This window comes from Pezoporus wallicus, unplaced genomic scaffold (genome assembly GCF_028554395.1).
Source record: "Pezoporus wallicus isolate ANWC-B61680 ecotype Strahan unplaced genomic scaffold, APGP_CSIRO_Pwel_v1 contig_9622, whole genome shotgun sequence".
NCBI classification, from domain to species: domain Eukaryota; kingdom Metazoa; phylum Chordata; class Aves; order Psittaciformes; family Psittacidae; genus Pezoporus; species Pezoporus wallicus.
In genome coordinates, this window is record NW_026635179.1 from 56095 (window position 1) to 113089 (window position 56995).

At 62.8% G+C, this 56995-nt stretch overlaps 2 protein-coding genes across 3 annotated transcripts; both read right to left on the reverse strand.

Annotated features, from left to right (window-relative positions):
- Window positions 1-479: 479 nt before the first annotated feature.
- Window positions 480-19024, reverse strand: VAX2 (ventral anterior homeobox 2). Its single transcript, XM_057410261.1, has 4 exons — window positions 18896-19024; window positions 18215-18469; window positions 13834-14021; window positions 480-974 (listed from the first exon to the last, which is right to left on the reverse strand). The coding sequence occupies exons 2-4, from the start codon at window positions 18465-18467 to the stop codon at window positions 480-482; spliced, it is 936 nt and encodes a 311-aa protein (XP_057266244.1). The 5' UTR covers window positions 18468-18469; window positions 18896-19024.
- Window positions 19025-29493: 10469 nt separating this feature from the next.
- SIGLEC1 (sialic acid binding Ig like lectin 1) lies at window positions 29494-48402 on the reverse strand. Of its 2 annotated transcripts, XM_057410342.1 has the most exons (21): window positions 48240-48402; window positions 47444-47800; window positions 47057-47353; window positions 46179-46442; window positions 45036-45290; window positions 44299-44598; window positions 43082-43336; window positions 41304-41606; window positions 40539-40793; window positions 39420-39719; window positions 37903-38157; window positions 36219-36521; window positions 35364-35618; window positions 34624-35031; window positions 33952-34203; window positions 33370-33669; window positions 32996-33250; window positions 31403-31699; window positions 30203-30302; window positions 29796-29868; window positions 29494-29570 (listed from the first exon to the last, which is right to left on the reverse strand). In XM_057410342.1, the coding sequence occupies exons 1-21, from the start codon at window positions 48286-48288 to the stop codon at window positions 29553-29555; spliced, it is 5151 nt and encodes a 1716-aa protein (XP_057266325.1). In that variant the 5' UTR covers window positions 48289-48402; the 3' UTR covers window positions 29494-29552. The 2 variants fall into 2 exon arrangements, with proteins under 2 accessions (XP_057266325.1, XP_057266333.1); XM_057410350.1 differs by lacking the exon at window positions 29494-29570 and having other exon boundaries at window positions 29662-29868; window positions 34624-34929.
- Between the last annotated feature and the right edge of the window lie 8593 nt (window positions 48403-56995).

Here is a 56995-nt window from a genome sequence, read left to right on the forward strand (position 1 = left end):
CACACACACACGTGCACACACACACACGTGCACGCTCTCACTCACACGTGTGCACACTCACACACTCTCACTCACACGTGTGCACACACTCACACACTCTCACTCACACGTGTGCACACACTCACACACACTCTCACTCACACATGTGCACACACACACACGTGCACGCTCTCACTCACACGTGTGCACACACACACACACTCTCACTCACACGTGTGCACACACTCACACACACTCTCACTCACACATGTGCACACACACACACGTGCACGCTCTCACACATGTGCACACACACACACACGTGCACGCTCTCACTCACACGTGTGCACACACACACACACACGTGCACGCTCTCACACGTGTGCACACACACACTCCCCCCCCCCCCCCCGGACGGGTGCTCCCCGGCTCCCCCCATCCCCGCTGCCGTCCAGGGCCGGTGCGGGGCGCAGGGCAGGGGGTGCCGGGGGCTGCTGGGCTCAGGGGCTCTGCTCCCCGCTGCCCCTGCAATTGTCCTTCCTCTCCAGGCGCGTGTAGGGCTCGAACGCGGACGTGCCCAGTCCGTACGCGCCGGGGAGCTCGGGGAGGCCGCCCCGCAGCGGCGCCCCGAAGCAGAGCGCGGAGCCCGGCAGCCGGGGCGAGGGCGAGGGCGAGGACGAGGAGGAGGAGGCGAGAGACGGGAGCTGCAGGCTGAAGGCTCCCGGCGCGGGGGGGCTGCTCCCGGCGCTGAGCCCCGGGGACGCGGTTCCCGGCGTGGCCAGCCCGGCTCCGTTGCCCGCGGGGCTGGCGATGGGGTGGGAGGTGGGAGAGAGGAGGCTGGGGGGGGCCGGCACGGGCAGGAGCCGGCCCTGCTCCAGCAGGCGCAGGATGTTGCAGGTAGCGAAGGACTCGGAGGTGGGTGCGGAGCGTTTCTCTGAGTCCCGGCTCTGGTCTTTCTTCTGCTTCGTGCGGCGGTTCTGGAACCAGACCTTCACCTGCGGATGTGCGGGGGGGACGGGACGGGATGGGAGGGATTGGGAAGGGGGGGGGACACAGAGAGGCACGGATGGAAAGAGAGCGCGGGGGGGCCGGGAGAGAGGCGAGAACCGGGAGAGAGAGTGAGAGATAGGAGAGAAAGACGTGTTAAAACAAACAGCCCGGCGAGATCCACCCCCCGAGACAGGGACTGCGGGGACTGCTGCCTACAGGGAATGGGCGCACTGGGATGGGAGCCCAGGGACGGGAGAACAAGGTAGGACCCAGGGGATGGGAGCTCAGGGGTCAGATCCTGGGGATGGGAAAGCCAGGGACGGGACCCTGGGAATGGGAGCCTGGGGATGGGAGCCTCGGGATGGATAACCAGGGATAGGACCTGGCAATGGGAGCCTCAGGATGGGAGCCTGGGAATGGGACCCTGGGTATGGAAACCCAGGGATGGCAGCCCTGGAATGGGACCACTGAAGATGGGAGCCCACGGTAGGAGCCCAGAGGCAGGAGCCTGGGGCTGAGCCGCTGCCCTGTGCCGGCTCTTCCAGGGATGCTGAGCTATGGGATGCGCTGGATTCTCTGCTGTGGTGATCACCAACCCCAAATCTGTGTCCCCATCTGCAAACCCTTCCCTCACCATGTCAAGACAGGGGGCAGAGGGTCCCTGGCCTTGCTAAGGTGCAGGGGAACGCGTTAGGGGACAGGGTGGTTCCTGCTGGCCTGAGGCAGGGCACAGACCCGCTTCTGCGCCCCAATCCAGCTGGGGCCATCCTCAACCTGCCTCTGGCTGCAGCAAGGAGCCCATAGGCCCCCTCTGACCCACACGGATGGGGCATGGACCCGGTCCTCAGCCCGTGGCTCCCGTCCCCCTGCAACTGCCCCCTGCTTGTGTCCCTCCCTGGCAGAGCAGAGGGGTAGGAGAGGCAGAGACAGACAGAGAGAAGCGTGAGGGACAGACGGACGGAGATGGAGGTGAGGGGAGGACACGGATGGGAAGAGACTCGGGTTAGAGCCTGGCGGATGGTGGGAGGCGGTGGCGCGTGTGGGGATGGGTCGGATGCTGCAGGGACCCCCTCCCCGGGTAACCCCAGCCATGGCGCAGGCTTGGTTCCCTCTGCCCTGGAGCAGCAGGGCTGGAACTCATCCATCGGGAGCTCCGTGGGGCAGGAAAGTCACCGGTGACAGAGCCCTTGTGCACCCCCAGCACCACGGACCCCCAGTGCAGAGCTAATGGAGAGGGGGCAGGTCCCAGGCCCCCAGCCCCTTGCCAGGGGTATAAGAGTGTGGGGGAAGCCAAAGGAGGGCAGGGATGCTCCAGGAGGAGCAGTAGAAGGTGCTTCCAGGGATGGGGGACACCAGGATCATGGGAATGAGCCAAAACCTCCTGGGACCATGGGTCTTTGCCAGCCCGTGTCCTACTTCCCCTTATCCACATAGTCCCGCATGGAAGCTCCTGAGGACATTCCCATGTCCCAGGGCATGGAGACCCAATACAGAATGAGCAGATTTTTGGTGGGGACCTCCTAGAGCTGCGGAATTCCAGAGACCTCAGAGCCCCAGAGCACAGGATTTGTAGAGCTCCACAGCCCCATGAGTGTACATTGGTCCACAGAGAAAGGCACAGCCCCAGCGCCCTCCACCCAGAGCATCCCCAAACCCAGCTCTGGAAGAGCAAGAGCTCAACCGCCCCCATCAGCACCATTATATCCTTGAGGATGGGCATGAAGTGCCCAGGAGCTGCCCCATGCCGTGCACAGCAGAGGTGGCACCAGCGCCACCCTTCCCATAGGCAACACCATGACCCATGGGGCAAGCTCAGCATTCCCCAGTGTTTCCCGGTCCAAGCCTCAACTTGCTGTGGATGGATATTGAGGGATGTGTTGGAGCACATCCTCTGGGATGAGGATCATCTCCATCCCTGAGCCCCAAACCAAGGTGCTGCAGCACCTCATGGCCACGCACCCAACCCAACACACCCCAACACAACCCAGAATAACACAACACAACACAACACAACACAACATAACCCAACCCAACCCAACCCAACACAACACAACACAACACAACGCAACCCAATACAACACAACACAAAACAACACAACACAAAACAACACAACACAAAACAACCCAGCATAACAAACCCCAACACAACTCAACACAACCCAACACAACCCAAGCCAACACAACCCAACACAACCCATCACAACCCATCACAACCCAACCCAACCCAAGCCAACTCAACACAACCAAACCCAACCCAACCCAACCCAACCCAGCACAACCCAGCCCAGCCCAACCCAATCCAACCCAATCTAACCCAATCCAACCCTGCTTCCTTCACCCCAGCTCCAGGGCTTGGAAGCCCCCACCACCTTCCCTCCCCCTGCCCCGGGTGTCTGTGTGCATCCCCTCCAAGTACCCTGAGGTGCTGATGGGTCTCAGGGACCCACTGAGGCTGCGCAGGGGTCTCCAGAAGCATTTAGCTTGGAAAAAGACCTTTAAGGTCGTTGAGTCCAACCGCAGACCCAACACTAAACCATGGTTCAGTGCAAAGGGAAACTGAGGCACGCACAGCCCCCTCACTGCAAAGTGCCCCGAATCACAGCTTCTAACACGAGGGGAGGCCGCAGGGCAGGATCATGGAATCCCAGAGTGGTTTGTGCTGGAAGGGACCTCAAAGCTCACCCAGTTCCAACCCCCTGCCAGCCATGGGCTAGCAATGCAGCCCAGAGCAGAAGAGGACCCGCTGGCTTCCTCCTGATCCTCTCCATCTCACCCCTGCGCTTCCCCTCTGCGTGCTGCTCTAAAGCAGGGTCTGCTCGGGCCTCACAGGCTGACGGGAGCTTTGCGGTGCCGCATGCGAGGGCAGGGTCACCGCTGCCTGCACGGCTGAAGTTCCTACTCAGCTCGTCAGTAATTAGTAGGCCCATGTCCTTTTCATCCCCCATTACGATCAAGCTCCTCTCGGTGGAGATGGAAATAGGCTCAGCCAGGCGCAGCCCTGGACAAATCCATGAGTAATTCCCCCCTCCCACCCCCCGCAGCCCTGATCCTTCTCCCAGCAGCATCCTCCACGGCTCCCCTCGGTCACTTCCTCCTCCCAACCCCAAGTTCTCTGCTCGCTTTCTGCTCAAGGGGTGAAACTCATCCAGAGCGAGCGCTTGCCAGCCCCATGGCACCGCTCCACGTCCTTCCTCTCCTCCTCATCCCGGTCACCGCCCTGAACTGGGATGTGCACTGACACCCTCCCTGGCCCGGCCCGGAGGAAGGGCAGGGAGGACCATGCTGGTGGGTACCACATCTCGGCATCTATGGAGGAGGCAGCGTAGCCCTGTGGGCAACGCTTTGTCCCTCAGTTACCATCTGGTTGGTAACCGAAGGGCTGAGGGATGGAGCCAGGCACCTCCAGCTCCCTGCAGCGCTGGGGGTGGAGGAGAAAGGGGGAACAAGAGCATCCGTTCCCTGGGAATGGAGAGAAAGGGCAGTTCCCAGATGGATCACTCAGGGGGAGAAGCCTCCCTCTGCTCTATAAGAGTCCCAGGGAGAACCCACAGCTCCTGGTGGCTGCAGATCCCTTGCTTGGGGCTGTGGGACTCAGGACCACACGTGTCAGACCCATCAGGTCAAGGCTGGATGCAGACAAAGAGACAAGAAGATGCATCTGGATGCGACGGAGGAGCAGGACATGGGAGGTCATGCGTTCCCCAGCACGGAGGGAGCTCCCAGAGGACAGAGGGTAAGAGGATAGAGGAGATGACTGTGACAGCCCCAGGAGATGCAGCACGCAAGGAGCAGCCTGATGCTGGAGGTATGAGGATAACCGTGAGCTGCAGGTTGGTAAAGCTGCAGCAACATGTGGAGGAGTCCTGGCGCCGGGTGTCTGACCCGGTGCTGCCACCACATCTAATGGCACCCTTTCCGTGAGGGGAGTGAGCTGTGGGAGGGATCTCAGGATGAATCCCCTCCTGTTTCTGGATCTGGAGATGCTGCTTTGGGCTCTGCAGCAGGAGACTGATAAGAGCAAGGGACTCCTCATCAGGGTGGGCAGAGATAGCACATTATAGGTACAAGTCTGGTGTGAGGTGCCCATGCATGTAGCAGGGGGTTGGAACTGGGTGATCTTGAGGTCCTTTCCAACCCAAACCAGTCTGGGATTCTGTGATGCCACGTCATAGGCACAAAACAAGGTCCAAAGGCTGGGACGCAGGCATGGAATTCCTGACTCTGACACCAACCACACTGGATGCTCATCCCTATTCTGCCCAGCCCTGCAGGGAAAGGCGCTGCTCAGGGACAGCAACACTTCTGCTTTGGGGTCTGGGTACTGAGCATGGGGGACTTGGACGTCTTATAAGAGCAAGTAGGGCCAGGCCAAGGGGAATGGCTTGAACCTGCCCGAGGGGAGACTGAGCTGAGCTCTTAGGCAGAAGCTCTTCCCTGGGAGGGTGCTGAGGCGCTGGCACAGGGTGCCCAGAGAAGCTGTGGCTGCCCCATCCCTGGCAGTGTTCAAGGCCAGGTTGGACACAGGGCTTGGAGCAAGCTGCTCCAGTGGAAGGGGTCCCTGCCTGTGGCAGGGGTTGGAGCTGGAGGAGCTTTGAGGTCCCTTCCAACCCAAACCATCCTGTGGCTCTGCAGCAATTCTATGGCTGGTCCCCACCTCCCCGAGGACCTTTAGGTGCTATAGAACAGGACCTGCAGTACCAGCAGAGCATGAAGGAGACAACAGTGCCATAACAGGTCTGTCCCGGACAGGCAGAGTCACCCAAAGCCTTCAGGACTCATCCCAACAGCCCTCAGCATGCAATAAAACACCGCCAGCATCTCCCTGACCCACCACAGCCGCAGGTCCCACGTACAAGGTTGTGTTTCCACCCCTTCTTTTCACCACATCTGAAGCTGAAGATACCTATTGCTTGGTGCAAGGTCAATCCTCTCCTTGCTGATGCAGAGGCTGGCCATGGTGTCCATCTAGCCATGACCAAGGGAATGAAGCCTCAGCTGCACAGCGGGTGGAAGAGCCATTGGAAGTTTGGAACCTGCGGCTTAGTCATCGGAGGAGCTGATTCCTTGTGTATGGTGTGAAACCCAACTGGTTTCACCCACGGCACCACGGAGCTTCCCACCCCGTCACCCTCTCATCCCCTCCTCACAAGTCCTGCTGTCACCAGCAGCACAGGAGAGGGCTCAGCCCCTCCAGGAGCTGGGGCTGAAGTTCATCCTTTGCTACGTGCCTCCCATCACATTCCCAGTTACAGGGAGCGAGGGAAAGAGAATTCACAGCAAACCCATCCCGAAGCGGCCGGGAGGAGGGCTCCAGCGGGGCTGGTCGCAGCCCGGTGCCGCAGCTCTGGAGCAGGGATGTAAAGCTTGACTATATATATCTATAAGGTACATATATATTGTGTATATATATCAAATACATCTCTAATACGTATATATCATTATATAAATGCGGATATTTTCCCTTTCTCCCCCCTGCTCCCCCCCAGCACAGCCCCAAAGCCCTAACACTGAGCAAGGAGAGGGACAAGGGGATGCATTGATGGCCACCGGCAAAGCAGCGCCTCAATTCCCTGTGCTCCCAACAGCTCCTCCCGCAGCCAGAGCGTCCCCAGGGCCGGCGGCCGCTTGGAAAACACGAGCCTGGGAGTGGGAAGAGCCCTGGGAGAGCCGGGACAGAGATCCCACATCCCCTCGGCTGTGCCGCCGCAGCATCCTCTATCTGAGCTGCGTGGGGGCATTTCATTTACTCGGCTTGATTGGATTTTATTGTGTTTATTATCTTACTTTAATTTTGTTTTATTAATTCTATTCTCCTTTCCTTCCCTTCTTTTTCGTTTTCCCATTCCTTTTTTCCTCTTTTCTCCTTTCCTTCCCTTTCCTTTCCTTCCCTTCTCTTTCGTTTCCTTCCCTTCTTTTTCCTTTTCCCTTTCCCTTTTTCCTCTTTTCTCCTTTCCTTTCCTTTCCTTTCCTTTCCTTTCCTCCCTTTCCTTTCCTTCCCTTCTTGTTCCTTTTCCCTTTCCTTTTTCCCTTTTTTCTTCTTTCCTTTCCTTTTTATTATATCCTATTCTGGTTTTCTAGTCCATTCTATTAATTCTATTCCATCCCTTCAATTCTATTCCTTCTATTCCATTCTATTAATTACATTCGAGCCTATCCAGTCCTGGGGTTAATTCTGTTTTCTGCTCTTTTCTACTCTGTTAATTCCATTTCCATTTCCCCCCTTGGTTTTCAACGCTATTTTCCACCCTTTGATTGTCCTTTAAACGCACGCACACGGACACAGAGCCCCTGCCATGGCCCGACGGAGCTGCCGGCCCTCCAGGTACCTCCCCTCAGCCCCCCCGTGCCCTCCGGGGCTCTCCCTGCGGGAAGGAGCTGCTCCAGGAGCCCTCGGGACGCTCCTTGCTGCTGCCGCCCGCTCTCTCCCATCGCTGCCCGGCGCAGGGGGGGTGCAGGCAGGAATGCGATGGGAAATGTCAGCGAGCATCTGGGCTTCTCGGGGCGCTCGGCAGAGGCAGCGCTCGCGAGGCAGCGGGACGGGCACCCGGACAGAGCCCACCCCTCTGGAGCGCTCAGCACCAATCCTGCACCGCATCACAGCGGCTGGGAGCGCGCATGGAGCCATCCACACACGCGTGCAGGGAGGGAGCACCCGCACAGACCCCACACACACAGACACAGACCCCCCCCCCACACACACACACACACACACACACAGACACACACACACACACACACACACACACACACACACACACACACACACACACACACACACACACACACAAACACACACACACACACACACACACACACACACACACACACACACACACACACACACACAGACACACACACACACACACACACACACACACACACACAGACACACACACACACAGACACACACACACACACACACACACACACACACACACACACACACACACACAGACACACACACACACACACACACACACACACAGGCACAGACACAGACACAGACTCACACCGCAGCATCCGCACCGATCACTGCTCCGGGCACGGGAAGGAACCGGGGCAGCGGGATGCCGGCACAGAGCCGGTGCCTCGCAGCCACGGCACTGCGGGAGCTCCGGCACGGTGCGGGGCTGGGTGCAACCGGAGCCGGGCACCGAGCACCAGGAGGTGGCCGGAGCCAACCTGGGAGCTCCCGAGCCCCTTCTCCGGAGCCGCGATGCTGCCCCGATCGCTGCCCTGCATCCACCAGCTCGCAGCCGCAGAACGAGTCATTGCCAAGCAGTTAATCCCAAAGGAGACCCCGCACGGGCAGGCTGAGCTCGCTGGGTGCTCCAGGGACGGACAGGTCCACCACCATCACCCTCCCCTCTCTTGATCACATTATGTGGCTCCAAGCCAACGCGTTTTACCAGTCTGTGGCTGAGCAGCAGCGGGATATCGCTCCTGAGGGATCACAGTTTGGCAACAGGAAGCCAAAGCCCCCATCCCTGACCACCCTGCACACACCAGCACCTCCCAAAACCCCTCAGCATCCTAGTGCTCGGCAGCCAAACAGCATGGAAGGATCCTCATCCAACTCTGGACCCCAATGAGCATGGTCCTGGATCCTGACGCCGACCCCAAACAGCATGGGGTGGTTCTCACTGTCCCCTGGGACCCCCACGAGCATCACCCCGGACGCCAGCACCCGCACGGGAAGCCCTGGGGAACGCGTTATGGCTTTTCCATGGTGTTTACTCCCTGGCAGGCCTGCCCTGGCGCTGACCCCAGCGCCAGCACGCCCCACGTCCCACGCCGGAGCGCCGTCCATCCGGGACTGTTCCCATCTGCCGGCCGAGGCCATTTTCCTCCCCGGGATTAGCTCCCGCCGCCATCAGCTGCTGCCCACTGCAACACGGGGGACGGTGGGACCCAGCTGACGCCCCGGCATCTCCCCATGGCACCCTGCATACCCTTCCTCCTCCTCTTCCTCCTCCCTCCATCCCAAACGGGTCCATGCGCTCGCGGAGGCTCAGGCCCCAGCATTGCATAAGGCATCGGCTCAGCGCCCAAAGCTGCCTCACACACAGGTTTCATAACGCTGCAGGACCCGGCTGCCTCTTCCCATCACAGCAGGAACGGGGATGCAACCAGCCCTCAGCATCTCCTCCAGCCCCCTCTGCACCCCAACAGCACCAGAGGCCACCCCATCTGCACCACACACCCCAAACCCTCTGCCATAGCCCAGGGCAAGCATGGCTGGGGCTGTGCTTCCAGCCACAACGAGCTCCAAACCATGTGCTGGGGATGTCCAAGGTGGGAACTGACCCCGACCCACCGGTAGCCCTAACCCAGAGCATCCTCTTGATCCCAAACTCCAGCCAGAAGCGTGCTCTCGCCCTGCTTTTGCTCCCGAATTAAGGATATTTGCTCCACAGCAGGGGAACCTCCTGCGTGCTCTTTGCAAATGGAAGTGAGAGGAAGGAGCAGGGAGAGACAGGGATGGACCGGTGGGGGTGAAGTGCTCTCCGCCATCCAGGCTGGTGGCCCTGGAGCAAGGTGTTCCCAAGGGAGCGTCCTCCAACACACGGAATGGGGTAGAGACAGCTCCGGTCTCCTCGGAAGCACCATCAAAGGCTGATGGGGGATTTCCCCCCATTCCCAGGAAGTGCTGCCTGGGATGGATGGGACATGGCACCCATCGCTGGCCATCCCACCCAGTGGCCAGCACCCAGCTAGAGGGTGGGAAGGCAGAGCCTCGGGTTTGGGGATCCTGCCCCAGCATTGGAGAGCTGTCACCAAACCCAATTCCCATCAAAACTGTCGTTTTAGGAAAGAATTCCTCTTAAATCATATCCAATGGGAATGTGCTGAGAAAAACTGGGAATGGCTCTGGGAAAACCCAGCCCTCCCGCAACGTTTAGAGCTGAAGTGTTCATAGAATGGTTTGGGTTGGAAAGGACCTTAAAGCTCATCTAGTTCCATGATAGCTGGAGGGATGAAGGGATGGAGGCAGGGAGGGATGGAGGCAAGGATGGAGGGATGGAATCCTCCCCAGGACACCCCCATTTTCTGCATGGTCTAGCAAAGGGGCTTCCAACGAAGCTTTGGGAATCCAGCTCTCCCTGAGGACTGCAGGGACTCCAAGATTCAGGAGCAAGCAGAGCAGCATTAGGGTCCTACCTGCCTCTTGTGCCTTGGGGAACCCCAGCCCACATCTCCCACCACCAGGCTCTATGATGCTCTCCCCATGAGGGGACAACCTGGGTTGGTGCAACCACCGCTGCACTGTTCTGCTGCTGCAGGACCGGTGGCTGACAACAACTCAAGGTGTGATTAATCTTTAATAGCATCATCTTAATTGCTGGGCTATAAATAGAGCTTCCCACCCCTCCTCTGCCTCAGCTGCTGCCTCGCATGTGCTTTGGGGGATCACAGGCCTGCGAGCGCCGTGCTGTGAGTACGGGATGCTCGGGGCTATGGGACGCCAGCAGTGATGGAGCCATAGGAGCCTCTGCCAAGGATGGCCCAAGAGTGCCTCTATGGAGGTCTGTGAGACCTGCTGTGATGGAGCTCATCGTGCCGGGAGCATCCCATGGGATTTCCAGCAGCCAGGCAAGCAAGGATCATGGAATGGTTGTGTTGAAAGGGACCTTAAAGCTCTTATAGCAAAGCCCTTGCTTTGCTCTTGCCCTTACAAAGAAGCGGGGTGCTCAGACCTCGCTCCACTCCGTACCCCGCCATCCCTCTGCAAATGCTGCACAGGAGCCCCAGAGCTCGGCGGGATGTTCCAGGAGGTGCATGGATCCGAGAGCAGCGCTCCTTGCTCGAGGACACCGCTATATCCCAAGCTCCTGCCTTTGGGAATGGGTGAACCACCGCCTGGCAGAGGGACAAGGCTCGGAGCTGGGTGCAGCCAAGCCCCTGGGTAGCCAGACCTCCAAAGGAGCCCTTGGTTGCTGCGTCAGGTCTCTGCCCTGGCAGGAATGAGGGCAGGAAGAGCTGGCACAGACACAAGGTCACTTGAACCTGAGCCTGGCACTGAACTCCTGCCCCAGGGAGCAAATCCCCTCATCCTGCCCATCCCGCCTCCCATCCTGCCGGGGGATTGGGGGAATTATCCTCCCTCCATGGTCCCTCTGCCTCCAGCTCCTCTCTGCCTTCCACCTTCCATGGCACTGAGGAGGGGAACTTCATCCCCACTGGGATGCATGGCCCAGAGAAAGCCAGTTCTGGGCGCACGGGGTTGAGGATGGATTGTGCTGATCCAGGGCTCACCCAGGCTGCGTCCGTCTCCTGGGTGAGACATCTCGCCTTCATTAACTTGGCAAGTTAATGAAAGCACGTTCCACGGGCTAATTGAATCCGTTTACCACTAACCACAACCATGGCTCAATGGGTTTGGGCTGGGTCTGGAGCAGCTTCCAGTGATGCAGAACAGGCACAGGGATCCCTGGAGGGAGGAGGCGAATTCCCAGGGCTGGAGAGAGCTGGGGCAGATGGAAGCACCCTCCTCATCCTCACCTGAGTGACTCCAAAACTTCCCCATGTCCTGTGCCCCGTGTCCTATGTCCCTGTGTCCCATATCCCACATCCCAAACCCCAACCCCGTGTCTCTATCAGCACATGAGGCAATCGCCTCCTGCCTCCAAGCCTGCCAGAAAGCAGGATGTGATGCCAGGAGAGCAGCACAAGAGGCTCAAAGGGGCTCTTTAGGTGGTTCGTGCTCCGGTTGGGTTTCCTGGTGAGAGGACCCATCACAGGGATGCTGGGCTGCAGCTCTCCGGCCGCGATGCCATCGTGTCTGCTCCTATCTCGTCACCCTGCTCTCACACAGGAGCAGGGATGAATCATCCTCCCTCCCCTGAGCATCCAAAACCCCTCTGCAGCAGCCCCTTTCCTCTCCACCCACGGTGGCATGCGGTGGGCTCCCATCGCATCCAACAAAGGGCAAAGTCAGGAGGAGCTGGCAGGGAGAATGTTCCTGAGCTGGAAACCATGACACAACCCAGTGAGGGGATGGGGAGGATCCATCCCACCACCCCAGCCATGGGCACAAGGCAAATAACCAGGAAAGAGCCATGCTGCTGCTGGCTGGGGATCCACCAGCGATGAGGTGGAGCAGGTCCCACATGTCCTAGGAGCTGCTCCTGGATAACGCTGGGAAGGAAACCCCCAAAACATCCAAAATTGCTGTAAATGCCCATCCGAACTGATGACCAAGGAGGAACCTGGTGGGACAGGAGTGGCTGGTGGTGATCATCCCATCTCCAGGCCACATCCACACTGGCCATCACCCATGGAGTCACACAGTGTCACATCCCGTAAAGCCCTGTGGTCAGCCAGCAATGACCAAGGAACCCCCTGGATGGTGAAGGACCAGGGTGATACCTGAGTGTGCAAAGAGCCTGAAACCGTGGTCCAAGGGGACCTGCACCCATTAATGAGAGGGAGAAACTGATCCCAAGCATGGTGGTGGCTGGGAAGCGACCGGGATCCAGGACGGCACAACTGGGAATTTGCTGCAGGGAAGGAAAAGCTGTGAAGGGCAGGGAAGGGATTAAATAAGACAGAGGTGAAGGAGAGAGGTGGGAAAACAGAGGATGCAGGAGGAGGGGGGAAGAGGAGAGGAGGCAGACGTGGTCCATGGGTGTGAATTTGCTCACTGAGCAATGAAGGCAGTGAGTAAGCAGGAAACAAGTGGACATTAGTCCCTATGGAGAGGGGTTAATGCGACCATTCCGGCTCCATGGAGGTGACACTGGGACCAGGGCTTCGGCTGGGACACCAGGAGGAGGGACCCGCATCCAGCATCCAGCTCACCACGGTGCTTTATTCCTTATCCCAGCACCTCCTTGCATCTCCCCCACCAAGTAAGGCCTCTCCTGACCAAACCCCATCCACTTTGCTCCCAACAGATCCAAGAGGAATTCTGTTCCATGCTCCCCGTCGCAGGACCACGCACGGTGAGTGCCAAAGCACCACGGAGTAACAGGGGCTCCCCAAAACCAGCTCCTTGGCACAGGAGGGAGGCTGGAGCCGGGGCAGGTCTGGGAATCCTGGATTTGCTTCCTATCTGAACCCACGGATCCATGCAGCTGCCTCCAAAGGAGCCTCAGTGGCCAAGGAGGGGCAGACTGGGCTGGCTGGGTTATTCCATCATTCCCACTTGGTTTGCACTGCAGCCTCTATTACAGACATCAACATTCCATCCTCTCCCAGGCTCATATCCCTCCACACCGGCCAAACATCCCTGGAGCAGAACCAGGAAAACCTCTCCCCACAGAGCCGGGAATATTGGGAAGGGGAAGAGGTGCCCACCCCAGCTCAGGGTCCACAGGGATAGTCCCCATGGCACACCCAGGGATGGAGCATCCGTCCGGGAGCAGGAGAGTAAAGCCACAGGGACAGGGGAGCGACAGGGATGCAGGATCCAGGTGAGATCCATCCAGCTCATACGCAGCCGAACACCCAATCCCGACAGCACCCGTGCCATGTCCAACCCCACTCACCCACCCTGTTCTGTGGGTGCTCCATAAGGACCACAGATCCCTGTGGAAACCCTCCTGCACCCTACAAGCCTCCCAGAGGCTCCCAGTGGAGCCAGGGGATGCTTCCCATTGGGAAGCTGTGCAGGGTCCCCCACTGAGGGCTGCCCTGAGCCCCCCTAAGCCCTAAACTCCACCTCAAGAGAAAGGGATGGATGGAGAGCAACGCAGCACCACGCACGCTTCCCACTGCAAAGCAAGCCCCGAGCCCCATCCATCCGTATGGACGTGGGATGCTCAACCCACCCCAGCCCCATTTCTGCTCCTTCCTTCCCTCCCCACGCCGGTGCATCCCCCCCATGGAGCCCCATGGGGCTGGTCCCACCGCAGCCCTCACCTGGGTCTCGGAGAGGTTGAGCTGCCGCGCCAGCTCCGTGCGCTCCCGGCCCACCACGTACTGGCAGCGCTGGAATTCCAGCTCCAGGCGGTAGAGCTGCTCGGCGGTGAAGGACGTCCGCGTCCGCTTGGGCCGGTCCAGGTCCAGGCCCTTGGGAAGCACGATCTCCCGGATCGTCCCTTTGGCATCTGCCAAGGGAAGGGGGGAAAAGGATCAGGAAAACGTCTCCCAGGAGGAAAACTGCTGGGATGGGGAGGAAACGGTCCCCAAATGGTGTTTGCTGGGTGCTGAGCTCACTGCGAGAGTGACTCCCAGCATCCTGCAAACTGGAGCTGAAGGAGGTGACTCCATAATTCAGGATCCCCCCCCCCCCCGGCCCCAAAAGCTGTGAGTTTATAACCTCCAGGGAAAGGGAAAAAGTGGGAATAATGTGGGGGTTTAAGGGGATAAATGGAAACCAGAAAGGTTTCTAAGGAAAGAAAACGTTTAATCCCAGGAATAACCATTCCTGAGAGCCAGAAAGCAAAGAAAACGGTAAATACCAAGGAACCGTTGGAATTAGAGCTTTCTTTTAATTAAAACCGTATTTTAATTCATATTTCTGCCCTTTCTTGGGAATACTGGGAAAAATCTCGGTCACCACTCCCTTCTTTCCAGAATCATTCCTGCTGAAGGGATAATTCCTTCGAGAGCAGCCCCTGTTCAACGAGGGGCCACGGACACCGCAGGGTTTAGCTCCCCCATCAGCCCACACCATGGGATGCTTCTCATGGACCTTCCAAAAGAGCTCTGACAAAGGATGAGCGCTCCCAGGGAAACCCCTGGAGCCCCAGGGTGCTGGGAATCCCATCCCTGCTCCAAGGGTTGGGATGTGTCCCGATGGGCTCGGATGTGGCACCAGGGATTAAAATGAGCCTTGGGTATTGCCCACCGTGTTCCCATCACCCCCAAACCCCTCATCCTCCTCATCCCGTGTGCCAGCTTTCCTTAAGTAACTCCAATGCTGGAGAAGAGCCTGGATTTGGGAAGCTGAGGAGCTCCCCATTTCTTCCCAGTGGCTTTCCAGCCACAGAAGCCACTGTGGGCTCCATGCTCAGCTTCCAGGGCTGCCGGTTCCCAATCCCAAAGGAAGCCAAGCTCCCTGGCAGCCCTGGATGGAGGCAAGTTGTTTTCTCTCCTTTGGGCTGACTCAGCCATGGAGGGATTATGGAATTGCTGGGGCAGGAAGGGGGACAATAGCGAGGAGCAGCCTGGGAAGGGGTGATGGAGACGGTGTGGGGATGGTGGGGACAGCGGGGGGCCGGTGGGAGTGGGGAGCAAGCACAGACACGGGCTATGGACCCCAATCCCAGAGCCAGTTCCCACCCTACGTCATGGTACCCTCGGGCTCCGATCCGCACCCCCAATGCCCACGGATGAGCGCGGAGCTGTCGCAAAGGAAAGGGCTTCTTGGGGCATTGGAGATATCTTGGGCCGGGAGATCCCTGGTGGGATCAGGGAACCATTTTGCAAGGGAAGAGCGCTCGCAGAGATGATGCCTGGAGCACATCCGTGCCCGCGCCGCTTCCCCAGCGCGGCAGCAGCCAGGGCCGATGGAGCCGCGCCGGCTGCAGCCGCAGCTGCAGGATTCGGCCCCTCCATGATGTGGGCATTATCATGGGTATTATTTATTGTTCTTTCCACCCTTCCCAGCAGCTGGACGCAGCTCGGAGGGAGGGGAAGCGATGGGAAGGGATGGGGGGGCGGCCTGTGGTGCCAGCCCGGAAGAGAAGAGGCAAAACCCTCACCGCAGCCCCTATTGCATGGCGCAGACCTTCCCTGCTGCCCATCCATGTGGATCTGGGGGGCTCAGAGCCATCCCCTCCTGCCAGCAAGGCCACAACACCGCCATCCCTGAGGCACCCCATCTTGAGAGCCTTCCCCCATCCGGGATCCTACTGGATCCCAGGGGATCCCAGACCCACGATTCCCACCCAGGGGTTTCCAACAGGCCTTAAGCGGGACCTTAGGGACACATTCAGACCCTGGGGATCAGGCTGCACCCAATGGCACCCAGGACAAGCTTTGGGAATGACCCCCCAAAAGCAACCTGGTGCCACGGGGATCCAGCTCTCCTCCGCCACAGCGCTGAACACAAGGCAGGATGGGCAGGGGCGAGTTTTGGGGTACAGCCCCCCCCGGGGCTGGGGAGCAGCGATTTCAGAGCCCGCACTGCAGCGCGCCCGGAGGGACTCATCCTGCACATCAACACGTGCAGCAGAGCCCCGTACCCGCAGGAACTGCAGGGAGGGAGCACAGGACCCCACAGCACCCCCAAAAAGCACCGTAGGCCTCCGGGCTCAGCACCGGAAGGTGCAGGGGGGGCAGCCCGGGATCTGAACCCCCTTTTCCAGCCGCCCCTGGGGCTGCAACGGGACTGAAGCCGCTCCTTCGGCCGGTCCAAGTCCCGTTGATCCCCTTTAAGGACCGATCCGGTGCTGATCCGCACCCTCCGGCCGTACCCGTGTACAGCGGCCCTGCCGCCTCGACGAGACGGGGATGGCCGAGCGGCCATGGCCGCCCCACGGCGGAGGCTGAAGGCTCCGTTCCACCCTCGCCAGTGCCCGGTATAATCCCATACTGAGCCTGGGGGAGCACCGGGGACCCCCTCGGTGATGCCAGGGCATGAAGGATCCCACCGCTTCCTTCAACAGGGCCCTGGTGAAGGCGGAGGCTGCTCCAAGAGCCCCGGTACCCACCAGAGCCATGGCGGGCGAGCACCGGGAATGGGCTGGAGAGGGAGGGAGACGGCTCGGGATCAGCCCTGGCTCGGAAAACATGTTATATATAATATATAATACATAGTATATAATGTATAATATATCATATATGTACTCTGCATCTTATAGATGTATGAAAATAATATCACCTCGCAGAACATGAACCTGGAGACGCAGCCCCGGCACCGACCCGTTCCCGAGAGCAGCACCCTGTGGGCCCCGTGGGTCCCTGTGCCCCCCAGACCGGGTGTCCCCGCCGCATCCCCCCGCTGGCTCCCGGCCCCGCGCCCGTTCCTTGGCTCCGTTCCTTGCCCGCCACCATTTTGTCGGCGCCGTGGCGGCTGCAGTAAGATGGTGAGAGCCGCCGGGCCCGGGGCCGGGGGGTGCGGGCACCCCGCGCCGGGCTCCGGGAGGGACCCCCCGGGCAGGACCCGTCGGGGCGGCCCCGGTGGGGACGGGGCTGGAGGAGAAGAGGCCTGACCCCAGCCTGACCCCGCTGGGGATGCGGCAACCGGCTGGGCCTCGGCGACCACCGGGACCCCGGGGATACCCCGGGGACGTCCCGGGACACCGGGGGGGGGGATCCCCAGAGCCGCCCGCACCCCTGCTGAGGTGCCCAGGGAGGGCTCGGGCTGCACCAACGGCGCTGTCGGGGACAGGCGCCTATCGCGACAGCCGGGAGAGAGGCTTCGGTGAGCGGCGGTGCTGTTTGCAACGCCGGGATGCCCGAGCCGAGCCGTGCCAGGCCGAAAACGGACCCGGCTCAGGCCCTGCCGGCCCCGGGCACGGAGAACGAATACGGCCGAGTCCGGGCCGCGGCTCCGGTCCCTGCCCGAGCGTGGGGCTCGGCGGCGGAGCAAAGGCCGGGGGGCCTCGGCGCTGGTCACCGAGCGGCCGCGGAGCTTCCCCGGGCCCCGGCTGGGAAACGGCGGCAGAAGAGGGGGGACCCGACCCCCGAGCATCGCCGGACGGAGCCGCGCTGCAGCCCCGAAGCGGGGAGCGCTCGGCACCCGCCGCGGACCCCCAGCTTCGGGGGGTCACCACAAACCCAGCGAGCCCCGGGCCGGTGGAGGGTGATCGAGGGCGGAATGCACCGGCCCCGGGTCCCGGCGTACCGGGCCCGTTGGGTCCCTCATGCCCGGGCGAGCGAATGGTGTTATAAAGGGAAAAATAACATCAATGTATATATGTGTATGTATATAACCCTCTCTCGCCGCCGCTCCATGACGCTTTTCTCCTGCGACAACGGTTTAAAAGCGGAGCCGAGCGCTCGCACCCCTCTCCCGCTGCCCGCGCGTCCCCCCGGGGGTCCCCGGCCCCGTGCCCCGATCCCCGCTCGGCCCCGGAGCCGCACGGCGGAACGGGCTGCGGACAGGGCCCGCCGCACGGAGCGGAGCCGGCGGGAGCCGCGGTGGCGGCGGGGCCGGGAGGCCGGGGCTCGGAGCCGGCCAGCGCCCGGGAGCGGCCGGGGATGCGCTGGAAGCGGGGCCGGGGATGGCGGGGGCCGGGTTCCCCATCCCGCTGTCAGGCGCGGCGGGAAGCGGGGACCCGGGAGGCGGCGGCGAGCGCAGGAGGGGGTGCCCCGGTGTGGGAAGCGGGGCCCGGGGCCGCTGCCCCCGTACCTCGCACCAGGATGCGGCGGCAGTAATCCGCCTCGCCGGGTCCCGCCGGGCTCTCGCTGTCCGGGGCGCGCTCCTTGGAGGAGCCGGGGCTGACCGACGACGTTCCCGGGATGTCCTTGAAGCCGCCGCCGCCGCCGCGCAGGGCGCTCTCCAGCTCCGCCCGGGTCGGTGCCTTCTCCCGGGCCCGCCCGGTAGCGGAGGGCTCGGCCCGCAGGACGGGGCTCCCGCCGGGCTCGGCCCCTCCATCGCTCATCCCTGCGGGCGCCGCGGCGGGATCGAAGATCGGGAGGGAGAGAAGGAGACAGAGGGAAAGGGAGAGAGGAGGCGAGGCTGGGCGGGGGGGGCGGGGAGGGGAGCCCCCCCCCAGACCCCTTCCCCTCCCCGCCCCTCTCGGCCCCCCTCCCCGGGGCTCACCCCCATAGCCGGAGACCCCCGGGGCCGTCGCTCTCTCGCCTCTCGGCGGCGGAACCGGCTCTCTCCCACCCGAGGCGGGGGGGGGGGGGGGGGGGGGGGGGGGCTGGCATTTAAACCGCACCCCCCCTTCCCCGCTCCACCACCGAGGAGGGGGGGGCCCGGTCCCCGTCGGACAGTCCCGAGGGGGGTAAAAAGGAGTTTAAAACTTTGACAACCGGTTAAAGCCCCCCTGGAAGCCCCCTCCCCAGCTCCGCCTCCCGCCCGCACCTCGCTCCGGGCGAACTTCAGCCGCTCCGGTCTCCGCCGCTGCCCTTCCATGGGGCGCCGGTGCCGGGGCCGGCGGGGAGAAGCCGCCTGTGCTCGGTCTCGCCGCGCTGCGCTGGGATTCGTGTGCGGGGAAACCGATACCGGGAGGTGGGGAGAGGAGGAGCGGGGGGGGATTTTAGGGGGAGGAGAGAGCTGCGGAGGAAGCGGCCGGGGGTGGGACCGGAGAAGCGACGGGTCCTTATTCCACCGGCCCGTTCCCCCCCTCTCTGCCCGCTCTCCGCTGCTCATCCCCGGCCCCGGGAGCGGACGGCCGAGCCCCGCCGCGAAGGGAGAGGTTCGGGGGCAGCCGAGGGGCGACTTTACCTTCACGGCCCTCACAGACGCAATTTCCTGCGCTCCCGGTCCCCGGCACCGGTTGGCAAACAAAGAGCCCCGGCCCCGGGGGTACCCCCTTGTCGGGGCGGTCACCGCGGGGAGCACCGGAAGGTTCAGCCCCGGTGGAAACGAATAAAGCCATAATCGGGTACCGGCTCTGCCCGCGCCCCTCGGAGAGCCGGGTGGGGGGGATCCTGTCCCTCTTCCCACCGTGTGCCCCCGCAGCACCGTAGGCCGAGGGTCCCCGTTGCTACCGGAGTTACCCCATCGCCTCCCCGGGATCGGGCAGCGGAGGAGCCCCGAACCCCCTCCCTGCTCTCGGCAGCTGCATCCCCTATGCCCCGAGCCGCCTCCGGTAGCAGCACCGGGACCTGGAGCTGGGTGAGCGGCTCCCCGTGCCCAGCTGGAACGGACGCGGCCCCGGGCACCGTCTCAGGCCGGGGCTCCCCATTTCCAAGGGCAAAACGGTGCAAAACCGGCTGCTTGAGGGGGGGACGGGACACTGGGGACACCCCTCTTGGCCTCACCCCGACCCCTCAAATGGAAGCGGTTGTGATTGACGGTGAATTGAAATCTTATCAATTGGCCGTTGATGCAGCTGCAGCACCCCCAGAGCTCAATCCCCAGCGCACTGGGGTCCGACACCCCCGGCACCGGGGCCGGAGCGGCGCGTACCGGAGGGGGCTCGGGCCGGGCCGGTTTCACCAAGGAAGAGCTCGGCGGAGCCAGAGTTGGGCTTCGGGCAACGCCGGAGGGTTCAAGGCCTCCAAATGTGCCCTTGGGCCGGGGTGGGCCCGAGTGTCCGTGCCTGCGGCGGCCTTTGCCTGTCCTGGAATAACGGGAACAGAGCGGAGAGGGTGAAAATAGAGGAAAGGAAGAGAGAAAATAAAAGGAGGGGAATGAGATAAAAGAGAGAACGGAAAATAAAGGGGTGGGGGAGAAGGTGGAAAAAAAGAGAAAATTAAACGGGGGAAAGGGAAAACGAAACGGGAAAATAAAAAGGGGAATGGAAAATTAAAGGGGGGAAGAAAATAAAGGGGGAAACAGGAAAAATAAAGAGGAGGAATAAAAGGGGATAAAGGGAAATAAAGATGGGGGAATCAGATGAAAAGGGAGGAAAAGAAAATAAAACAAACGGAAAAGGCAGAGTGGGGAACAGCGGGAGGAAGGGCCGAGGGTGAGCGGGATGGAGCAGCAGGTTTCGGGTAGGGACGGCCGGCTGCAACCGGTTCCCTGCTCCCGGTTCCCCGCTCCTGGTTCCCTGTTCCCCCTCCCCGGTTCCCGGTTCCTCGCTCCCGGTTCCCCACTCCCGGAGCTGCAGCCAGGCCCGGGCTCCGCTCCCAGCGGTGGCTCCTGTGCCTTTGGGCAAACGATTCCTAACGAAAACGGGGATCAGCCCCCCCGTCCGCAGCACCCCCTCTCCCAAAGTCCCTCCGCAGGGCCCAGGCACCGGTTTAACGCTTGGGGACGGCTCCGGGCCGGTCTCCAGTGAGGAACCGGGGGGGGAGCCGCCTCGTAACGAAATCTCCTCCCTCCGCCGAGCCCGAGCACCGGCCTCGCAGCGCCGGTGGGTCCCGGCCCCGCCGCCCCGGCCCGGTTCTCCCGTGATGGGCGTTAACGGTAAAGGGGAAAGGGATTTGTTCTGCGTGGGTGTGAGATCTCAGGGGGCAGCGGAAGGGAAATGCGGGATCCTAAATCCCGCAGTGGTAATTGTTATTAATAATAACAACAAATTATACTGCTCCTCCGTCAGCATTCGCGTTGTTGATCTTGGATTTGCGTTGTTATTATCCTCCTCCTCCTTCTTGTTTTCTTCTTCCTCTTTGTCCTTCCTCTTCTCGTTTTCCTTCTTCTTTATTATCATCAATATTATCATTATAATTGTTATAATGATTATTATCGTTACCATTATTGTTATCATCATTATTATCTTTATTGCTCCTATTTTCTCTCTCCCTCCCGGGCCGTACAGAGCAGGGCCGACTCCGTGAAGCCCATCACGGAGGGAGCAGCCCCGGTTTCATCCCCGGTTCAATCCCCTGCTTCAGCCGCCGTTCCAGCCCCTCGCCGCCTCCTGACCCCGGCACCAGCCGCTGCCGGCTCCCCCCGCTCCGGGGCCGTGAAGGGCCGAAAACAAAAATCCCCGTATTCCCTCGTTTTCCCGTTTTCCGCCCTGGAGAAAGGCCCCGGAGCTCGCAGGCCCGGCACCCCCGGCTCGCTGGAACCGAAGGTAACGGAGGGCCGGGCCGGTGCGACCGCGTTTCCCCGGGCCCACGGCCCACATTGGCGGCCTGCGAGCCCCGGGACCGGGCGATGGGGATGGAAACGTTCACGGGGAACGGAGCCGCCAAGCTCGGGGAGCCCTCCTCATCCTCACGGTGAACAACCAGGGCCCAGCCCGGCGGCCCCCGGTGCTACCGAGGATTCCCGGTGTTACCGAGGGTCCCCAAGGGATGTTGAGGGTCCCCGGAGCCGCGGTAGCATGGCCAGGGCCGGGGACCGGGGGGGGAAATGGAACGGGAACGGGGGAACGGGAACGGGGGTTGTGCATGAACATAGGGGAACGGGTACGGACAAGGGACACGAGGGAACGGGAACGGACGGGGTGGAACGGGTACGGGATGCGTGCACGGACATGGGGAGACTGCGTAAGGACACGGGGGGAAACGGAGCGGGCACCGGGACCAGTGCGAAAACGTGCAGGGACACGGGGTAACGCTGATGGGCACGGGAGGGACTGTGCAGGGACCCGGGGGGCTGCTCATGGGCAGGGAGGAGCCACGTGAAAACACGTGCGGGTTGTGCGGGGCTACGGGGAAAAGATGCGTGGACGCGGGGCAAACGGCCACGGCCACGGTGTAAGTGTGCACGGATACAGTGTAAGTGTGCACGGACACAGTGTGTGCACAGACACGGTGTAAGTGTGCACTGCCACGGTGTAAGTGTGCACGGATACAGTGTAAGTGTGCACGGACACGGTGTAAGTGTGCACTGCCGCGGTGTAAGTGTGCACGGACACAGTGTAAGTGTGCACGGATACAGTGTAAGTGTGCACGGACACGGTGTAAGTGTGCACGGATACAGTGTAAGTGTGCACTGCCGTGGTGTAAGTGTGCACGGACACGGTGTAAGTGCGCACGGATACAGTGTAAGTGTGCACTGCCGCGGTGTAAGTGTGCACGGACACGGTGTAAGTGTGCACGGATACAGTGTAAGTGTGCACTGCCGTGGTGTAAGTGTGCACGGACACGGTGTAAGTGTGCACGGACACAGTGTGTGCACTGCCACGGTGTAAGTGTGCACGGCCACGGTGTAAGTGTGCACGGACACAGTGTGTGTGCACTGCCACGGTGTAAGTGTGCACTGCCACGGTGTAAGTGTGCACAGATACAGTGTGTGCACGGACACAGTGTGTGTGCACTGCCACAGTGTAAGTGTGCACGGACACAGTGTAAGTGTGCACAGATACAGTGTGTGCACGGACACAGTGTGTGTGCACTGCCACGGTGTAAGTGTGCATGGACACGGTGTAAGTGTGCACCAACACGGTGTAAGTGTGCACAAACAGTGTAAGTGTGCACAAACAGTGTAAGTGTGCACAAACACAGTGTAAGCGTGCACAGTGTAAGTGTGCTCGGACACAGTGTAAGTGTGCACAAACACAGTGTAAGTGTGCTCGGACACGGTGTTGCGTCCACAGGCAGTGTAAGTGTGCACAGTGTAAGTGTGCATGGACTTGGTGTAAGGGCACGGACAGTGTAAGTGTGCACAAACAGTGTAAGTGTGCACAGACACAGTGTAAGTGTGCACAAACACAGCCTAAGGGTGCACGGACAGTGTAAAAGTGCGCCGGTGTAGTGTAGCTGTGCTCGGACCGTCTGAGTGTGCACAGACACGGTGCAGATGGGCACGGACACGGTGCGGATGGGCACAGACACGGTGTAAGTGTGCACAGACACGGTGCAGATGGGCACAGACACGGTGTAAGTGTGCACAGACACAGTGTAGATGGGCACAGACACGGTGTGGATGGGCACAGACACGGTGTAAGTGTGCACAGACACAGTGTAGATGGGCACAGACACGGTGTAAGTGTGCACAGACACAGTGTAGATGGGCACAGACACGGTGTAAGTGTGCACAGACGCGGTGCAGATGTGCACAGACACGGTGTAAGTGTGCACAGACACGGTGTGGATGGGCACAGACACGGTGTAAGTGTGCACGGCTCCGATGTAAGTATGCTCGAGCACACGGACACGGGGCAGCTCCGTGTGAGCTCCGTGTAACCGCGCACCGCTCCGCTCCCGTGGGGCGGTTGTTGTTGGGGGGGGGCTGTCTTTGTTTGCTTGATTAATTGATTAGTTAATTAATTGCTTGCTTTAAAGCACCCAGAGGAGCTGCACCCACAGCGTGTCCGGTTTCCCGGGACAGCCGTGCACGGACACCCCCTAATGGTGCACGGACACCCTATAACAGTGCACGGACACCCTATAACAGTGCACGGACACGAGGGAGCGTGCCCGGACACCCCATAACGGTGCACGGACAGTATAACAGTGCACGGACACGAGTGAGTGTGCATGGACACCCCATAACGGTGCACGGACACCCTACAGCGGTGTACGGACACGAGGGAGCATGCATGGACACCCCATAACACTGCACGGATACCCTATAACAGTGCACGGATACGAGGGAGTGTGCATGGACACCCCATAACAGTGCACGGACATCCCACGACGATGCATGGATATGGGTAAGTGTGCATGGACACCTAATAACGGTGCACGAGCACCCCATAACAGTGCACGAACACCCTATGACGGTGCACGAACACTCTAAACAGTGCACGAACACCCTAAACAGTGCACGAGCACCCTAAACAGTGCACGAACACCCTATAACAGTGCACGAACACCCTATAACAGTGCACGAACACCCTATAACGGTGCACGGCCACCCGTGGTTGTGCACGGACACCAGCGATGGACCCGTGCAGGACAGGCGGGCACCGGGCGGCTTCGACGCCTCCCCACCGATGCTGGGGGTTCCCAGGGGCACCCCTCGTTGCGGACCCTCCTGGGGGTGCCCAGCCCTTCGCATCCCCCTCGTCCTGGCTCCCATTGCGCTGATTTCGTTAACGTTCCGCCGGGGAGCCCCGGGAGCGGGCGGGTGGAGGACACCCCAACGTGGGGACAACCCCCCCCCCCGGGGCTGCAGGCACCCGCACGCCCCACCGGGCTCCCCCCGCCCCTGGGTGCGCTGCGCGGGCCCGGCACCCCTCGGATCAAACGAAATGGAACGAACCCAAAGGAAATGAAACGAAATCAGCGCGGGTCGGGACCGCAGCATCCCCCCGGCACCGCTGCTCCGGCACCCGGCACCGGAGGAACCCGCCCGCACCGGGGATCCCGGTCCAGCTCCCCCCCCCCGGCGCTGCCTCTTCCCCCGGGGCTCCGCACCCCAAACGAGTTGGTGGCGGCGGAGCCACCCCAATGCGGGGAGAAGCGGGGCCGGAGCCTCCACATCCCTCCGTGGGATCCCATCCATCCCTGGGACCCCGCTCCCGGGTTCCCGTCCTCCAGCATCCCGGTTGCTGGGATCCCCCATCCCACCCGTCTCTGGTATCCCGGCTCCCGGTGATGTCACGCATATCCCCCCCATTCTGGGTGGACCCCAGACCATGGCTTAGGGGATGGGGGTGTCCCCCAGCACCCCCAGCCTCATCACACCGGGTTATCGGTGCCTCAGTTTACCCTCTGAGGGGTGCACAGCACCCGGGGGGGGGGGGGGTTGATGCAGCCGCAGCCCCCCCTGATTCCACTACTGGGGACCTTGGCATGGCCGGTGCCACCCCACAGCCAAGGCTGGGGGGACACGGGTGTCCCCAGCCCAGTGTCTTCACTGGAAGCATCCACAGCAGAGCCCAGAGCAGTGAGGGATGCGGAGCCACGAGCTGGGATGAGCCGGAGGGCACTGGGATGGCATCCAACAGGGAAGGCGAGGAGGAGGAAGGCGATGAGTGGGTCCCCCCAGTCACGGTGTCCCCCCATCCAGCTGCTTCCCAGGGTGCGGAATCAGCTCCCAAGCCATTTCCTGCCCTGGGCACCCATCACTTCTCACACAGGCAATTCCAGTTAATGAGCATCAAATTAACATCACTGGGGGCCTTGTCACACCTCCTGCATGGGGTGGGGGCTCTTGTGATGGCTCTGGCTGAGCTGATGCTCCCAGCAGACAAGGGGGGGCCCCAAAGGACCCCAATAAAGCTCTGCAGGAGGATCCTGATGGTGCATAGGCAGCTCTGGGGCTCGGCAATGGGGCTGGGGATGCTCCAGAGCCTCCGTGGGGCAGAACCCCCGCCGAGACCTCATTTCTGGGGGGCTTGGCAGGACCCTCATGGCCATGGGAGGGCAGAGACCAGCCCTTTGCCCTGGTTTCCACAGCACATGGGGGTTTGGTGGGCGTGAAGGGGGCTGCAAGAGGTTGGGATGTCCCATTACAGCCCTCAAGCCTTGCTGCCACCAACCTGCATTGATGGTGATGGTGAAGAAGAGGGATGGATTTAGGAGACTACAGAGGGCACTGAGCCTCCGGGAAGCCGCAGTGATGGGATGGAGGGGGGGTGGCCCTGCCTGGGGAGGATGCCCCGTTGGAATGGGGTGTTTGGCTGGCAGCAGTTTGGGATTAGGGGCAATTCCCGGGAAGCACAAAGGCACGGTGCTGCCCCACCTCTCCCACCCTGCCAGCCCCCCTCACCCCCCACCACCACCGAGCTGCCGTTCAGCGCTGATCCCATCACAGAGCCCGAGGCCTGAGGCTGGGGTGAGGGCCACATCTGCACAGGGCCATCGCACCACGGCTCCCCCCAGCCCCCCCAAGCTCATCTCCTGACCTCTGAGCCTCCAGAGCAGCACCAGCCACCGCCGAGAGGCATCAGCGGCGTTGTTGTGACAGCTCTGCCCGTGCAGGGCCGGGGCACTGGGCCGGGATTGCTGCGCCGCAAAGCAAGGCGCACGCTGATGGATGCAAGGGGAAGTGCCCAGCGCGGTCCTGAGCGCTCCTCCTGCCCTGTGGCACAGCCCTGGCCTCCAGTTCACCTCCTGACCTGCCCTTATTCCCTTCCTCTGCCTTCCGACCATGTGACGGGAGGATTTGGCTTAATGTGTGCGGCTCCAGAAGGGAGGAGAAGGAGCTCAGAGGGCCCGGAGGTAATCGCTGCTGCAGCGCTCCTGCAGCCCTGCGGCTGGATTAAGGCCCCTGCGCATCCCGGTCCTGTCCCTGCTGCTGCCCCCCGCACCTCCGACCCCATCCATGCGGGTCAGGGGGGTGGTTTTATAGGATCCCAGCCTGGTTTGGGTGGAAGGGACCCTAAAGCTCCTCCAGCTCCTGCCCCTGCCACGGGCAGGGACCCCTTCCACTGGAGCAGCTTGCTCCAAGCCCCTGTGTCCAACCTGGCCTTGAGCACTGCCAGGGATGGGGCAGCCACAGCTTCTCCAACTCCTTCCAATGTCCTCTCACCTTCCTTGTATCCCATCTCAGTCTCCCCTCGGGCAGGTTCAAGCCATTCCCCTTGGCCTGTCCCTACATCCCTTGTCCCAAGCCCCTCTCCAGCTTTCCTGCAGCCCCTTCAGGCACTGGAGCTGCTCTCAGGTCTCCCCTTCAGGAGCCTTCTCCAGGCTGCCCCAGCCCAGCTCTCTCAGCCTGGCTCCAGAGCAGAGCTCCTCCAGCCCTCGCAGCAGCTCCATGGCCTCCTCTGGCCTCACTCCAACAGCTCATCCCCCTTGTGCTGTGTCTTTGCATGCCCAGAGCAATCCCTCAGCTCCCCTCGGTGTTCCCGCTCTGCCCCATCCTGCCCAGAGCCCTCGCTCCAGGTCGGATGTGGGATCTGTAACCGGTGGAACCATCCCCTCACCCTCTCTCTGTCCCAGCCCCAGTCTGCACCAGTTGCGCTGCTGGGAAGAGCCAGCATCTGTCACGGGAAGCCATTGGCAGCTCACGGGGCCCAACGTGTGCGCTCCAGCTGCCAACATCTGCCCTGTCCCCCCCCCAGCACAGCGAGAGGAGGCACCAGCTGGAGCAGCTCGGCCACCATGGGGGGGGGTCAGGCAGGATCCATCAGCTCCAGGGTGAGGGGATGCGGGAGGGAGGGAACTGGTGCACATGGGGGCCAGGGGTGAGGAGGAGGAGGAGGAGGATGCGGGTGGGATGAGGCTCTGCCATGGAGGGACCTTGGAAAGGTGATTTCCAGCCGGAGGGATGGACCTGCCCGGGTCAGCCCAGCTCCATGAACTCCTCTCTCTGGTTTAACCTCGCTGCTGCCAGATGCTCCCAAGGAAGCTCAGCGAGGAGGTAGTGGCTGCTGCAATGGGATAAGGATGCCTGCTTGTCACCCTTCCTGTCACCCATGGGCTCAGTGCTGCTCCCATCCCACCCCATCCCATCCATCCCACCCCATCCCATCCATCCCACCCTATTGCATCCCATCCCACCCATTCATCCCATCATATCCCATCCCACCCCATTCCAGAGACAGAGGCCCTTGCAGGGTGCTCAGGGGAGTGCACCCAGGGGTCACTCTGTGGGTAACACCCCCAAACCGGTGTCTCCATCATCTCCCAGTGCTGCAGGAGCCCCTGGCTGATGGGAACTGATGTTCCACACCTGGAGGTACCTGCCAGCAGGAATTGCTTTTGGAAAGCTTGTGCCAAATGCTTCCAAACGGCTGCTCTGGAGCCAGGGGACCTGCTCACGCACCGCATCCCCAGTCAACCACCACATCCCTGCTCACCCATCCCAGCCCCAGTCACGCACTGGGTCCCCAGCGTCATCCTCCGCAGCCAGGATGGAGTCTCCAGCCTGGACCAGTCCCCACGGACACCGCACACCGGTCCTGCTGGCCCCCGCTGCCATTGCCCCCCATCACTTCCATGGCTCCGGGGTGGTTTTGGCTGCCTGGACGTGGGGATCACCCCGAGTCCCGTCTGCAGCCGGCGCGGGCGCTGGCAGCAGCAGCGCGATGCTGCGGTGCGGGGGAACAGGAGGATAACGGGGATTAAGCACCCACGTGAGCACCGTGTGCATCCCCCCCACAACCCCTCGGCTCCAGCTCCGTGCTCCCAGCACCGGCCGCTTGCGGAGCCCTGGCCCGGTGCGGCGGCGGCCGCAGAGTGACCTCTAACGGCGGCGGGAGCGGAGGGACCCGGCCGCGCTGCCCTCGGTGCGGGCAGAGCCTTGCCCCGGGCACCGAGGGGACGCTGCGGGCTGGGGACAAGGGGCTCAGCAGGAGCACGGGGTGCAGTGAGCGTGGGCTGCCCCCGAGCATGGAGTGAGCCATGGAACCATGGAACGGGTTGGGTGGAAGGGAGCTTAAAGCTCCTCCAGTCCCACGGGCAGGGACCCCTCCACTGGAGCAGCTTGCTCCAAGCCCCTGTGTCCAACCTGGCCTTGAGCACTGCCAGGGATGGGGCAGCCACAGCTTCTCTGGGCACCCTGTGCCAGCGCCTCAGCACCCTCTCAGGGAAGAGCTTCTGCCTAAGAGCTCATCTCAGTCTCCCCTCGGGCAGGTTCAAGCCATTCCCCTTGGCCTGTCCCTACATCCCTTGTCCCAAGCCCCTCTCCAGCTTTCCTGCAGCCCCTTCAGGCACTGGAGCTGCTCTCAGGTCTCCCCTTCAGGAGCCTTCTCTTGTCCAGGCTGCCCCAGTCCAGCTTTCTCAGCCTGGCTCTGGAGCTCAAAGCCATCGTGTCCCCGGTGCCCTGAGCCCAAACCATTGCTCCCCAGTGGCCCCAGACCAGCACGGGGGCTGGGGGGGGAGATGACAGCGGGAAAGGGATCACCCACAGGGGTGAACCAGCCCTGTCCCCCGGGCTCTGCCCCCTTCCCAGTGCAGCCCAACAACCCCTTTCCTACCGCATCGCATCCCATCCCATCCCACTCCAGCTGCGCCTTGCTCCCGGTTTTATTTCCAGGCACAGGAATGGGGGCAGCAGCACCGGGGGCGGTGGCTCCGGGGTGGGGGGCACAGGAGGGTGCTGGGGATGGAGAGCATCCGCCAGGCTCGAAGCACCCCCGGAGGTCGGTTTCTGCCCTGGGTTCCTGCCGCTGGAGAGCAGCTCGGTGCCGTCACAGCACGAACTGTGCCTGGTGCCAGAGGGATGAGGGGTCGGGATGACGTGAGAGGGGATGGAGACGGCGCTGGGCTGCTCCCAGAGCCGGCCCGGGGCTGCGCGCTTCCGGCACCAGCGGCTCCGCTGGCTCCTGGGTTAAAGAGCCACCGGTTCATGAAGCTCCATCCACCTGGGAACGGTTTGGGATGCGTTGGGAAAGCTCTGCCCGTGGTGGAGCCCGAGGAGCATCCCCAGAAGGATCAGCCCTGCGTGTGCTGGGATGAGTTGTAAGGGATAACCCTGGTCCTTATGGGGTTCTGCTCCTCCTGCCCTTTCCCTGGTGCCATGGACACGGCCCCATGGACACCCCAGGGCGGGTGCTCAGGGTTGGGTGTCCTCAGAGCAGGTCCCTAACCTGCACCTGCTCCTGTTGGCTGCTCAGCTCGAAGGTGTCCTCAGCACTGGGCCAGCCCCAGAACTTCCTTATCCTGGAAGGGAGGAATGGAACTTTCCACCCCTTGAGCGTCCCCATGGACCAGCTCAGCCCGGGTCCCTGTTCCCACATCCCATCCCATCCCACCCCATCATATCCCCTCCCATCCCACCCCATCACATCTGACCCCACCCCACCCCATTCCATTCCACCCCACCCCATCTCATCCCACCCCATCCCATCTCATCCCACCCCATCCCATCCCATCCCACCCCATCTCATCCCATCCCACCCCATCTCATCCCACCCCATCCCATCTCATCCCACCCCATCCCATCCCACCCTATCCCACCCACCACATACCACCCCACCCCATGCAGGGCCATTACCTGGGCCACATCCTCAGAGCCAGCAACGCCAGGGCAGCCACGCAGATCAGAGCCAGGAGCAGCCCCGAGAGGACGGTGAAGGCCAGGAGGTAGCTGAGGGCTGCGGGCAGAGGGGAGCCAGGGCAGAGCCCTCCAGCTATGGGGGTGACCCCCCCCATGCTCCTCCCCTCATGGCTGTCCCCACGGGTCTATGGGACCCCCCCAAGGCGTTGGGGAGCCCAAAGAGGGTTGGAGGGGTCCGTGGGGGGTGGCTGCAGCAGCCGGACCCCCCCTTGGCCCCAGTGCCAGGCCCCCAGGCTGGGGGCAGCCTTTGGTGGGTAAGGGCACACCATGGGGGGGTCACAGCACCACATTGGGACCCCATTGGGACCCCATGGGATGCTCCCTGCTCCTGCTTCCCCCTGCCCATGTCCCCGTGGCAGGGTGGGGGGAGCGCCCCCAGCACCCCAGCAAGGACCAGCACCCTGGTTTCTGTTGGACCCAAACCAGCTCCTCGCTTATTGGTGGTCCTGCAGGGTCCCATCCCCATTCACATCACCCTGGGGTCTCATCCCCATAGCAGAGAAACCTATGGGTGTGTCACCCCCCCCCCCCCCCAGCCCCTTGTGGGTCCCATCCCCACTCACACCACCCAGGGGTCCCATCCCCATAGCAGAGCATCCTATGGGTCCCATCCCCATTCACAGCCCCTTATGGGTGGGTCCCATCCCCACTCACAGCCCCCTATGGGTCCCCCCCGCACTCACAGCCCCCTATGGGTCCTATCCCCATTCACAGCCCCCTCACAGCCCCCTGTGGTTCCCATCCCCACTCACAGCCCCCTCTGGTTCCCATCCCCATAGCAGAGCCCCTGTGGTTCCCATCCCCATAGCAGCCCCCTCTGGTTCCCATCCCCACTCAGCCCCCTCTGGTTCCCATCCCCTGGTTCCCTCACAGCCCCCTCTGGTTCCCATCCCCACTCACAGCCCCCTGTGGTTCCCATCCCCATAGCAGAGCCCCTGTGGTTCCCATCCCCATAGCAGAGCCCCCTCTGGTTCCCATCCCCACTCACAGCCCCCTCTGGTTCCCATCCCCATTCACAGCCCCCTCTGGTTCCCATCCCCACTCACAGCCCCCTCTGGTTCCCATCCCCATAGCAGAGCCCCTGTGGTTCCCATCCCCATAGCAGAGCCGCTGCGGCTCCCCCCCTCCCGCACTCACTGTTCACGTCGAAGCTCGCCGTGGCCGTGGCGTTGCCCAGCGCGTTGCTGGCCACACACACGTACTCCCCGGCCGCCTCCAGCCCCAGCTCGCTGAGCAGCAGGCGGAGGGCGTTGTGCGAGGCCAGGGCCCGGAGCCCCGGCGCGGCGGGCGCGGTGCCGCTGGCGGCCAGGAGCTGCCCCCGGCGGTACAGGGCCATGGAGGCGGGCGGGTGGCTCTCGGCCGTGCACTGCACCAGCCCCAGCCGCCCGCTGCGGTTCTCCAGCAGGGTGCTGATGGAGACGTCCCGGGGCGGGTCTGTGCGGGGCGGGGAGGGAGATGGGGCTGGGGGTGAGCCCAGCGCTGGGCTCGGTCCGTAGCGCATCCCTCCTGCGGGCTGCAGCAGTCACTGCCTGGCATCCGCACCCTCCCCAGCCCTTCTTTCCCGATCCAATGGGAGATTCCCGCCTGGGTCAGAGCGTGTTGGCTCCAAATCCAGCTTTTGAGGGGTATCTGCGGTCAGCACCGGGTGAAACCCCAACATCCCCTTCCCCGGGTCCAGAGGGAGAGGAGCAGGGCAGGGAGAGGAGGAGGAGGCACCAGCATGGGTGGGATGGTGACACAGCACACGGTGCCCAGAGCAGCTCTGGCTGCCCCATCCCTGGCAGTGCTCAAGGCCAGGTTGGACACAGGGGCTTGGAGCAAGCTGCTCCAGTGGAAGGGGTCCCTGCCCGGGGCAGGGCCTGGAGCTGGAGGAGCTTTAAGGAGAGAAAAGGGGAAAAGGGAAGAGAACGGGGATGGGAAAGGGGAAAAGGGAAAGGGGAGAGGGGAAGGGGGGGGGGGGGGGGGGGGGAGGAAAGGGAAAGGGGAAAGGGAAAGGGGAAAAGGGGAGGGAAAAGGGAAAAGGGAAAGATGTGAGAAAAAGGGAAAAGGGAAGAGAAAGGGGAAACGGGAAAGGGGAAAAGGGAAAGGGGAGAGAAAAGGGGAGAGGGAAAGAGAAAGAAAAGGGGAAAAGGGAAAGGGGAGAGGGGAAGAGAAAGGGGAAGGGGAAAGGGAAAGGAGAGAGAAAAGGGGAAAAGGAAGGAGAAGGAAAAGGGGAAAAGGGAAAGGGGAGAGAAAAGGGGAGAGGGGAAGAGAAACGGGGAGGGAAAGGGGAAAGGGGAAAAGGGAAAAGGGAAAGGGGAGTGAAAAGGGGAGAGGGGAAGAGAAAAGGGGAGGGGAAAGGGAATAGAAAGGGTAAGGAAAAGGAAAAAAGGGGAAGGAAAAGGAGAAGGGAAAGGGGAAGGGAAAGAGAAAGGGAAAAAGAGAAGGGAAAGGGAAAAGGAAAACAGGAAAAGGCAGGGGAGGAAGAAGAGACACCATAATGGGTGAGGGTGCTGAGGCGCTGGCACAGGGTGCCCAGAGAAGCTGTGGCTGCCCCATCCCTGGCAGTGTTCAAGGCCAGGTTGGACACAGGGGCTTGGAGCAAGCTGCTCTAGTGGAAGGGGTCCCTGCCCGTGGCAGGGGTTGGGGCTGGAGGAGCTTTAAGGTCCCTTCAACCCGACCCATTGCATGGCTCTATAAGAGGAGGAAGCCCCTCCGTGTGGATGGGATGCACCCCATGGGGACACTCACAGAGGACGCTGAAGCTGAGCGGGGCCGAGGTGCCGCTGCCCCGTGCCCCGCTCGCCCGGCAGCGGTAGGAGCCGGTGTCAGCGCTGGTGACGCGGGTGAGGACGAGGGCACCGGACGGGCCCTCCAGCAGCCAGCGGCTGTTCCGGTACCACGTGTAGTTGGCTTCGTCCCCCAGCCAGGGGGTGGCCGAGCACGTCAGGGTGGCCGTGGAGCCTTCGGGCACTTCTGCAGAGGGCTCCACAGCGACCGTGACCCCTGCGGAGGAGCAGGGACAGAGCCCAGGGCTTGGCACCGGCGTCATCCCAAAGGCTCCCCAGAGCCACCCATGGGGGACCCCAGCGGGACCCCGCTCTGGGGCTCAGGACCCCCCTCACCTCCCACATCCAGGCGCAGGGATGAGGATGCGGCGCCGAAGCTGTTGTTGGCTGAGCAGACGTAGACCCCCACGTCCCCCGGCTCCAGAGCCCCCATCCTCACACGCAGGGAGTTGGGGGTCGCCTCGACGGTGACACGGGGGTCGGACGGGCCCCACGTGGAGGCCAGGGCTGCGTGGCCATCCCCGCGGTGCAGGGCGATGTCGGAGGGGGGGACGCTGTCGACGGTGCAGAGCAGGACCGTGCGCTGCCCGCCCCGGGGGTCCACCAAGGAGGTGAAGGACGGGTCTCGGGGGGCATCTGCAATGACAAGGACGGTGTTTCCCCCCTCCCCAAATGACAAACGGGGCTCGGGGGGTCTGGATTCGCTGCTGGATGAAGTGGGGAGGACAAGGGAGGGATGCGATACGCGGGAGCACCCAGGGACACCCCCCCCCCCCCCCCCAGTGCCAGGGTCCGGTGTGTCCATGCACATCCCTATCGCGACATGTCACCAGGTGGCGACATAGACCATGGTCCCGACGGCCTCCCCTCGACAGCGCCATCCCCGTGCTGCCCCCCCCTTCGAGCCCCCTCACTCACAGAGCACTCGGAGGGCGGCGGGGGGGGAGCGGCGGCCCCGCAGCCCCGGCCCCGCCTCGCAGCCGTAGGAGCCCGCATCCGAGCGGCGGGCGGCGGGCAGCAGGAGCCGCGCACCGGGGCCCCCCGGCACCCACCGGCCGTCCTTGTACCACGAGTACCCGGTCCCCGGGCCAGCGCCCGCGGCCCGGCAGGTCAGAGCCACGGCCGTGCCCTCCAGCACCTCGGCCGAGGGATGGATGCTCACCCTGATGGCTGCGGGGAAGGAACCGTGGGATGGGTTGGGCTGGAAAGGGCTTGGAGATCACCCGCTTCCAACCCCTGCCCTCCTCTGCTTGCGCGGCTTCACAGGGCTGTGGGGACAAGGTGGGCGGCCAGCCCCATAGCCAGCAGCCTCTCCCTGTCCTTCCACCAGCCCCACGTTATCCTGACCCCTCGGGTGCTCTGCTTGCCCAACGGCAACGTTTATTTGGGCTATAACCCTTTGATGCCCGCACCAACCCCGTTGCTTGGTCCCTACCTCTCGATGCCCACAGCACCCTCTTATTTGGGCTGTACCCCCAGATCCCACACCACCTTCTTATAAGGGTTACATCCCTCCCTGCCCACAATGATCCGCTTGGGGGTCTCCAGCCTCCTGTCCCCCTGCCCAACCCCTAGCAATGCCGGACTCACCCTGCACACGGAGGGGCAGGGACCCATGGGTGCTGCCGAGGGGGCTGCGTGCCCGGCACTCGTACTCGCCCTCATCCTGCTCGGATGCTTCCCGGAGCTCCAGCCTCAGCGTGTTGGGAGAAGGGGAGACACGGCTGCTCTGCCAGGGGAGGTCCCCCCCCATGGCCGGGCTGGAGGCCACCACCCGGCCCTCCTTGAGCAGGGTGATCTCGGACAGGGGGTTGCTCTCCACGGTGCAGAGGAGGATGACTGCGGTCCCCTCCTCGCTCTCCTCAAAGGCCTTCATCTGCAGGTTCCTGGGGGGGTCTGAAGGAAGGAAAGAGGAGGAGCTGTAGGCAAGCAGCATCTCAGCGAGTCGGAGCAGCCCCAGGTGCTGGGCTGGGAGCTGGGGAGGGGATGCTCCACTGCCTGCAGCGCAGCATCCGCGGTCCCATAGCAAACCTGACACTCAAAACCATAGATCTTAGGCAGAAGAACGGAACTGGAGGAGCTTTAAGGTCCCTTCCAACACAAAGCATTCCATAATTCCATGATTCCATGCTGTGGAGCTGCATGGCCAGGTCTGCTTACCAGGGGTCTAACAGCTAAGCCAAGCCTGCAAGCCTCCCACCCCTCCACACCACATCCCAAGGAGGGTTCCCAGCCAAGAGGACCCGCCAATGGACACCCCATGGGTTCTCCCTGCCCTTGGTGGGTGCTGGGGACCCCTCTCCACGCCATGAAGCTCCCTGGGGACTCACAGAGGACGCTGAGGGTGATGGGTGCAGAGCTGTGGGTCCGCGCCGAGGTCCGCACGCTGCAGTGGTACGAGGCAGCATCGGGGACAGTGATGTTGGGGAAGGAGAGAACCGGGGAGGAGCCGCTGCTGACCCAGACCTCGTTCTTGAACCAGCTGTAGCGCAGCACCTGCACACCGCCGCTCTCCACCACACAGGTCAGGTTGACAGCATCGCCTTCCCGGACATCCGGGGACGGGGAGATCCGGACCCTGGTGCCTGCAATAGGAGGGGAAGGAGGTGATGCTCGGGGTGGGATGGAGGCGAGGGAGGGCAGTGGGGTGCTTGGTGGGAGAGCTGGTCCTGTGCAGGGCTTTGCTTGGGGCTCTGGCACAGGGTGCCCAGAGAAGCTGTGGCTGCCCCATCCCTGGCAGTGTTCAAGGCCGGGTTGGACACAGGGGCTTGGAGCAAGCTGCACTAGTGTGAGGTGTCCCTGCAGGGGCTGGGACTGGGTGATCCATTCTATGATCCTGTGGCCCAGCCAGTCCTTTACATCCTCTCCAAGAGGAGCTGCACCTCCTTCACCGTGTGTGGGGGGATGCACTCAGCTCTGGCACATCCATAGATCACCATCCCCACACACACGCGTCTCCCTCCACTTCCCCTCCTTTTCTGTGCTGTCCATCCCATTCCAGCTTCCCTTTGTGTGGCACTGAGCTATCACCGGGGTCCAAACCACAGCACCCTCCCTCCCCGCTGAGCATCCTCCAGCACCGCTTTGCCTTCCCCTCTCCACCACAACCCCCTGCACCCATCTCTCCCCACCGCTCCCACAGCTCCGTGCCCCCCCCCAAGCCCGGTGCCACCCCCAGCACTCACTGCCGGCGCTGAGGTTGGCCGTGGCGCTGGCGTTGCCATAGGCGTTGCTGGCAGCGCACAGGTACTGCCCCTCGTCCTCCAGCAGCACGGGGCGGATGCTGACCCGCAGCGTGTTGGAGGCCGAGCTGATGCTGAGCCGTGGCCGGGCGCTGGGCCGGGGCAGCGCCGTGGAGGCCACCAGAGCCTGGTCCTTGAAGAGAGCGAGCTCTGCCTGCGGGCTGCTGTCCACCGAGCACTGCAGCACCGCCCGCTGCGCCGCGGGGGGCTCCAGCAGCAGCGCCAGCACCGGCACCCGCGGCGGATCTGCACGGGCGTTGCAGAGGGTGAAGCAGCCCCCACTTAGAGAACAGGAACTATTCCCTCTGCAGCACCATCCCGTGCCCTGCACCCTCCTGCTGCACCCCATCTCATCCTGTCCCATCCCGTCCTATCCCATCCCATCCCTGCCACCATCGCCCCCCAACCCACCCTGTCCCATCCCGTCCTATCCCATCCCGTCCTATCCCATCCCATCCCTGACACCATCCCGCCCCAACCCACCCTGTCCCATCCCGTCCTATCCCATCCCATCCCTGCCACCATCCCCCCTCAACCCACCCTGTCCCATCCCGTCCTATCCCATCCCATCCCTGACACCATCCCGCCCCAACCCACCCTGTCCCATCCCACCCCATCCCATCCCATCCCATCCCTGCCACTATCCCGCCCCAACCCACCCTGTCCCATCCCATCTCTGGCACCATCCCACCACAAGACCATCCCATCCTGTCCCATCTGACCTCTAGCACCGTCTCATCCTCATCCCATCCCATGCCCTGCACCATCCTCCTGCATCCCATCTCATCCTGTCCCATCCCAACCCTGGCACCGTTCAACCCTGTCACCTCCCCTCCCTGGCACCATCCCATCCCCAGTGCCATCCCATCCCTGGCACCATCCCACCACAGCACCGTCCCACCCTGTCCCATATGACCTCTAGCACCATCTCATCCTTATCCCATCTCATCCCTGGCACCATCCCACCCTGTCTCATCCCACCCCATCCCATCCCATCCCTGGCACCATCCCACTGCGGCACCATTCCACCACAGCACCATCCCACCTTGTCCCATATGACCTCTAGCACCATCTCATCCTTATCCCGTCTCATCCCTGGCACCATCCCACCCTGTCTCATCCCACCCCATCCCATCCCATCCCTGGCACCATCCCACCACAGCACCATCCCACCCTGTTTCATCCCACCCCATCCCATCCCATCCCTGGCACCATCCCACCACAGCACCATCCCACCCTGTCCCATATGACCTCTAGCACCATCTCATCCTCATCCCATCCCATCTCTGGCACCATCCCACCGTGGCACCATCCCATCCTATCCCTGGCACCATCCCCTGCGTCACCATCCCACCACACTACCACCCCACCCTGTCCCATCTGACTTCTATCACCATCTGATCCTCATCCCATCCCCTCCCTGCCACCATCCCACCCTGTCCCGTCTCCTCCCCGGCAAAAGGGAAAGGAAAAAGGTTTGGGGCAAGGAAAAGGGGAAGGGCAGGAAGATGAAGAGACACCATAACGGGTAAGGGGGGTGAGTCCCACCCCACGCCATCCCGTGGAGCCACATCCCGCCCCACCGCAGCGCACCTCTCCCCCCTCAGCCCCGGGAGGCTGCACTCACAGGACACGCGCAGGGCGATGGCCGGGGACACGCTGGTCCCCGTGGGGCTGCGGGCTCTGCAGTGGTAGGAGCCAGCGGCAGCGCTGGTGACGCGGGGCAGCGCGAGGACGTTGTCGGGGGTCTCCTGGAGCCGCTCGCTGTTCTTGTACCAGGAGTAGACGGCGTCGTCCTGCGGCTCGGCGGCCGTCTGGCACGTCAGGGACACGTCGTCCCCTTCCAGCACCTCCGAGGACGGGGAGATGAGGACGCGGGCAGCTGGAGCATGGGGAGATGCCACTTCCATGACGCGCGCCGGCAGAGCGCAGCGTGTTCCGGTGCTCTCAGAATCATAACCAGGGTGGAAAAGACCTTCATGGTCATCAGCTCCAACCGTCACCCCAGCGTGGCCAAGGCCACCCCTAATCCATGGCACTGAGCACCTCACCCACATGGGTTTTCTCTTCCACTGAGCAGGGAGGCCTGGGCAGTGCTGGGGCTGGCCCTTTGCATGCTCTGTGTAAGGTATCTACCTTTGGCCAGGGTGCTGGGCCAGATCATGCAGCCTAGGTCATGCTTTGCTTAGAAAGGTTGGACCAGATGATCCTTGAGGTCCCTTCCAACCTGGGATTCTATGATTCTAAGACCTAGGCTTAAGGTGCTGCTCCCTGTCCCCGTTAGCTCATTGCCCCACAAATTCATCACTTATGGTGCCCAGGGATGGGGCTGAGGTGTTTTGGTGCCTGGTATGGGGATGAGTCAGTGCCTCCAGAGCACCACCCAAAGCCTGGGTGGGATCCAGCAGGACTGGGAGGGAGCACAGAAACCAGCTCCCATGTGGACACCTCCACGGAAGCACCATTGGATCTGTCACTGCAAGGGCCAGATCCCAACCCAAAAGGTGAATTCAGTTCCCTCTGGGTCACTGGGGAGCTGGACACCACAGCTCAGCTTCTCATCAGCAGTGATGTTTCTCTGTCACCACTGACAGCACTGGAGTTTGTGCCCATCCTGTCCCATCCCATCCCATTCTGTCCCACCCCTTTCCATCCCATCCCATCCCATCCCATCCCATCCCACCCCGTCCCACCCATCCCATCCCTTCCCACCTCTTTTCATCCCATCCCACCCCTTTCCACCTCTTTTCATCCCATCCCACCCCTTTCCATCCCATCCCACCCCATCCCATCCAATCCCACCCCATCCCATCCCACCCCTTTCCATCCCATCCCATCCCACCCCACCCCTTTCCATCCCATCCCACCCCACCCCTTTCCATCCCATCCCATCCCACCCCATCCCTTTCCATCCCATCCCATCCCACCCCATCCCACTCCATCCCACCCAATCCCATCCTGTCCCACCACATCCCCTCCCATCCCACCCCACCTCATCCTGTCCCACCCCTTTCCATCCCATCCAATCTCACCCCATCGCATCCCATCCCATCCCATCGCATCCCATCCCACCCCTTTCCATCCCATCCAATCTCATCCCACAAGGGATCGCTCCCGCCGCTGCCGCCGTGGCGATGCCCTCACCCTGCACTCGGAGGTAGAGGCTCTGCTCCGCGGTGCCGTGCCGGTTCCCGGCCCTGCAGCGGTACCTGCCCTCGTCCGCCGCCGTCACCTCCCGCATCTCCACCTCCAGCGCGTTGGGGGCGGCCGAGACGCGGAGCCGGGGGCTGGGGCCGCCGCCGCCGCCGCTGGACGCGAGCAGGACCGGGCCGCGCAGCAGCTCCAGGCGGGCCGCGGGGCTGCTCCGCACCGAGCACCGGAACACGGCCACGCGGCCGCGCTGCGCCTCCAGCAGCGCCGTCAGCACCAGGGCCCGAGGGGGGTCTGCGCGGGGAGAGGCGGGGCTGAGAGGGGGCTGCCCAGGGAGGGGGGAAAGGCTTTAAGGGGAGGGGATGGGGATGGGGAAGGGGAAAGGGGAGAGAAAAGGGGAAAGGGAAAGGGGAGAGGAAAGGGAAAGGGGGAGAGGAAAGGGAAAGAGGAAAAGGGAAGAGAAAGGGGAAAAGGGAAAGGGGAGAGGGGAGAGAAAGGGGGAGAGGAAAGGGAAAGGGGGAGAAAAGGGAAAGGGGAAAGGGAAAGGGGAAAACGGAAAGGGGAGAGGGGAAGGGAAAGGGGGAGAGGAAAGGGAAAGGGGAAAGGGAAAGGGGAGAGAAAAGGGGAAAGGGAAGAGAAGGAAAAGGGGAAAAGGGAAAGGGGAGAGAAAAGGGAAGAAGGGAAAAGGGGAGGTGAAAGGGAATAGAAAGGGTAAGGAAAAGGAAAAAAGGGGAAAGAAAAGGAGAAGGGAAAGGGGAAGGGGGAAGGGAAAAAGGAAAGGGAAAGGGAAAAAAAAAAGGGAAAGGGGAAAGGGAAAAGGGAAAAGGGAAACAGGAAAAGGAAAAGGCAGGGGAGGAAGAAGAGACACCATAATGGGTGAGGGTGCTGAGGCGCTGGCACAGGGTGCCCAGAGAAGCTGTGGCTGCCCCATCCCTGGCAGTGCTCAAGGCCAGGTTGGACACAGGGGCTTGGAGCAAGCTGCTCCAGTGGAAGGGGTCCCTGCCCGTGGCAGGGGTTGGGGCTGGAGGAGCTTTAAGGCCCCTTCCAACCCAACCCTTCCATGGTTCTATGGTGGCTCAAGCCACACATCCGATATTACAACCCTGTACGTACACAGCACCTCCAGGGTCACGCTGGGGGAGCTGCGGCTGCTGCTGCTGGTGGTGGCTCGGCACTGGTAGAGCCCCGCATCCTCGCTGGCCACGTGCTGCAGCACCAGGGATGGAGCCGAGCCCTCGGTGAGCTGCTGCCCGTTGCGGTACCAGGTGAAGGTGGGCAGAGCCGTGGAGCTGGTGCTGAGCTGGCACGTCAGGTTGGCAGCATCACCCTCCAGCACGGTCCTGGATGGAGCCACAACAATGCTGGCACCTGCGGGCAGGGCATGGAGGCAGCGTTAGGGTGAGCAACCCCTCCCGAGGCTGTTCAGCCACCAAAGGGACTCCAGAGTGTGCCAAGTGCATCCTTAATCCTGTGATGTCATGATGGGGATGGCTGTGAGCTGGACCGGCACCTTGCAGGAGTCTGCGCTGGGTACCAGCACCCAGACCTCACCAGCCCAGGGATCATGACCTATGGGAACTCCTCTCAGCTGAAACCCCCCCTATGGCCGTGGGGAAGACCTCAGACCCATCAGGAGAAGCTGGAGGGGCTGTAATATCTCCATCTTTTAGCAGCCCCCCTTTAACTTCACTCTGCCCTCCCGCCATGACTTGTGCACAGCATCTCGTTCGAGAGATGCTCTTTGATGCATGTCCCCGTTTCTGCTCCATCTCTCCCTCTGCCACCATCACCATGAGCTTGTTTCCTTGCCCGGCATTCCCTTCCCACCCTGCCCTTTCCACGGGACCTGGATCCATCCTGCCCCTTCGCCACGCTCACTCTCAGCTCGGAAGTCCATGCTCGCGCTGGCGTTGCCCTCCGTGTTCCCAGCCCAGCACACGTAGGTCCCCTCGTCCTCCAACACCACATCCCGGATCTCCACCTTCAGGCTGTTGTAGGATGAGGTGGCCTGGACCCTGGGGCTGGGGGCTATGGGGCAGCCCCATGTGCAGGCTATCACTTCGTCTCCTCTCCAGAGGGTCAGGTTGGCCTCTGGCTCGCTCTCAGCAGTGCACTGGATGATGCCCATGCGCCCGCCCTGGGTCTCCAGGAAGGAGCTCATCGCCGGTTGCCTCGGTGGGACTGCGGGGTTAAAACAGCTCTGGGTGAGAACAGGGGGGATCCCGGAGGTTGGGAGAAGCCCAAGATCCCAAGGGATGGATTGCTGCTTTCCAATGAATGCATCTCATGACCCTCCAGGCGCTGGGGTCCCGGGGCTCTCTAAAACTCCACAGGACATCCTAAACCTGTTCTTGGGAACTTGGGGATTCTCCAGATTCCCCCCCCCCCAATCCAGATTTAGCTGGAAAAGGGGAATTCTCCACACGTTTATATCCAACAGCTCCTTGGTGATGGTGGAGACCCCGTGGTGGGAGCAGCAGAACCCCCCACCCCAGAACCCCCCATCCCAGCCCCAGGATCCCTCTTGCTGGCAGCATTGCCCAGGACCTGCAGCATCACCCCAAGACCCGCAGCAGAGCCCCAGAACCCTCAGCATCACCCTAAGACATCAGCATCACCCCAGAACCCTCAGCATCACCCCAGGACCCTCAGCATCACCCTAAGACCTCAGCATCACCCCAGAACCCTCAGCATCGCCCCAGGACCCTCAGCATCACCCCAGAACCCTCAGCATCACCCCAGGACCTCAGCATCACCCCAGGACCCACAGCAGAGCCCCAGAGCCCTCAGCATCACCCCAGGACCTCAGCATCGCCCCAGGACCCTCAGCATCACCCCAGGACCTCAGCATCACCCCAGGACCCTCAGCATCACCCCAGGACCTCAGAATCACCCCAGAACCTGCAGCATCGCCCCAGGACCCTCAGCATCGCCCCAGGACCTCAGCATCACCCCAGAACCCTCAGCATCACCCCAGGACCCTCAGCATTGCCCCAGGACCTCAGCATCACCCCAGAACCCTCAGCATCACCCCAGGACCCTCAGCATCGCCCCAGGACCTCAGCATCACCCCAGAACCCTCAGCATCCCCCCAGGACCCTCAGCATCGCCCCAGGAACTCAGCATCGCCCCAGAACCCTCAGCATCACCCCAGGACCCTCAGCATCACCCCAGGAACTCAGCATCACCCCAGGACCCGCAGCATCGCCCCAGGACCCTCAGCATCGCCCCAGGACCCTCAGCATCACCCCAGGACCCGCAGCATCACCACAGGAACTCAGCATCACCCCAGGACCCGCAGCATCACCCCAGGACCCTCAGCATCACCCCAGGACCCTCAGCATCACCCCAGGACCCGCAGCATCACCTCAGGAACTCAGCATCACCCCAGGACCCGCAGCATCACCCCAGGAACTCAGCATCACCCCAGAGCCCTCAGCATCACCCCAGGACCCTCAGCATCACCCCAGGACCTCAGCATCACCCCAGGACCCTCAGCATCACCCCAGGACCTCAGCATCACCCCAGGACCCTCAGCATCGCCCCAGAACCCTCAGCATCGCCCCAGAACCCTCAGCATCACCCCAGGGCCCTCAGCATCGCCCCAGGACCTCAGCATCACCCCAGGACCCGCGGCAGCGCCCAGCAGCACGCACAGAGCACACGGAGCGGGGCTGCCTCGGACTCGTCGCTGCCGTTGCGGCTCCGGAGCCGGCACTGGAAGGCGCCGGCGTCCTCGGCGCGGACGGAGCGGAACCGCAGCGCCGGGGCCGAGCTCTCCCGCAGCCGTTTGCCGTTGCGGAACCAGGCGTAGAGCGCGTCCTCCGCAGCACCCCAGGGCCCCGCGCACGTCAGGGTCACCGCGGCCCCTTCCCGCACCTCCGCCGAGGGCTGGATCAGGACCTCTGTGCCTGAGGGACGCAGGGGAGAGGAGAGGGATCGTGGAGGGACCTCTGGGATCCAGTCCGACCCTTCCCTGCGCTGCCAAGGCCGCCGCTGACCCACGGCACCGGGGACCTTGTGCACGCGGTGTGTGACCACTTGCAGGGATGGTGATTCCTGGGAATCGCCACTTTCCTGGGGTAGATTCTCTTCCCGGATGGAAGGGAATCCTCTCCTGCACCCTCCACCCTTCCCCTGGCTCCATCCACTCAGCCTCCCCCTAAGGCAGGAGCCGGGCAGCGCCATCCCTTGCAGGCGCTCTCGGTGCCAATGGCTGCATCTTTGGTAGGCGATGTTCCCTGGGGATGCGGGACATCACCTGGGATGCCTCCACTGGAGCTGCTCGCCCCAGCTCTCTGCCACCAGCCTTTCCTGAGCCTTTACCCAAGTGAGATGCTCCCAGGACAGGCTCAGTCCCCCGTGTCTGAAATGGAACCCCAACCAGCCACTGCAGCACCCAAACTCTCTGGAGCTGGACCCTGAAGTCTGCTTTGGTTTCTTTCGGCATCCTAAGGGCTGTTCCTCTTGGACATGGCTCTGCGGGACTATTCCCTCCTCCTTTTCCTTGGCTGCTGCCTCTGCCACCCCCAGACCATCAATGCTGGGGGAGCCCCGCGGTGCAGAGTGTCGAGGGCTGGAGCAGGAGGAGCCCAGATGTGCACCCCTGGGTGCTTGTGGGGACAGAGCCGACACAGCTTGGACAAACTCTGCTATAGGTATTGAAACCTATGGGAGCACCTTTAGCTCTGCAGACAGCTTTGACCCCCCGAGGCGGAGAAGGGCTGCACAAAGGGCACTGCCACCACACGGTCCCCAAGACACCCGTGTCCCTGTGCCACACGGGTCCCTCCAACAGCCCCAGCAGCCCCAGCCCCATGACCCACGGCCGGGAGCTCGGAGGTGCCCTCCCACCGCCAGCAAGGGGACTCACCGCGGGCGATGAAGACCTTGGTGGCACTGGCGTTGCCGTGGGCATTGCTGGCGGTGCAGCGGTATTCCCCGCTGTCCTGGGGCCCTGCTCCACGGATCTCCAGCCTCAGGGTGTTGCGGGAGCTGGTGACACCGAACCGCTGCTGTGGGGCCGCCTGCGACCCGCTGGTTGCCACCAAGGTGCCGTCGCGGTACACGGCCACGGCGGCCGGGGGGTAGCTGTCCACGGCGCAGTGGATGATGGCCAAGCGGCCTCCATGGGCCTCCTGGAAGAGCGTGATGGTGGGGGTCCGGGGGGGGTCTGTGGGGGGAGAGGGGGGCATTAGAGCTCACCCGGTTCCAACCCACAAGGTCCCTTTAGGTCGCATCCACCCTTGGCTTCTCCTCCGAGCGCTTTCTCCCTTACGTAAAGTGCCTGCGTCAAAGCTAACCCCAGCGCTGTTTGATCCCCCCCGACCCCCAGAAGCTCCCGAGCTGTTATTACCGCAGCTGGTCCTCATTCAGCGGCCTCCCTGCAGCTCACGGTGTGCACGGAGGAGCAGGAGATGCGGCGAGGAGCAGGCAGCCCCATGGCGCAGCGACCACCACTCTATGGTACCCCCAAGCACACCTCGTGACCGGGAGTCGCTGCCTTCGGGGGAAGGACTGACACCCACCTCCGACCGGACCCCCGGTGGTCGGGTTCGGCTTCTTGCACCACCCACGGCCCAGGGGGACCCTCACTGCGGGAGCACTCACAGCTCACGCTCAAGCTGACGGCTGGGGAGGTGTCGCTGCCGCGGTCGTTGGTCACCTTGCAGCAGTAGTAGCCGGCGTCGGCGGCGGTGACGTGGTGGAAGAGCAGGGTGTGAGCGGAGCCCTCCTTGAGCCAGGCGCCGTTCTTGTACCAGGAGTAGTGGAGGTCCTGGCCCTGGTGCCCGGGGACGTCGCAGGACAGGGTGGTGGCCGTGCCCTCCAGCACCTCGGCCGCGGGGCTCACCGAGACGGCTGCAGCTGAGGGAGGTGGGAGCGTGGTCGGGGGGGGGGGGGCTCAGGGGCAGGAGAGCAGCTTCCGACACCCCCAAGGTGTGGGGCAGAGCCTGGGCACGGGAGGGAGCTCCTCTGAGCCCCAGCTTGTTCCCAGCCACCACGGGTGCCTTGGGCATCAGTTCCGGTTCTGGCTTTATCATGGAATGGGATGGGTTGGAAGGGAGCTTAAGGCTCCTCCAGCTCCAACCCCTGCCACGGGCAGGGACCCCTTCCACTGGAGCAGCTTGCTCCAAGCCCCTGGGTCCAACCTGGCCTTGAACACTGCCAGGGATGGGGCAGCCACAGCTTCTCTGGGCACCCTGTGCCAGCGCCTCAGCACCCTCCCAGGGAAGAGCTTCTGCCCGAGAGCTCATCTCAGTCTCCCCTCTGCTGTTAAAGCCAGTTTGCCGCAGGGACGAAGCTCGTGGCAGTGCCCTTCACCTCTCCCAGTCTGCCCTGGCGGAGCTCTATGGGGAGCAGACCAGCCCCAGCATCTCCAGACTGGTGAAGATGGACCCTGATGTGGGACGGCTCCTGGGCAATGCAGTGGTCTGGGGCTTGTCTCTGCTGATGGAAGGCCCTGGCTCTGAACCCCCACGAGCTCTGACAACCCAATTCCCTCTCAGCAGTGGGAAATCCCTCCCCGTCCTGCCTTTGGGGCTCACCAAAACCCCGTGCCAAGAAGGCCGCGTTATGATGGACTCATTGCAGTCCACCATGGGCTCCTCGGCTCCTGGTCCATCAGCCAGCACCAACCACCATGGTGCCAGCCCCAGCCCCACACCAGTCTGGACTCGTTGGCTGGACTCCCTGCTGCCCCCGTGGCCCTGCTCCATCACCGCGCCGTCCTTGGACAAGCTCTTTGGCACTTACAGAAGATGTAGAGCACCACAGCAGGCGCCACAGCAGCCCCGAGGGCGTTCTCAGCCTCGCAGTGGTACTGCCCGTAGTCCTCCCGGCGCACCCCTCGCAGGGTCAGGATCTGCTCGGTGCCCATGGGCACCCCATCCTTGTACCAGCGGTACAGCGAGACCGGGGGGTGGCTGCTTCCCACCGTGCACGTGAAGGACACGGTGTCACCCACGCGGATGTTCTGCCCGGAGGGGTTCACCGACACTTGGGTGTCCTTAGGGGTGTCTGCAGGGGGACAGACGGACACGGTGGGCACCATGGGTGCACTATGGGATCCAGCCATAGCCCGTCCTGCTGCCTGTATGCAATGGGCTGGGATGGGGGCAAAGCTGCCACGCTGGCCACAAAGAGGATGCACCACCACGGAGCAGGGAGTTGGAACTGGATGATCCAGACAGTCTTTTCCAACCCAAACCATTCTGGGATTCTATGGACAGTGAGCATGGAGAGCCGTGGGGGTATGGGATAAGGTGGAGGGATCATAGAATCGTGGAATAGTTAGGGCTGGAAAGGACATTAAGAGCATCCAGTTCCAACCCCCTGCCATGGCCAGGGACACCTCACACTAAACCATGGCACCCAAGGCTCTGTCCAACCTGGCCTTCAACACTGCCAGGGATGGAGCATTCACAACCTCCCTGGGCAACCCATCCCAGTGCCTCAGGACCCTCACAGGAAAGAACTTCTTCCTTATCTCCAATCTAAAGCCTTGGTCCGGCTCTTTGAAGGACCCCGGGAAGGGATGAGGAGGCACAATGTGTGGCCGGAGGGGGCCCGGGGCGGTGTGGCCATGGCAGGGCTGTCCCCATCCCACCGCCCCGCTCAGCATCCCCACGTACGTCTGACCCGCAGGACAACCTCCCTGGCCGCCTTCCTGGAGCCGTAGGAGACCTCGCAGAGCAGCTTCCTGGAGTGGTCCCTCCAGGAGAAGGACGTGGTGAGGGTCAGGTAGTGCCCGACCCCACTCGTGTCCATCTGCACGCGGCCGGACACCAGCGAGACCTGTGGGTCGTGGCCCTCCCAGCGCAGGGCGATGTCTCCCAGTGGGCACGCGTAGGGTGCGGAGCACTCCAAGGTGGACGTTTGCCCCTCGCTTTGCTCCTCGCTGCCGGCAATGCTGGGCTTCTCGAGGTCCTCTGGGGACGGAGAGCACAGCGTGGGGGGGGTCCCCATGGGGCGGGCAGGAGGGGAGATGGGGGGAAGACCGGGCTCGCCGCTGCACCCACCCGACACGCTGAGCACCGCGTCCTGCGCCGCCGACCACCGGTCTCCGTTGACGATCTCAAAGCGGAACCGATAGGGCCCGCTGTCCCCCACCGTCACCCCCTGCAGCTGCAGGGTGCAGTTCCGAGCCGAGGGGTCCCCCAGGAGCTGGGCCCGGCCCTGGAAGTGAGCGTCCACCTCCTGGGCCGCCGAGTGGAACACGAGCGTCTTCTGCTCGGTGTAGTCCTTGTACCAAATGGCCACCAAGCCGTCGTCGGTGGCCACCTCCTCCGGGAAGCTCAGCGAGCAGGGAATCACCACGCAGGAGCCGCTGATGCCCCGCAGGGATCGGGGGTAGGAGACACCCCAAGAGCCGAGGGCTGTGTGGGACGAGGGCAGAGGGATGCGGGGCTGTGCCGTGCGGTCCATGGCACCCTGCTCCCCTCCTGGGACATTCCCGGGCCAGACTGAGCTCCCGAGATGCTGGAATAGGCAAAGAGGGGCTTGGGATGGGGAGAGGTGGGAGAGGAGGATGGGGGAGTGGGATCGGGAGGGAATCTGAGGGGGGGATGATGGGGAAAAGGTGGATCTGGGGCAGCACAAGGCACGGGTGGATTGGAAAAGCAAAGGCCTCAATAAGCAGTGGAAAGGGCAAGTTTGCAATCCTGGCTCCTCAAAAGCTTATTTCTATTTCCTGCCCCTGTTCTCTGTGCCCTCGTCCTTTCTCTGCTGCCTTGACTGTCCCCATGATGCCCACCCCATCCCTGGACAGCGGTGGGGCAGGAGGCAACGGGTCTCTTGGTGGCACCAGCACTGTACCTGGTGGGATGAGGCTGGCCAGGAGGATGAGCCATGGGCACAGGAGCATGGCAGCACCCCGGGCACTGGTGGGGGTCCTGGGGGGCAGAGGCAGGGCAGGAGCAGGCAGTGATGGTGGGAGCGAGGTGGGAGTCTCCAATGTCAGCTTTGGGCAGAGGGGACCCTGCCAACAAGAAGAGGTGGCCAAAGGCCTTGGGAATGTCAAAGTGCCATGGAATCAAGGAATGGGGTGGGTTGAAGGGACCCTAAAGCTCCTCCAGCTCCAACCATGGGCAGGGACCCCTTCCACTGGAGCAGCTTGCTCCAAGCCCCTGTGTCCAACCTGGCCTTGAGCACTGCCAGGGATGGGGCAGCCAATGGATTGAGTCCAGCTCAGATCCTGGCAACCTCCCCCTATGGCACCCGGCTGCTCCTGACTCCTCTTCCCCCGTCAGGGATGCGCCAATGCCTTCTATTCCCCACACCTGCTTTGTATTTGTGCTGCTCGCTCGGTCTGGGGAGGCTCCGAAGCTCTCCGAGCAAACTGCAGCAGCAGGAGCACACGGGATGGCCCCTGGGTGACCATCGGGGGGGTGAAAGGCCAGAAATAGCCCTGGGCAGGGAGCAGGAGGAAGGAAACGCTGGCTCAGCACCGGGTCCTGCTCCTGCCGGAGCCGGGTTTCATTTCTGCCCCCTTCCTCCCGGTTTCGGTTTCTGGCCTCGAGGGGACCTTTGGGGCAGGATGGGCCCCGGCCCCCATAGCAGAGGCTGCGGTTGGGGCCCTGCCCCTCAATCAACAGCATGAAGGCGTTAGGTGGGGTTGCAATGGGGGTGATGGGGGGACGCATGCTGAGGGCAGCGGGGGCCCGGGGCAGGCACCGGGAGCACCCGGAGCAGGATGCGCTGTGCACTGACACCTGGGGTGGACCGGGCAAGGGAACCCGGGATAGAGAGGAAAGAGGAGGTTACACAGGGAAGGAGCCCGTTAGGGTCCCCTCTGCGTCACAGCCAGGCTGAGCAGGAGCTGCCATCAACCAGCAAAGACCACGCAAGGATCCCGCGCGTGGCAGCGAGGGAGGGCTCTGACTTGGGATCAGGGACTCATGGAATGGGTTGGGTTGGAAGGGACCTTAAAGCTCCTCCAGCCCCAGCCCCTGCCACGGGCAGGGACCCCTTCCACTGGAGCAGCTTGCTCCAAGCCCCTGTGTCCAACCTGGCCTTGAGCACTGCCAGGGATGGGGCAGCCACAGCTTCTCCATTCAACCCCTTCCAATGTCCCCCCGCCTTCCTTGTATCCCCTCGGGCAGCTTAAAGCCATTCCCCTTGGCCTGTCCCTACATCCCTTGTCCCAAGCCCCTCTCCAGCTTTCCTGCAGCCCCTTCAGGCACTGGAGCTGCTCTCAGGTCTCCCCTTCAGGAGCCTTCTCTTCTCCAGGCTGCCCCAGCCCAGCTCTCTCAGCCTGGCTCCAGGGCAGAGCTGCTCCAGCCCTCGCAGCATCCCCGTGGCCTCCTCTGACAGCTTTGAGCAGGTCACCACCACCTCACCCCCCATTGCCATAGGAGTGGGGCCAAAGCGGGGCTGAGCGTGAAGAAGGGAAGCCTCAGGTGCTGGTCCCTCCAGCCTCCACCGTCTCCCATTGCAAAGACGCACCCAGCCCTGCCCCACCGCTGCTCCGGCACCACTCCTGTCCGGTCCCAAAGGCCATCGCTGCATCCTCCACACGTGCTGGAAGCACCTCAGTCCCAAACCACCCTCCCGCTGCTGCCATCGAGGCTTTCCCCCAGGGTCATGCTCCGAGGGGTGCAGGTCGGCTGCATCCCACGCTCCAGAGGCATCCCCAGTCCTGGACCACAACCTGGAGCTCTGTGCGGCTTCCCCATCCCCAGAAGCAAGAGATGAGGCTCAGCCCCTTGAAGATGCTCCCACCACCGCCGCATCCCCTCCAGCACCATCCACCCCATGAGGAACCAGTGCCACCCTCACACCCACCACAGCCCCACAGCACGAGCCCCATGGGCAGGCTCTGTCCCGTGGCCCCATCCCAGGCATTACCTGGCAGCGCCGGTGGCTCCAGTGCTGGGTCCCAAGCCGTGGCATTGGGAATGGTGACCGTCCTTCCCCACCCCGGGATGGGTTATGTGGGGGGGGGGGGGGGTGAGGAGCCCAAACCCACACCACTTCCCTGTTCAGGGCTTTGTCCCTGCCACTGCTTTTGGGAAGTGGCTGCAGCCTCAGCTGGTTCTTGCCTTGTGCTGATCCGGGTGGGTTCGGGGACCCACAGAGGGGCTGGCAGCACCCATTGACAAGGCTTAGGGGTGCCTTGGCGGAGCACCCTCCACCCTGTGGATGGGGCAGAGCCAGAGCAGGGCGATGCCCAGTCCCGGGGCATCCCCACAGCACCCCAAGAGGGTCTTGGGTTCTGCTGGGACGCCCTGAGCCCCCAGTGCGGGTGCCCGTGGGGATGGGGATGCTGGTGCAGCCCTCACCTGGGGCAACCAATCACCAAGAGGTTTTATCCCTGTTAATTCATGGATCCCTGGAATCCCAGCCTGGTTTGGGCTGGAAGGGACCTTAAAGCTCCTCCGGCTCCGACCCCTTCCACTGGAGCAGCTTGCTCCAAGCCCCTGCATCCATCCTGGCCTTGCTGTGCCTGCTGATGGTCCCCATGGATGTGACACTGTGGGGAGCAGTCACAGCCCGGCACATCCCACCGGGCTCCCTGCAGGAAGGGCTCCATGCAAGCAAGGAAGGGGTGTTCAGGGCTGCTCTTTAGCTTAAAGAAGGGATTTTCCAATAGGACGAGTCCCCCTCAATTCCTACTGGGAGGTTTCAGCACAAGCAGCTCCATTTGCTTGCCGTGAGCAGGGAGCTCGCTGAGTGCTGTGGATTCCAGGCGCTGGGATGGAGTTATCCTTTGGGACTTCCCTAGCAGGGCTGGGCTTTGGCCTCAGGGGGAGCAATGCTGACAGCAGGCTCATGGCCCCGTTGTTGCTCCCTGTTTGCCCTAGGTCCCCATGAGCACCAGGGGCACGAAGCAGGGGACAAGGAGGCTACAGCCATCAGCACAACCTGCAACCCCATGGGGTAAGAACTGCTCACGTATGGAGGTGGAGAAGGAACCCAAGGAGGTGTCGGAAGACCCCAGCCCAAAATCCACCCTTGGGTTAACAGGCACAAAGGGGGTGGGTGCGTAAATGATAAGGATGGAATTGCCCATGGATTGACCTGCTGGGGCCCTCTCTGGAGTCACCCAGAGCTGCCCCTATTGCTCTACACCCCATTTGTTACATCCTTTCATCCTAATTCCCCTTTGCTTTAGATCCAGGCACCAGTCTGGATGTGGACCCTGCCCCAGAGCATCCTCAGATCAGCTACGCTGATCTGAGGATGCTCTGGGGCAGGGTCCACATCTAAGCTCCCCATGGCCCCTCTGGAGCCTCCTGCAGCAGCTGGAGCAGATGGTGCCCATGTCCTGGTGTGTGAAACCAGAAACCCCTCTGGGAGGGCTGGGTTGGGAATGCTGTGATGAAAACCCACAGATACCCATGGAAACCCATCAATAGGGGAGACTGAGCTGAGCTCTTAGGCAGAAGCTCTTCCCTGGGAGGGTGCTGAGGCGCTGGCACAGGGTGCCCAGAGAAGCTGGGGCTTTAAGCTCCCTTCATCCCAACCCGTTCCATGCTTCCATGATCGAGGTGCTGCAAGTGCTCCCGTGCCCACTCAGCTTCCCCAGCACCCCACATCCCTCATGGGTCCAGCCAAGCCAAAGCACCCACATCACTGCCCCACGCAGGGCAGAGCTCCCTGCTGTGCTGGATCAGGCGCGCGCAGGGTGCTGGGCACGCAGGGGTTGCCTGATGCTCATCCCTCTGCCCACAGCTCATGAGGGCAGAGCCCATGCAGTTCCTGTTCCCCATCCCGAGGGTGGTGCCCATCTGCAAAGGGGAACCTGATGGGGAAGCCAAAACAAGTGAAGAGGTCAGGAAATGGGTGAAAATGCAGCGTGCCAACAGCCCCATGGCCTGGTCCCGGGGAGGGAGGGAGAGAGGGAGGGGTGACCGTGATGCAGGATGGGGATGAGCATCCCCCTGGGGACCTGCATCCTCTGAGGACCTGCATCCTCCTGGGGACCTGCATCCTCCTGGGGACCAGCATCCTCCTGAGGACCTGCATCCTCTGAGGACCTGCATCCTCCTGGGGACCTGCATCCTCCTGGGGACCTGCATCCTCCTGAGGACCTACATCCTCTGAGGACCTGCATCCTCCTGGGGACCTGCATCCTCTGAGGACCTGCATCCTCCTGGGGACCAGCATCCTCCTGGGGACCTGCATCCTCCTGAGGACCTGCATCCTCCTGGGGACCTGCATCCTCCTGGGGACCTGCATCCTCTGAGGACCTGCATCCTCCTGGGGACCTGCATCCTCCTGAGGACCTGCATCCTCCTGAGGACCAGCATCCTCCTGGGGACCTGCATCCTCCTGAGGACCTGCATCCTCCTGGGGACCTGCATCCTCCTGGGGACCTGCATCCTCTGAGGACCTGCATCCTCCTGGGGACCTGCATCCTCTGAGGACCTGCATCCTCCTGAGGACCAGCATCCTCCTGAGGACCAGCATCCTCCTGGGGACCAGCATCCTCCTGGGGACCAGCATCCTCTGAGGACCTGCATCCTCCTGAGGACCTGCATCCTCCTGAGGACCAGCATCCTCTGAGGACCTGCATCCTCCTGAGGACCAGCATCCTCCTGAGGACCAGCATCCTCCTGGGGACCAGCATCCTCCTGGGGACCTGCATCCTCCTGGGGACCAGCATCCTCCTGGGGACCTGCATCCTCCTGGGGACCAGCATCCTCCTGGGGACCAGCATCCTCCTGGGGACCTGCATCCTCCTGGGGACCAGCATCCTCTGAGGACCTGCATCCTCCTGAGGACCAGCATCCTCCTGGGGACCTGCGTCCTCCTGTGGATGAGCATCCTCCAAGGGGTAAAGCTCTCCCAGCCTTGCTCCGTGGGGTTACCCGTTGTGTGCGCTGCCGTGTGCTGCTCTGTGCCGGTGTGGCGGTGTCCCAGTGCCGGTGGAGCCGGCTCCCAAGGGCAGCAGTGGGAGGCAGATCCTCGGCGCAGGAATGCGGGCCGGCCGCATACCGCAGGGCTCGGGAGCTGCCCGGGGGCATCCCAGGAATCCGAGGTGTGGCTGCGGGAGGGAGAGGAAAACATCCCTGGGGAGAGGGGCCACAAAGCAGGGCTGGGCCGGGGGGCTCCGCAGTGCCCCGGGCCCGGCCCCACACAGGGAACGGGGGCGGATCCCTGCTCCCCCCCTGCAGAACCTGCCCGTGGGCTCCCCGGGACGGATGCTTCTGGAGGCAGTGGGGTGTGAGGAGGGGGCTCAATCCCCGGGATCCCCCCCACCGAGGGGAGGGGAGGGGCTGGAAGGAAAGGATAAGGAAGGAGCTGCTCCCTTGGGATAAGGGCTGGAAAAGCAGGGCCAAGCCCAGCTCAGCGCGGGCACCTGAGTCAACACGCGCTGGTTTGCTTTGGGGGGGACACGTGGGAAGCAGCGCCCCAACGGGGGCTCCTGGGGGCTGGAGGGACAGGGGCTGCTCCATGGGGAAGCTCCAGAATCCCATTCCCTCTGCTTGGAGCTGGGTGGAGGTGGGGGACCCACATTGCACCCATCACTGGTGGGGCACTGGGGGTCACTGTATGCTGTCCCCTCCATCCCCATCACTGGAGGTCACTGTGTGCTGCCCCCCCCATCCCCATCACTGGGGGGCACTGGGGTCACTGTGTCCCCCCCATCACTGGTGGCACTGGGGTCACTGTGTCCCCCCCATCCCCATCACTGGGGGGCACTGGGGTCACTGTGTGCTGCCCCCCCCATCCCCATCACTGGGGGGCACTGGGGTCACTGTGTGCTGTCCCCTCCATCCCCGTCACTGGGGGTCACTGTGTGCTGCCCCCCCCATCCCCATCACTGGTGGGGCACCGGGGTCACTGTGTCCCCCCCATCCCCATCACTGGTGGGGCACTGGGGTCACTGTGTGCTGCCCCCCCCATCCCCATCACTGGGGGGAACTGGGGTCACTGTGTGCTGCCCCCCCCATCCCCATCACTGGGGGGCACTGGGGTCACTGTGTGCTGCCCCCCCCATCCCCATCACTGGGGGGCACTGGGGTCACTGAGTGCTGCCCCCCCCATCCCCATCACTGGTGGGGCACTGGGGTCACTGTGTGCTGTCCCCTCCATCCCCATCACTGGGGGTCACTGTGTGCTGCCCCCCCATCCCCATCACTGGGGGGCACTGGGGTCACCCAGCCCTGGGCTCCGGTTGCTCCTGCTCTGGGTCAATGTTGGCTTTGGCAGTGGGGCCGGTGCGAGGCCCTGGTGAGACTGGGGGGGCCCGGTGCTGGGCTCTGCAGGGCTGGGGGGGTCCGGGGGGCGGGTGCTGGTAAAGGGGGTCCCATCGGTGCCCCCCACGGCTGGGGGGGCTTTTTCTGAGCTCAGCAGGGAGGGGAGAGAGGAGGGGACATGGGGGGATGAGCCCTAGGGCGGGGAGTGGGGTGGGGGCCTTGGGGTGGGGTGGGGAATGGGATGGGATGGGACAGGGTAGGATGGGATAGGATAGGATAGGATAGGATGGGATGGGATAGGATAGGATAGGATAGGATAGGATGGGATAGGGTAAGATAGGATGGGATAGGATGGGATGGGATAGGATGGGATGGGATAGGAAGTAGTATGGGATAGGATGGGATGGGATAAGATGGGATAGGATAAGATGGGATAGGATAGGATAGGATAAGATAGCATAGGATGGGATGGGATTGGATGGGATGGGATAGAATAAGATAGGATGGGATTGGATGGGATGAGATGGGGATAGGACAGGATAGGATGGGATGGAATAGAATAGGATAGGATGCGATGGGACAGAGTGGGATCGGATAGGATAGGATAGGACGGGACAGGACAGGATAGGATGGGATGGGATGGGGATGTCACAGGCACTGGTGCGGTGCAGTTCTGGGGTCAATGCTCGGCAGGGTTCAGGCAGGGGCAGGAGCCGGGGCAGGGGGGGCTCAGCACAGGCAGGGCAGGGGAGCCCCACAGGACGAGGGGAGGCTGCGGTGCTGAGCACCGGGATGGACCCCCAGGATCGATCCTGCGCCCACGGCAGAGCATCGCCTGCCCCGGTACAGCCAGGGGGGTGCCCGGGGGGACCCCAGTGCCTGGGGGGAGCAGGGCTTCAGGCCAAGCTGCGGCCTCACCGACCCCATCCTGGGCTGGAATCGCATCTCCAGGACACCTGAACACGAGCACAGGGAGCATCCGAGCGCAAACCCGCTCTCAGCTGCACAGCCCCGCCCCGGGCAGGGGACGTTGGAATGTTTCGAGTCACTGATCCCAGACGCTTCATTAGCTCCGGAGCGAGACGGGGGCTTCCGCTGGGAAAACGCCTTAAATTATTCCTGCGCCGCGGCGAGCAGCAATGTCCAACGGAATGGGATGTGACACGGCAGCGCCGTGGGGTGGGCACGGGGGGACAGGGGCTGCTGCAGCCCCAAGGGCTGGAGAGGGATGCGCCGGGGACCCGCAGCATCGCTGCCTCCCCTCCGGTCACTGCTGCGGCGCAGCAGAGCGGGTCCTGGCACGAGCAGAGCCTGAGGGCAGCTCAGCCTAAAGCCAAGGTTTGCCCTGTCCAAGCGTGCTGCCCTCTTCCCAAGGGAATGAGGACCCCAGGCCTGAAGCTGGGACAGCCCCGTCCTGGCTTGAGGTGATGCTCCATGGAATCATGGAATGGTTCCGGTTGGAAGGGACCTTAAAGCTCCTCCAACCCCAACCCCTTCCACTGGAGCAGCTTGCTCCAAGCCCCTGTGTCCAACCTGGCCTTGAGCACTGCCAGGGATGGGGCAGCCACAGCTTCTCTGGGCACCCTGTGCTAACAGCGCTTGGTGCATGGGCAGAGCAGGCACCCGGGCTGCTCCCAGGGCATCCTGATCCGTGTTCCTACAGACACACTGGGTCCCATCAGCCCCACATGTATAGAGGAGCCTCTGAACATCCCACGCTGTGCAGCAAAGGGACTTGGGCAGAGGCCTTCACTGGGGCTGGAGCCGGAGGAGCTTTAAGGCCCCTTCAACCCAAACCATTCCATGCTTCCATGATTCCAACACCCCAGGGCTGCCACCCCTGGCGAGAAGGAGACCCCCCTATCCAGGCACCTTTCCCCCCCCCCTCCAACCCCACTGCTGGAAGCCAAACCAGGGGCACCCCCCTTGGCCGCTGTGTGGGTACAGCCCCCCCCGGCCCCGCTCCCCCACCAGGCTCGGAGCAGGACACGGAGCCGCGGCCGCTGTCAAACCGATGTCCCCGGCACGGCTCTCGCCCGCACCGCGTCCCCAGGAGCTCCCCCCCGGGGGCCGGGAGGGGGATGCGGAGCCCCCGGCTCCGCTCCCTGCTCCCAGCCGCCGACAACGCCGCTACAGCGCTTTGCCATTTGGCTCATCCCCGTTTCCCTGCTCCTGGATACCGGGACCTGACACATGAACCCCCCGGGAGCCCCCCCGTTCCCCCTGCACTGATGGATCCGCGCGAGCAGGACAAGGCTGGAGGGGGGCTCATGGGGGAAAAGCCGGTTTCATCTCAAACCCTCCTGTTCCCGTCGGCGAGGGACGGCTGGGGATGCATCCCCCATCCCAGCCGCCGGCCGGGACCCGGGGTGGGGTGGGATCCTGGAGGACCTCCAAGCAGCCCAAATCCCTCTGGCCGGATCCGGG

What these genes read in the sequence shown, in the direction of transcription:
- SIGLEC1 (XM_057410342.1), bottom strand. Translation starts at nt 48,288, where the DNA reads ATGCTCCTGTGCCCATGGCTCATCCTCCTGGCCAGCCTCATCCCACCA. An exon ending in AGCCCCGCTCCGTGTGCTCT is followed by an intron (nt 41,607 to 43,081) that starts GTGCGTGCTGCT and finishes TTAACCCCGCAG; the next exon opens with TCCCACCGAGGCAACCGGCG. An exon ending in CCTCTACCTCCGAGTGCAGG is followed by an intron (nt 38,158 to 39,419) that starts GTGAGGGCATCG and finishes CCCATGCTCCAG; the next exon opens with CTGCCCGCGTCCTCATCTCC.
- VAX2 (XM_057410261.1), bottom strand. Translation starts at nt 18,467, where the DNA reads ATGAGCGATGGAGGGGCCGAGCCCGGCGGGAGCCCCGTCCTGCGGGCC. An exon ending in CCGCCGCATCCTGGTGCGAG is followed by an intron (nt 14,022 to 18,214) that starts GTACGGGGGCAG and finishes TTCCCTTGGCAG; the next exon opens with ATGCCAAAGGGACGATCCGG. An exon ending in TCAACCTCTCCGAGACCCAG is followed by an intron (nt 975 to 13,833) that starts GTGAGGGCTGCG and finishes GCACATCCGCAG; the next exon opens with GTGAAGGTCTGGTTCCAGAA.